The sequence below is a fragment of the Mobula birostris genome, chromosome X (assembly GCF_030028105.1).
Source record: "Mobula birostris isolate sMobBir1 chromosome X, sMobBir1.hap1, whole genome shotgun sequence".
NCBI classification, from domain to species: Eukaryota; Metazoa; Chordata; class Chondrichthyes; order Myliobatiformes; family Myliobatidae; genus Mobula; species Mobula birostris.
In genome coordinates this window covers 69298050-69358997 of record NC_092402.1, presented here as the reverse complement: position 1 = coordinate 69358997, position 60948 = coordinate 69298050, and the positions used below count along the sequence as shown (strand labels likewise).

The 60948-nt window shown below is 40.1% G+C and overlaps 2 protein-coding genes across 8 annotated transcripts; both read right to left on the bottom strand.

Annotated features, from left to right (window-relative positions):
* Positions 1-7203: 7203 nt before the first annotated feature.
* On the bottom strand, positions 7204-55920 carry LOC140191787 (zinc finger CCCH domain-containing protein 10-like). 7 transcript variants are annotated; one of them, XM_072249540.1, is made up of 4 exons: positions 55631-55737; positions 39833-39878; positions 38251-38327; positions 29403-35267 (listed from the first exon to the last, which is right to left on the bottom strand). In XM_072249540.1, exon 4 carries the CDS (start codon positions 35230-35232, stop codon positions 34390-34392), a length of 843 nt encoding a protein of 280 aa, XP_072105641.1. In that variant the 5' UTR covers positions 35233-35267; positions 38251-38327; positions 39833-39878; positions 55631-55737; the 3' UTR covers positions 29403-34389. The 7 variants fall into 7 exon arrangements, 6 of the variants coding, with proteins under 6 accessions (XP_072105641.1, XP_072105642.1, XP_072105644.1 ...); XM_072249541.1 differs by lacking the exon at positions 55631-55737 and adding an exon at positions 53798-53886; XM_072249543.1 differs by lacking the exon at positions 55631-55737 and adding an exon at positions 39990-40128.
* LOC140191788 (zinc finger CCCH domain-containing protein 10-like) lies at positions 50340-55692 on the bottom strand. Its single transcript, XM_072249547.1, has 2 exons — positions 55612-55692; positions 50340-54011 (listed from the first exon to the last, which is right to left on the bottom strand). Exon 2 carries the CDS (start codon positions 53961-53963, stop codon positions 53274-53276), a length of 690 nt encoding a protein of 229 aa, XP_072105648.1. The 5' UTR covers positions 53964-54011; positions 55612-55692; the 3' UTR covers positions 50340-53273.
* Positions 55921-60948: the final 5028 nt, after the last annotated feature.

Here is a 60948-nt window from a genome sequence, read left to right as displayed (position 1 = left end):
GACAGTAGCAACATCAATAAATATGTAAAAATTATTGAAAAAATAGCAAACTTACAGGAGCTTGTTTGACCTTGTTGCATTTAGCAGATGTGGAGGGTGGAAAGGGGGTCCTCAGGAATATAGTTGACTATGTGGTTGCCTGATTTTATTGCTTTTTTTTATAAATATCTGACAGTGTTGACAAAAACTTGGGACACATTTTGAACCACAAAATAAGAGTAAGTATTGTTGAAAATTCACTGCTTTTAGTTTTAAAGAGGCTTTTCACTCTATTCTTTCATCTGGCATATATATTGTACATTTTAAATGATTTTTTTCACCCTTTTTTATCAAATTGAAATGATAATCTCTTGTCTGAGGACAACTGATTTTGTGGGTACTGGGCTATCATATAATTATATAATTTATAAAATAAAAAACAAACATATGAAAAAATGTTGCATTTGTGTAAAAGACCCTCAGATGATCAACCCTGATTATTTTAAATAAGAAAATGTTATTCATTTTCAATGGAATTAGCACTTTTCTTAGTGGGACATGTTTTCGCCGAAGTCTCAAGAATCAGTGACCTGTATCTGTAAGGTCCAACTGTTGGTGAGTCGGTATCCTGGCAAAAACTACACCATGAAGACAAAAGAACACTCCAGGTATCTCAGTGAAAAGGTTATTGAAAAGCACAAGTCAGGAGATAGATACAAGAACATTTCAAAATCACTGAATATCGCTTGGAGTACAGTTAAGTCAATCATCAAGGAATGGAAAGAATATGGCACAGCTGTAAATCTGCCCAGGGCAGGCTAACCTCAAAAGCTGAGTGACTGTGCAAGAAGGGGACTAGTGAGGGAGGCCACCAAGAGACCTATGACAACTCTGGAGGAGTTACAAGCTTCAGTGACTGAGATGGGAGAGACTGTGTATACAACAACTGTTGCCCGGGTGCTTCATCAGTTGCAGCTTTATGGAAGAGTGACAAAGCCACTGTTGAAAAAAACTCACATGAAATCTTGACCAGAGTTTGCCAGAAGGCATGTGGGAGACTCTGAAGTCAGCTGGAAGAATATGTTATGGTCTGTTGGAATTAAAATTGAGCTTTTGGGTCTCAGACTAAACTCAATGTTTGGCATAAGCCAAACATCAGCAAAAACACACCATCCCTACCATGAAGCATGGTGGTGGCTGCATCGTGCTGTGGGGATGCTTCACTGCAGTAGGCCTTGGAAGGCTTGTGAAAGTAGAGGGTAAAATGAATGCAGCAAAATACAGAGAAATCCTGGAGGAAAACCTGATGCATTCTGCAAGAGAACTACGACTTGGGAAAAAAATTTGTTTTCCAGCAAGACAATGATCTCAAGCATAAAACCAAAGCTACACAGGAATGGCTTAAAAACAACAAAGTTAATGTCCTGGAGTGGCCAAGTCAGAGCTTAGACCTCTATTCCAACTGAGAATTTGTGCTGGACATGAAAAGGGATGTTCATTCACGATCCCTAGGCAATCTGAGAGAGCTTGAGCAGTTTTGTAAAGAAGAATGGGGATAAATTGCAGTGTCCAGATGTGCGAAGCTGATAGAGACCTATCCACACAGACTCAAAGCTGTAATTGCTGCCAAAGGAGCTTAGAAAAATAGAGAGCTAAGGGTAACCCTAGGTAATTTCTAAGGTAAGTACACGTTTGGAACAGCTTTGTGGACTGAAGGGCGTGTATTGTGCTGTAGGTTTTCTATGTTTCTACCAAATACTGATTTGAAGAAGGCGAAAAATTATTTTGTGTTTTATGTTTGTAATTCATTTAGATCCCCTTGAGATCTGTTTTCATGTTGACACAAAACAGTCTTTTTCTGTTGATCGGTGTCAAAAAAAAAGCCAAATTAAATCCACTGTGGGTCAATGCTGTAAAACAATAAAACATGAAAACTTCCGGGGGGGGGGGGCGTGGTGAATATGTTTTATAGGCACTGTAGTTGAGATGCATTCTATATCAATTGGAGTTTAAAGCTAAACAGGAAGGAGTGTAGTGTATTTAATATTTCAGTAATATTTGAGTAATATTGTAAATATATTGTATGATTAGGCATTCTTTGTTGTTTACATAATTCATTACAAGTTACATGTATGTACAAGTATGTGAATGGTGTGTATTATTATGCCACCATGTCATTTGCGAGTGCCTCACTAAAGTAAAACGAAGTTGACACATTATCCCAGCTCCCATGTTTTTCTTTCAATTAGAATCTGAAATTACAAAACATAACTTCCAATTCCATCTGGACTCTCCTGTAGACCTATTCATTGTTGATCTCCAATGTGACATTGACTGTCATACTAATTTACTCCCTTCTGAACTTGAGGCACTTTGTTCACTAAGGGCCAACCCCAGTGTCATCTGCAATCCTGTTGTCAAGGGTGGTGCTGTTGTGGTCTGGCAAACTGTTCTCACATTGAACAACTCCTTCAATTCCTCTCGCTTTCTCCAAATCAATGATGTAGCTACACACACTCACGTGGAACTAAGCTACATCCATCTTCTTGTGAGATATGTGGAACAGTCTTTGTTTCAGTTTTACTTAGAACCCCTCCCCCAATCCTTTCTCTGGTGCATCAACACTACATTGGTGTTGTTTCCTGTACTCATGAGGAACTCAAAATTTTGATTACTTTTGTTGTTCCCTGCTTTCACGATAGCACTGTCCATCTATGACTCTTCCTATCTGGATCTATTACTGTCTCAGGATAGGCTAGAAACAAACATCCATTACAAGCCTGGAGCTTCCCCCAGATATCCCAACAATGTTTCCTCCCACCCTGCCTCCTGTAAGAACTATATTCCATTCTTCCAGTTCCTCAGTCTCCATCACAGTTGTTCTGATCACAAGACTTTCCACACATGTGTCTCTGAAATGTCTTCCTTCTTCCTGAGTTGTGACTCCCCCCTACCATAGTAGACAGAGCTGTTGACTGCAGAATATGGAAATGTTAAGTCCACACCACCAGGTACCAGAACAGCTACTTCCATATAATCCTTTTGTTTCCTGAACCAACCTGCACAACCTTATTCACTACAGCTTACCAACACTATGACCATCTTGCATTACAATTAACCTCTCTTTGTTCTAATTGTGTTCTTTCTTGTAAAAATGTCCATAATTTATGTTTAATATACAGTATGTTTTTTTGTGAACGCTGCTTATCTGATGTTATGTGCCTGTGATCCTGTGGCAAGTTTTCCATCACACCTGTGTGTACACGTACTTGTCCATGTGACAATTCACTCAGACTTTGACTGCATCTCACTTATTTTTAATGCATCTCCTGCCCCCTCTCCTGGACAGAACAATGGTAGAGTTAACTTAGTCCTCGCCTTCTATGTCATGAGCCTTCCTATTCAATGGTTTATCCTTCACAATTTCTACTACCTTCAGAGATTCCAGACACATATTTAAAGGCATTTAAAAGGAACTGTTCTCTTTGTGACTTATTGATACACTCTTCACCTTTTCATTTCCCCTTACTTTCCTTCTTACTTTTTAACTTACGTGATGTTTTGTATTTTTTTTTACAGTAATACATCGAAGCTGCACCCTCTCTAACACGCTGGTAGAGAGAGTTTTATTTGAGTTTTTAGCGCTGGAAATAGTTACATCCTGACACGTCTCATTAGCGGGACAGAAGCGTGGTCGCATTGTTTATTCCAGGGACCAGCTGCTTGCGCTTATGCCGGCCGGTTTAGCGAGCAGAGCGGCAGACACCCCTGCTGAAATCTGGAGGAAAACACACAGAGGATGCAGAGGGGGATCACAAAGTTGAGAAAAGAGGACCGGGTCGAGACAACAGAGACTTATGGAGAAGAGGAGTTCGATGGGTATTAAAATGGTCTAGTTGATGGCGCCAGCCAGGAGTCAGAGAACATTTCGGGAGTGCAATGTTATGTGTTTCACTGGAACGGGGCTGCACGAGGACATACCCAATCAAAACTTCTCCATGGATGGCTTCCAGACCGTTCCAGCTGACCGGAAGTGCACTGAGAGCAGTAAGCGTAAAGGAGTTGGGTGCTTACTGTTCTGGTTAACAACGGATGGTGCAATCCGGGTTATATTACGATCGGAGAACGTGTTTGTAGACCGGATATTGAACTTTTTACTGTTGGACTTCGGCCATATTCCACCGAGATACAACACTGGGCAGCACGGGAGGTTGTTCCTGCCTGTGGCCGTCGAACTCACAGCTCCTCCCGTGGAGGGTCAGACACCCTGAGCCAATAGGCTGGTCCTGGACTTATTTTCCATCTGGCATAGTTTGCATTTTGTTGTTTGTGTCATGGTCCGGACCCTTTAAATTTAGCTTGTTTATGTTACGATCCGGACCGTTGATTCCCTGTTTTCCCGTGTCCCTCGACTTTGGTGATTAGAGGCAATTAACACTCGGCTGAACCGGTAGTTTATAGTCTCCGGCTTTCAGCCGTTCAGTGCGGGAGCATCTGCAAGGTTATCTAAGGTGTGCCGATGTCATCTGGCCGGAGCAAGCCTAATCTCTGTCGAAGCGAGTGCAGGTAATTCGCCTTTCCTCACCGGAGCAACCCTGTCCAGTTACCTCGCCGAAGCGAGCCTGCAAAGTTTCCTCACCGAGGTGGGTCCGTCAGTTAACCCGCCGGAGGGAATCAAGAACCGCTGTCTACTGTTCCTGGGTCGAGTCAAGAGCTCGCCACTACCCGGAGGTTCCAAGTCAAGTCCTGGCTCCGATGGCATTCAAGCTCCAAGTCAAGTCCTGGCCCCTTGTCTGAATCCCTTCTCCGCACCTCTCGCCTCTAGCCCTCGCCTGCAGCTCCCACCTGCACTTTGGTCTAGTTCCATCACTGGAGCTAGATAGGTACTGTCTGGTGTTCATTCGTGTTGGTCTGGTCTTGTCTTGTCCTCGCCTCCGTGGGGTAAGTCAAGCCATCTTGCTGTTGCCCCGCGGAGGGTCATGAGTCCCGGCCCTATGTCCTGTACCCTAGGAGGGGTCCCGGCCCTATGTCCTGTACCCAAGGAGGGGTCCTGGCTCTCTGTTCTGCGTGTGAGTCCCGGCCCTATGTCCTGTACCCAAGGAGGGGTCCCGGCTCTCTGTTCTGTGTGTGTGTCCATGGTTCCATGTACCTGCTCCCCGAGACCGAGGCTCTGTGTTCCCATGTTCCTCCTCTCCCTAGCCTATGTCATGTCCTTGCCTGATTCTGGGGTCCGAGCCCAAGGCAAGACCCAGGTACTGGGTGCTTGCCCAGTCTCTGGCTCGGAGTCCATACCCTAGCCTCTTCATGTCTCCTCTAGTTCTGGGAGCCGATTCCGAGTCCTAGCCCAGACCCTTGGTCCCAGCCTAGTCGTAGTCCTGAGTCCTTGTCCAGTTCGCTATTCCTACTCCTGCCTTACTCTCCTGGTTTCAAACAATAAATTAAATTTAATTAACCTCACAAGATGTGTCTTGCATTTGGGTCCACCCTGCTCCTAATGCCCGGCTATTGTGAGAGTTTGATTGTTTGTGGTTTTTGTATTGCTATATTTATGCTCTATTCTTAGTTGGTGCGGCTGTAACGAAACTCAATTTCCCTCGGGATCAATAAAGTATATCTACCTATCTATCTATCAACCCATATAGTCCTTCCAAATGAAATAGCAATTTACCTGCACTTTTTTCAACCTTCACAACCTGAAGAAATCAATCACAGATGGTATTGCTGGTTTCCCTTCACTTTCCAGTCAAGTCAAGACACTTTTTATTGTCATTTCGACGATAACTGCTGGTACAGTACACAGTAAAAACGAGACGTTTTTCAGGACCATGGTGCTACATGAAACAATACAAAAACTACGCTGAACTACGTAAAACAACACAAAAACTACACTAGACTACAGACCTACCCAGGACTGCATAAAGTGCACAAAACAGTGCAGGCACTACAATAAATAATAAACAAGACAATAGGCACAGTAGAGGGCAGTAGGTTGGTGTCAGTCCAGGCTCTGGGTATTGAGGAGTCTGATGGCTTGGGGGAACAAACTGTTACATAGTCTGGTTGTGAGAGCCCAAGTGCTTCGGTGCCTTTTGCCGGATGGCAGGAGGGAGAAGAGTTTGTATGAGGGGTGCGTGGGGTCCTTCATAATGCTGTTAGCTTTGCGGATGCAGCATGCAGTGTAAATGTCTGTAATGGCGGGAAGAGAGACCCCGATGATCTTCTCAGCTGACCTCACTACCCGTTGCAGGGTATTGCGATCCGAGATGGTACAATTTCTAAACCAGGCAGTGATGCAGCTGCTCAGGATGCTCTCAATACAACCTCCGTAGAATGTGGTGAGGATGGGGGGTGGGAGATGGACTTTTCTCAGCCTTCGCAGAAAGTAGAGACGCTGCTGGGCTTTCTTTGCTATGGAGCTGGTTGAGGGACCTGGTGAGATTCTCTGCCAGGTGAACACCAAGAAATTTGGTGCTCTTAACGATCTCTACAGAGGAGTCGTCGATGTTCAGCGGAGAGTGGTCGCTCTGTGTCCTCCTGAAGTCAACAACCATCTCTTTTGTTTTGTTCACATTCAGAGACAAGTTGTTGGCTCTGCCCCAGTCCGTTAGCCGCTGCACCTCCTCTCTATCTGCTGACTCATCATTCTTGCTAATGAGACCCACCACGGTCGTGTCATCCCCATACTACACAGACATGTCAGTGACTTCTTGTACTGTTATAACAAAGCTGAAAGCAAGCTCAACAGCTTCAGGCAATTCACTTTCTCTGTTTCACAACTGGCTATTTCTGCAGCAACTCATTGCATAGCTGAAAAAATTCCTTCCATTAACACAACCCTGTAGTGTTAAATTCTCTAAATGCCCTCAGTTTGTAGGTTTTATTTTTTCTCTTTGCTTTCATTAATATATCAAATGAATGCCCTATACAGTTTATCCCCAATGCAATTCCCTTGCCTCATCCTATCACAGATATTCTTTGTCCTAGCCATATTCACCCTTTCTCTGCAAGTTAGAATGTTGTTTTCTCTCTGCAGATACTGCCTGGCATGCAAGACGTTTCTGACATGTTTTATTTTTATTTCAGATTTTCAGCATCCCAGTCCACGTGCAGCATTGACCAGCATGATGTGCTAGAAATACAGACTCCAGTTTAAAAAAAAACTTTTAATAAAGGCTTTAAGGGTTGTAGAAACTACAAACTAATCAATTATTTTCTGCCAGCATCAGTATTTTATATTTTTTATTATATAGAAACTTGATCAATTACAACTGCCTTTATACATACAAGTAACTACACAATCAAAATTTAATGTTAAGGACAATCTGTATAAAATTTAAAACTTACTGTATGTCACAATGAATAAAACAGACCAAGATAACCCCACTGACTCCTATGCCAATAGGGTCACACTCTTAACGCTCCACAGTTACCAGTTGAAAGATTCTGAATAGCTATTCAATTATCATTGTGAAAACGTGCATGCAAATATTATTTATAGGCATTTGTTAGTCTCATGAGACCATGGATTTGCACCTTGGAAGGTTTCCAGGGCACAGGCCTGGGCAAGGTTGTATGGAAGACCAGCAGTTGCCCATGCTGCAAGTCTCCCCTCTCCACACCACCAATGTTGTCCAAGGGAAGGGCATTAGGACCCATACAGCTTGGCACCGGTGTCATCGCAGAGCAATATGTGGTTAAGTGCCTTGCTAAAGGACACACACGCAGTCTTAGCCAAGGCTCAAACTAGCGACCTTCAAATCACTAGACGAACACCTTAACCACCTGGCCACGTGCCAATGCGCAATTATTATTACAACACAACTTACATATCACTTTTGACAGCAAAAGAACTCAAGATGCTTTACGGAAAGTAAAATAGATAAAAATAAAAAAATAAAAGAGATGGCTAATTTATTTTATTTCATCAGGGTTTAAGGAAGGATTTTTAAACTGGAGCCCAGTTGGCAAGGATCATGGTCACCAATGGTGGGGTTAGAGGGAGTCAAGGGAATATATGGAAAAAAAGAATGGTATATTGACATAACATTAACATGAGGAATATGATGATATGCTTAGTAATAGAGTGACAGAGAAATTGTATGACCCAGAAGGAATGTTAACACCACAAGATCATAAGAGATAGGAGCAGAATTGAGCCATTTGGCTCATCAAGTCTGCTCTGCCATTTCATCATGGTTTATTCAGTTTCCCTCCCGACCCTATTTTCCTGTCTCCTCCCCATAAACTTTCACACCCTGACTCAATAAGAACCAAACGAGGCCTCACCAATGACTTGTCCCTTTGCACATCGGAGTTTTGTATTTTCTCCCTCTTTAGAAAAATAGTCCATGTTTTTATTCCTTGTACCAAAGTACATGGCCATACACTTTTCAACACTGTATTCCATCTGCCACTTCTTTGCCCATTCTCCTAATATCTCCCAAGTTCTTCTTCAGCCTCCCTGCTTCCTCAACACTACTTGTCCCTTCACCTATATTTGCTTCATCTGCAGATTTGTCCACAAAGCCATCAATTCAGGCATCCAGATCACTGACTTACAACATAAAAAGCAGTCCCAATACCAACTCCTGCAGAACACCACTAGTCACCAGCAGCTAATCAGAAAAGGCTTCCTTTATTCCCAATCTTTGCATCCTGTCAATCACCCAATACTCTATTAATGCTAGTATCTTTCCTGTAATACCATCGGCTCTTATCCTCCTAGGCAGCCTCATGTGCAACATCTTGGCAAGGACCTGAAAATCCAAGTACACAACATCCACCAATTTTCCTTCGTCTATCCTACTTGCTATTGCTTCAAAGAATTCCAACAGATTTGTCAGGCAAGATTTTCCCTTAAGAAAATCATGACCTATTTTATCATGTACATCCAAGTAACATCTTCCCAAACATTGAGGTCAGGACAACTTGCTTATACTTTCCTTTCTTTTGCTTCCCTCCCTTCTTGAGTGGAGTGGGTGACATTTGCATTTCTCCATTCCTCCAGAACCATGCCAGAATGTGATTCTTTAAAGATCATTACTAATGCCCCCATAATCTCTTCTGCTACCTTTTAGAACCCCGAATTGTGGTCTATCTGGCCCATGTGACCTATTTATCTTCAGACCTTTTAGCTTCCTAAGCACCTTCTGCCTAGTAACAGAAATTGCACTCACTTCTGACCCCCACACTTTCGAGCTTCTGGCATACTACTAGTGTCTTCCACAGTGAAGATGGATGCATAATACTTATTCAGTTCATTCGGCATTCCTTTGTCACCCAGCAGTCCAATATCTATTCTTGCCTCTCTTTTACTCTTTATGTATCTCAAGAAATTTTTGGTATTCTCTGATATTATTGGCTAGCTTACCTACATAATTTCATCTTTTCACTCCTTATAACTCTTTTAGTTGCCTTCTGTTGGTTTTTAAATATGTTCCAGATTTTTTTTCTGTTGGATTTGACTTCCCTCGTCAACCACGGTTGTGTCATCACCTTTAGAATGCTATTTCTTCGGGATTTATCTATCCTGTGCCTTATGAATTTCTGTAGAAAGTCCAGCCAGTACTGTTCTGCTGTCATCCTTTTCCAATCAGCTTCAGCCAGCTTGTTGTATCTCATGCGTCTGTAATTCCCTTTACTGTACTGTAATTTTAATTCTTCTGACTTCAGCTTCTTTTTCTCAAACTGTACGATGAAGTTGATCATATGATCACTGACTCCTAAGGGTTTTCCTTAAACCCCCTAATCGAATCAGGTTCATTACACAAAACCCAATCCAGAATAGCCTTTCCCTTATTGGGCTCAACCACAAGCTGCTCTAAAAAGTCACCTCATAGACATTCCACAAATGATCACGTCAGGTCACTCATCTGAGTGCTACTGGTTCCATGTAACCCAGTACTGCTTGTCGCATGGTCGGCAACTAAACCGGCTCCCCCACCAGGTCAGGAGGGTGACTAGACACCCTGCAGGACAAAAAACAAGACCTGTCAAAGGGTGGATGAACCCTCTCGTAGGGTCAACGGCCATCTAGCAAACACGTGCCGTGAAGCGTGGAAAGGGCATCCCTTGCATTGAAGCTTGGTCTGGCCATTCACTGCAACAGAACCCACCATGCCGCTGGATCCAGGAGGGGATGTCGAGAGGGTAGGTCTGGACCTGTGCAACCCCAAACTCATGTAAAATCCATTCACGCACACACTGTTCCTTTCTGAAGAGTGGGGTACCACCCCATTAACTGACTGAAAGGAACCATCACCCTATGGGATGGATAGCCACAGACAGAGAGAGAGACACACACACACACACACACAAATGATCTCTCTTGGGAATCAGTACCAATCTGATATTCCCAAACTGCCTGCATATTGAACCCCCTCCCCATAACTATCAGTACATTGCCCTTTTGACATGAGGTTTCAATCTCCCATTGTAAGTTGTAGCCCACATCCTAGCTACTGTTCAGAGGCCTGTATATAACTGCCATCAGGGTAATTCAACCTTTGTAGTTCCTTAACTCTACTCACAACGATTCTGCATCTTCCTATGTCACTGATAAGGATTTGATTTATATTTTTTTAACCAACAGAGCCATGCCAGCCCCTCTGTCTATGCTTTTGATACAATGTTAAGCTCTCAACTATGATCTTCTTTCAGCCACGACTCAGTGATGTCCACAGTATCATCTACCTTATTCAGGATACTGTATGCATTCAAATACAACACGTTCAGTTTTGTATTCGTCATTCTTTTTGATTTTGTCCCCATGTTACACTCACTGCAATTTTGCCCCATCAATTGCCTGTCCTTCCTAACAGTCTCACTGCACAATGAATCTAGTTGTACACCAACCACCCCATTCTGGGTTCACCCTGGTTTAAACACCACTGCCAATTTTGTTTCAACCCTCCTCAGTAGCTCTAGCAAACCTGCCCACAAGGGCATTGGTCCTCGTTAGGTTCAGGTGTAACCTGTCCCTTCCCCAGAAGATATCCCAGTGATCGAGAAATCTGAAGCCATACATTAGCTCCTCAGCCACAAATTCATCTCCCATTACTTACTCTTACTGACCAGTGGCACGGGCAGTGATCTAGAGATTACTATCCCGGAGGTCTTGCTTAGCAGTATTCTACCTAACTTCTTAAATTCTCTCTTCAGGGTCTCACCCCTTTTCCCACCTGTGCCATTTGGACCAATAGGTACAAAGATTTCTGGCTGCGCACCTGGAATAAGTGCAAAGGTGCTCATTGTACTCGCCAAAAGTGCAGCTCTAAGCGCTACATCTCAATACTGAGTGGCTACACCTCCACACTGCGTTATGGTACAATGCATTACTGCACAACATAAGAGAGCAGGCGTTTACATCATGCTTCTATGTAAAAATCTATTACAACTCCCTTTAGTATTTGTTTCTAGGAATGCATTCTGAGCACTATGAAAGAAACAGTATATACTTTGGAGGTGGGGAGAAGGAAATTGAAGATGCAGTTAACGGCAGGAATTATGGCACACAGTTCCCCTTATTTACAGGATGTGATTAGTTCTATAATATCCAGGATTTATAGCCCAGCCCTACTCAGAGTCAATGAAGCACTTTCTTGAACCACTGCGGCCCCTTTCTCCTACAGCGCTTAGTCCAGGGACATAACTCCGTAATTGTTTACTTGTTTGGGGAAGTGTAATTGAAGAAGCCATAGCAAGTAACTGCAATAAATTTCATAGATGGTATGCATTGCAGCAATAGAATACCAGTGATGGAGGGAGTGAATGTTTCAACTGATAGACAAGGTGGCAAGCAATTTTTTTCCCCATGGATAATGTGCATCTTCTGAATAGTTTGTAGGTGGAAAGGGAGGTTCCAGAGGTGAGATACACACTGCAGCTGATCAATATTTAAGTGGATGGCCCTGCTAAGTTTTTAGTCACATCGTAACTTTCAAGATGTTGATGATAGTAGTCTCATTAGTGGTAGTGCTATTTAAGCACCAAGAGTAGGTGAGTAATCACTTGTACTCATTATGGAATAAATGTTTTTACTACTAATCAGTGTACCCTGGCGTTTCTGCATGCAGATATTACCTATTGTGCCAACAGAAATTAATATTGTACATTTATCAGTGAATATCCAATATTAACCTCATTATGAAGCAGATGAAACTGCTTTGAAGAAATCCTAGTGGTGTTCTAGTACTGATTTCATTGGCTTCCACCAAACAAATATATCATCCTTTGCACCAGCTAGTGATTCTTTCCCCTCCAGTGCCCATTTGGCTTCCAGGGCTCCTTGATGCCATACTTGGTCCAATGATGTTTTGATGTTGAGGACACTCACTTCACTTCTGGAATTCAACTCTATGACCCTTATTTGGACCAAAGCTATTGAGGTGAGGTGACAAGAAATCCTAGCTAAGTTTCAGCAAGCAGTTTATCACTGAGTCAGTGCCATCTGATTACATTGTTAATAGCACCTTCTATCATTCTGGTGATGATTGAAGATCGATCGAGTGTGTTAGTTTGGATTTGTTCCTCTTTTTGGCAAGTAGAGCCAGCGTCGTCGCTGTACAAGGACAGATCAACAAAATACAAATGATGTTCCTGTTTTGTGGCCAGGTTCCCAAGCCTTTGCTTTCTTAAGTGTTCCAAGCCACTGTTCGAGAGCATGTCGAGTGATCAAACAGGATTAACTAATTGATGGCGCACCACTCAACACTTCTAGGTGGAATGGTCATAAACACCTCAGCCTTTCCATACTCTACCCAATGCCACCCTTTGGTTTTGTGGTGTTTTAATTAACTAGCACCATTTAGCACTGGACATTACAGAATAGCCGTCACGTCATCCAATGCAGTGGGATTACCTCGCCATTTAAAGGATACGTCCTTTGCTATTTAGCACGTGTAACCCCCTGTTATGACCTTAGCAACTTTTTAATGATACGTTGCTACTCCTAGAGAGCTTTACACTGAATTAGGGATCGTCCCAGTTTTGATTATACTGATGGAGCATCATGCTTTTCTGGAATTAAGTTGCGGTGAAATATAACTCAGGTGCTGCAGATCACCCAGTTTTATGAATCCCACGTTTTGAGCTGCTAGCTGTGTTCTGAATTCAACCTATTTAACACAATAAAGAGCATCCACTACGTGAAGATGCAAGGACAAAATTGGTCCTCTCGAAGATCAGCATGTTCACCTATGCGTGGGGCCAAAAGAGATGGGGGGGGGGAGGGGAATTTTAAATGGTTTTTCATTTTTGCATCTTTATTTACCTGGAAGATAGACAGAATTCATAGAACTAAGACAAAACACCACTAGTCATGGACCGTGTACAAATTACCGATGTATTTTGTTTTGAGGCAAACTAGAGTGCAAGTCCCCAGGGCCTGACAATTTGTCCCCTCGAATCTTGTGGGAGTCTAGTACAGAAATCGCAGGGGCCCTAGCAGAGGTATTAAAATTATCCTTAGCCACGGGTAAGATGCTGAGGTTATTTTGTTGTGAAAGGAAGGCTCTAAGAATAAGACAGAAAATTATAGGCCTGTGAGCCTGACATCAGTAGTGGGAAAGTTATTGGAATGTATTCCAAGGTACCAGATATTTAAGTATTTAGATATACAGGAGCCGATTAGGAATACTCAATGAGGTTAATAGGTCTGGCCCGTGGATTTCCTCACTATCAGAATGATGCCAACAACCAGTAGGACTCTACTAACAGTGATGATTTTGGCAACCAATAGCAAAATTGGAGTATGTACTTTCAAGTGGTGTTCACTACATAGCAGTACACTTACCAGCTCAGAGAGGGAGGTAGAGTGAGATCTGGTTTCTTTGCCAGTATGGCTTAATGCCAGAGTTTATGGGTTCAGTTTTCATCAACCTGGGCTACTGCTTCCACCAACATACCACTGCACATCACCCATTATGGGTCTGTTGTGTTTGATAGTACAGGGCAATATCAGAGATGTAGAATGGTGGGCTTAATCCATGGAACTCATACAGTTTTGGAATACTCATTGTTCACAAGGGCTTGGGTTGGTCTTTGCTGTGTTCAAGTGGCCAGATCAGGATGGCCTGTTTTTACTTTTGTTATGCTGTTGTTGCATCTTTCTACATTAATTATGGGTTAATTATGAGGCAACCAAATTGCTGTTGATTCGGTCACAGGCAGGCCAACTCACATCAAGGGAGCAAATTTCCTTTACATAAGTACTTTTTAAAATTCAATAAAATCCAGAAACACAATCATTTCTTGGTAGTACTAGAGAAAGGGAGAAATAAGGCAACAGAGGGAAATGAAAGGATGTGAATATTAACATTTAGATGTTGGATGGCCAAATGTCACTGGAAATGAGCAAGGGCAAGTTAATTGGAGAAAAGGATGGGTATGAATTAAATATAACATATGGATAGTAGTATGGGTTAACTTGGCTTTACAGAGAAGATGGGAGAGAAATTGGATCCTGGAATAGTTTAATTTGGAAATAGCAAGTGAATGGATGAGTTTCAGTAAAAGAAGGTAAAGATGGGCAAAATAACAGAAGCTAGATGGTCTTTGTAATGAAGATATAGAGCTAGAAGCTTTGCTCAGGATGAAATATAATGTTAGGGTTCCAAGTAGCCTGATTCAGTCCAAAGTGGGAGCAGAATAAGCAGTGCAGAATTTGTGATGAGGGTCAAAGACATTGGCCTCCCAATATTTCAATGCAGGAAACTGTATCTTACTTGGGACTGGACTGGATTTGAAACAAATCTTACAAGAGGCAAATGAAAGCGTCAAATGAGGTGGCCAAGTTGAGCTGGGTGCTGTTAGCATATGTCACATCCTAACACTCAAGGGCAGCACGTAGTTTAAATATGGGAGATCAAGTAAACAGTCTTAAGGAAAAATAAAAACTGGGGAAATTTAGTGGGCAAAACAGCTTCTGTGGCTTACTGGACCAAATGCAGGGTCTTGACCTGCAATGTCAACTCTGCCTTTGCCTCTACAGATGCTGCCTGACTCACTGAGTTCCTCCAGATTATAGCACCTGCAGTTTTTTGTGCCTATATTCTTGGGGACCTCAAGTTATATCCATCAGCTCGTGGAAAAGGGAAGAAATGGCAGAGCAGCAGATTCATTCCATCTTGTTCATTATAGTTAAGAGAAAGTAGGTGAGCACAGTCCCACTGCACATGATGATGTGGTCATCAATCTTAAAAGCCAAGGATGATAGTGAGCGATAATACATTACCATCACATTGCATTTCATTATTGAATTTGATTAGAATGATTTTAGAGCTTTGACAGTCGCAAAACCCCTACAAGTTTAGTTATGCAGTTGCAGTGAACCTTGCAGCCAGCATTTTCAAGAATATGTACAGGCACGTTGCTGAAAAATGTAAGGAAGAGGAAGTCAAGATTGGGTTGAGGTAATGTTAGATTGGAAAGACAGATTCTGAAGGAAGTTGCAAGAGAGGTTGAATGGTCGGTAGTTTAGCGAGTAAGACGATGGAAAGAGCCCACAGCCAAGAAATTAACATACTGATACTTCGCAAACACTAAGTCAACCTCAGTGAAGAACACTGCATACAAGTTCTACAGCTTTCCTTAAAGGTTTGAGAAGGATAATATTTGTATAACACACACATTGAACTAGTGACAATGGAGTATAGGGTTTGATCTGCTGAATGTGGCCTAGCTAATTCTGTCCGCATACCCAACTTGCTTTTCCTGAACAGAAATGAACAACGATGAGCGATCAAGGAGAACAACCGAGTGGAAAAGGCTTTACAGGAAACAAAAGCAAATGTGCAGGTAAGTTTATAACTGAGATTTTTTTTGATGCTTAATGTCACCAAAACCAAGGAGATGATTAGCGATTTCAGACGGTCTCAGCCTGAGCACACACCCCTCAGCATCAGCAGCTCCACAGTGGAGAGAGTGGAAAACATCAAGTTCCTTGGGGTGCAGATCTCGGACAATTTCACCTGGTCCAGGAACACCACTGGGGTTGTGAAACGGGCCCAGCAGAGATTGCACTTTCTGAGGAAGCTTAAACAAGCATCACTCCCCACTAACATCTTAACTACATTCTACAGAAGCGTGGTTGAGAGTGTGCTGACCTTTTGCATTGCAACCTGGTACTCCAGCTGCAGTGCTGTCGACAAAAAAGCCTTGCAGAGGGTGGTTAGGGGAGCAGAGAAGGTTATTGGGGTCTCCCTACCTTCTGTCCAAGACCTCTTTCAGAGTCGATGCCTCCAGAAGACACGGTACGTCATTAAAGACCCCTCACACCCTCTCCATGAACTATTTGTTCTTCTGCCAACAGGCAAACGTTACAGGAGCATCAAAACTAAAACCACAAGGCTACTAAACAGCTTCCTCCCACAGGCAGTTAGACTGCTAAATAGCTGCTCTACCTGACTCTGGTTTGGACACTTTTAACTTGCACTGGACACTTATAACTTGATTTTAACTGACATGTGGCTGTTGTGTTTTACTATTTATTGTTATGTTTATTATTTAGTGTTGAGTTTGTTATGTTATGATTGCACTGCTGCTGGGAAACGCTGTCTCATTCTGCCCTGCAGAGCTGATGTACGGTTAGAGTGACAATAAAGTTTTTTGAATCTTTGAATCTTTTTAAGGCCAACTCTTCAACAGTCTCATTGGAGTAAAGGCTAGACAGTGGAAAGTGTCATTATAAGTAGCATAGGGTGTAGTCTTGGCAGATAGAGGAGAGTATTTAGAGGTTACCTTATTCAACTGATGGGTATAGATATCACATGCAATGGCAAGTTTGAATAGGTGGTTGTGAATATGGATAAGGAAATTTTATAGAATGGTACATCATAGAAACAAGACGCCTCAGCCTACCTTGTCCATGCTGTGATGCCTCTCCACACTAATCCCACGTACCTGCATTAGGCCCCCACTTTGTGTCCTATGAACTTGTGCTCCAAGGCTCCCCCTCCCATATTTCAATTTATACGATGAAATTAGTGAAGGTATGACAATATGCACGGAACCAAGAGGGGAGACGATCTTGAGCATCAGCTTGTTCACGATCAGTGTTCATGACTATCAGCTTGACAAACTTTATGATGTGCTTCATGTCTCTAATATGCATCCTGGTATCTCATTCACCCTCCTTAAGTGCAGTGAAGGTGAAAAGAGAAAGGGATAAAGAAAAATTATGAATAAGAGGGAAGGGAGAGAGAAAAATGGCCTGAGTAAAGCACACAGACTTCTCAGACAAATGAGACAGATCTAGATGTTAAAACACAAGATTTTCACTATAAATGAGTGCTAAGTAGATAAAGTGGAGACAGGAACTCAATGACACTTAACTTGTATGTCTTTAAACTTAATCTTGCCAGTATTGATGGCTAAGACGTATGACTCCATTTGTATACATAGTAATTTTTTTTGTAGTAGCTATTTCTTTATGATCATTTAACTCGTCTGTTCATCGATGCAACTTCGAGACACTGACATGCTGAGAATACACTCTAGAAGCATGTGCAACTTTTTCATTCTCTCAACAAAACTGTGGACTCTATTGAGAGGTAGATGAGTCTGAAGCAATCAGAGCTGAATTTATCCACTCCTAACTCTTCTGGTGTTCAAGCATTGGAATTCCAGGAGTGTGCTGATGAAAGAGAGGTTGACAATAGTATTAAATAAGTGCAGACACAAATTTAACAGTTAAAAATGCTAAAAGTCATGCTTAGGGAAATAAATTAAACTCAAGTTACATAGTCCAAATATATTTTGTCAACTGGTTGGATACTTGGCATACTGATTAAGGACAGTAAACTGGCTTTGTTGTGAATAATGCATGTCAAAAGTTTGCAATATTATGTAGGGAATCAGATTACTTCAACTTTATTGATAAACAACTAATATGAATAAATTTCATAAGCACCTGTTCAGTCATCCATCAGACCAGAGTTGTAGTAGAACTTATAATTCATGTATATACTATAGTTGAAGATGAGTTTCAATATATTGTAAAATACAATTGCACATCAGCACACAACAATTTATCCAACCAATATCCTCTTCAAAAAGCCATGGGGTCTTTTATATTCACCCAAACTTGCACAGCAGGTTTCAGTTTAATTACTCATCTAAAATATAGCACCACCAATAGACCAGACCAATACTGCACCAGCACATCAGCCTCATTTATGTAGTGAAATCTGTAGTTGGATTTCCAGTCGTAACCACCTGATTTGAACTGCATTACAGCTATCTGTGTAGACCAGTTGGATTCAATATCTTATTTCCAGACCCTCCCCCCAAGTCCCAGTGTTTTTGAAATCACATCAATCACGTACGTGTATGATATCTTGTCGAAGCTCTTCTCCTGGTCCAAGCTGACTCTGTAGGTATCCACCCACCCATGAACTGCACAAGGGAGATGGGATACCTCAGCAGAGATTTTCCTGCCAGGTACAGCAGATTTTGGTCCTGCAGCAGACTTGACCCAGTTGCCAATGACGTTGGATAGGACCTTATAATGGAAATGGGTCTCCAATTCTTGATGCCCTTCCTCATGGAGTCTGACATGCTGGCAACCAGAAGCATAGAGTTGTACACTTCTAGCAGATGCAGGTCCATCCAGTCCCACAGAGACTATGCTTCCAGTTCTATGTGAATCAGGAGAATGGATGGAGTCTGTCAACTCCTCTAGGGCCAGCGGCTGGTCTACACTCTCCTGCTCGTTGTTGCCCAAGACCTCCATGACAGAGGACAGAAAGTTCTGGGAGGCTGTGCTGTCTGTCATACAGACAGACATAAAATGACATAAAAGAATCTGCAAACATTCAACATACCCATCTGCCAAGATGTTAATGACCTGACTTCTCGCTGAAGGCTGCAGATCCAGAGCTCCACCTTCAACATTTCCCATCCTGCTTCAAAGTGGAATTTGAATCTGAAGATAATTTTGGGGAATTCTGAGGCAAAGAGCATAGCACATTCTAGCCATAGGAGTATGGGGTGAGGGACGAACTGGGGCTCAGTACATCAATGCAAAGGCCCAGTGGTGAAAGCCTGCAGTCCAAGTTCCTTCTGCCAGTGGACATTGAGGGGCTAAGCCTGGAGCAGAAGGCAGCCAAAACAGAGTTTGAATTGAACCAGGAGGTCACAAATCACAATGGTACTCTGTACAAGGGGTGATTGATAAGTTCGTGGCCTAAGGTAGAAGGAGTCAATTTTAGAAAACCTAGCACATTTATTTTTCAACATAGTCCCCTCCTACATTTACACACTTAGTCCAGCGGTCGTGGAGCATACGGATCTTGGAACTCCAGAAAGTGTCCACAGCAGGGGTGATTGATTGATAAGTTTGTGGCCCAAGGTACGCAGAGACGAGTTATACAGCTCTCGTTTACATGTACATGCAGTTCAACTCTGAGTGACTATGCAGAAAGTGTGAAGTTGATAACCCATTTCCTTCTATCTTAGGCTATGAACTTATCAATCACCCCTGATGAGTTATTAACTTCAAACTTCCTGCATACTCACTCAAAGAGCTGAACTGCATGTGCCTGTAACGAGAGCTGTATAACTCATCTCCTTCCACCTTAGGTCACAAACTTATCAGTCACCCCTCGTATATGGAATGTGTTAACATTCTATTAAAAGAACCAGTGGGTCCTACCAAAGTCATTTCTCACCAATCCTCACACCCTGAAACTGCCCACCCTTAGTCGGAGTCAAAGTAAACTACAACACATAAATAGGCACATCAGCCCATCTAGTCTGTGCTGAACCATTTAAACTCCCTATTTCTATCGACCTGCACTGGGACCATAGCCCTCCACACCCCTCCCATCCACGTACCTATCCAAATGACTTGCGCTGGCAGCTTGTCCCGCACTCACGACCCTGCGTGAAGTTTCCCATGTTCCCCCTAAACATCTCACCTTTCAATCTTAACCCATGACCAGTTGTTGTCTCACCCAACCTCAGTGGAAAAAGCCTGCCTTTACCCTACCTACATCCTTCGCAATTTTGTATACTTCTATCATAGCTACACTCAATCTCCTGCATTCTAAAGAACAAAGTTCTAACCTATTCAATCTTTCCGGTCCTCAGGTCTAGTCCTGGTAACATGCTGGTAAATTTTCCGTGTACTCACTCAATCTTACTTACACATTTCTTGTAGATAGGTGACCAAAACTGCACACAATACTACAAATTAGGCCTCAATACTACAAATGTCTTATACAACTTCAGCACAACATCCCAACTCCTTTACTCAATACCTTGATCTATGAAGGCCAATGTGCCAAAAGCTTTCTTTACAACTGCTAGCTACCTGTGACACCACTTTCAATGAATTATGAACCCATATTCCCAGATCCTTTTGTTCTATCACACTCCACAGTGCCCTACTGTTCACTGTGTAAGACCTACCCTGGTTGGTCGTCTCAAGCGCAACACCTCACACTTGTCTGCATTAAACATCAGCCATTTTTAGTCTATTTTATCAGCTGGTCCAGAACCTGCTACAAGCTATGATAGTCCTCCATGCTGTCCACTGCATGCCAAATCTTGGTGTCAACATATTTGTCCGCAAATATTGCTGATCCAGTTAACCACATTATCATCCAGATCTTTGATGTAGATGACAAACAACAATGGACCCAGCACCGATCCCTGTGGCACACCATTAGTCACAGGCCTCCCAGTCAGAGAGGCAACCATCTACTACTCCTCTCTGGCTTCTCCTGTAAAGCCAAAGTCAAATCCAATTTACTACCTCATCTTGAAAGCCAACCGACTGAACATTCTTGACCAGCCTCCCATGTGGGACCTTGTCAAAAGCCTTACTAAAGACCATGTAGGCAACATCCACTGCCTTGCTTTCATCAACTTTCCTGGTAACCTCCTTAAAAAAACTCTATAAGATTGGTTAGACATGACTACCATGCATTAAGCCATGCCGACTGTCTCTAATCAGTCCGTCTATCCAAATAGAACACCTTCCAGTAACTTTCCCACTACTGATGTCGGGCTCACCAGCCTATAATTTCCAGGTTTATTCTTGAGACCTTTATTAAACAACAGAACATTAGCTATCCTTCAATCCTCTGGTACCTCACCTATCGCGAGGATGACTTAAATATTTCTGTTAGGACCATGCAATCTCTGCACTTGCCTGCCACAGGGTCTGAGGGAACACCTTGTTGGGCTCTGGGATTTATCCACCCTGATTTGCCTCAAGACAGCAAACACTTCCTCCTCTGTAATCTGTATAGGGTCCATGACTTTGCTGCTACCTTTCCTTACTGCTATGAACTCTGCATCCGTCTCCCGAGTAAATACAGATGCAAAACCTCCATTTGAGATCTCTCCATGTCTTTTGGCTCCACGCATAGATTACAACTCTGATCCTCCAGGACCAATTTTGTCCCTTGCAATTCTTTTGCTATTAACATATCTGTAGGAGCCCTTAGGATTCTCCTTCACCATGTCTGCTAGAGCATTCTCATGGTTTCTTTTAGCCCTCCTGATTTCTTTTAGTGTTATCTTATACTCAAGTCCCTCAATTGTTCCTACCTGCCTATACTCACTATGCACCTCTTTTTTCCTTAACCAGGGCCTCAATATCTCTCGAAAACCAAGGTTCCCTGAAGCTGTTATCCTTGCTTTTTATTCCAACAGGCACATACAAGCTTTCAAAAACATGAGAGATTCTGCAGGTGCTGCAAATCAAAAGCAACACACACAGAATGCTAGAGAAACTCAGAAGACTAGGCAGTATCTATGGAAAACAGTAAACGAGTCCTGATGAAGGGCCCTGGCCCAATACATCAACTGTTTACTTTTTTCCAAAGATGCTGCCTGGCCTGCTGAATTCCACATACAAGCTTTGTACTCTGAAAATTTCACTTTTGATGGCCTCCCACTTACCAAGTACACCTTTGCCAGAAAAGAGCCCGTCCCAATCCACACTTAGTCCTGACGAAGGGTCTCGGCCTGAAACGTCGACTGTACCTCTTCCTAGAGATGCTGCCTGGCCTGCTGCGTTCACCAGCAACTTTGATGTGCATTGCCAATCCACACTTGCCAGATCCTTTCTCCGATTTAAAATCTCAACCAGAGGACCAAACCTAATCGTTTTCCATAATTACCTTGAAACCAATGGCACTGTGATCACTAGATGCAAAGTGTTCCCCTACACAAACTTCTGTTACCTGCCCTGTTTCATTCCCTAATGGCAGATCAAGTATTGCATGCTCTCTCATTAGGAATTCTATGTATTGATTCAGGCACATTTGACCAACTCTATCCCATCCAGCCCTTTTACAGTACGGGATTCCCATAAATATGTGTAAAGTGAAAATCACCCTACCATACTTTTCTTGCAAGTCTGCAATTACTCTACAAATTTGTTCCTCTGAATCCCACAAAATCCTCTAAATCTAAGTGGTCTTTAATATAATCCCATTAATGTGGTTATACCTTTCTTATTCCTCAGTTCTACCCATAAAGCCTCACTAGACAAGTTCTCCAGTCTTTCCTGATTGAGCACTGTTGTGACATTTTCCTTATTAACTCCACCCCTTCTCCTTTAATCCCTCCTGCTCTGTCATCTCTAAAACAATGGAACCCTGGAATACTGAGCTGCCAATCTTGCTCCCCCTGCAACCAAGTTTCAATAATGGCTACAAAATCATAATTTCATGTGCTGATCCATGCCCTGAGCTCATCTGCCTTTCCTATAATACTTCTTGTATTGAAATATATGCAGCTTAGAACATTAGTCCCACCATACTCAGCCTTTTGATTCCTGACTGTCTAGGGTCTTAACAATATGTCTCTACAACCACTCCACTATCTGTTCTAGCACTCTGGTTCCCAACCCTTTGCAACCCCAGTTTAACCTCCCCCCCCCTCCACCCCCGAGTAGCACTAGCAAGCCTTGCCACTAGGATATTAATCTTCCACCAGTTCTGATGCAAATTGTTCCTTCTGTACAGGCCCCATCTTCCCTAGAAGACAGCCCAATGATCCAAAAATCTTACACCTGCCCCTCCTTAGCCACATGTTAAACTGTATGATCTTCCTATTTCTGGCCTCTCTAGCACGTGGCATGGGCATCAGTGCTGAGATCACAACCTTGGATGTTCTACCCTTTAACTAAGCACTTAAACTCCCTGAACTCACTTTGCAGAACCTCGTCCCACCCATGTCATTGGTACCTATATGCAGCACGATCTCTGGTTGCTCTCTCTCCCCCACTTAAGAATGCTAAGGACTCTATCCAAGATCCTTGTCTTCACAGAAGCAAAATCCTGTGAGTATTGAATACTGCTGAAATATTCATCAGACTAAGCTTGATCTTTGGAGAGTGACAGTGTTAGCATTTCTGGCTAATAACCACACAGCAGTGCTGATGAAAGGCCATCAAACCGAGATGCAACACAGAGCATCATAGGAAGTCATCCCTGCCTGTGGCCATCAAACTTTACAACTCCTCCCTTGGAGGGTCAGACACCCTGAGCCAATAGGCTGGTCCTGGACTTATTTCATAATTTACTGGCATAATTTACATATTACTATTTAACTATTTATGGTTCTATTACTATTTATTATTTATGGTACAACTGTAACGAAAACCAATTTCCCCCAGGATCAATAAAGTATGACTATGACTATCAACACAAAATCTCTCTTCAAGGATACTGCCTGGCCTGCTGTGTGTTTCCTGTACTTTTTATTATTCTGGTTTTCATAGAATAATTCAATTGCTAGAAAGTGGTTTCAAGGGCGATGAATGACAGATTTAGGGGCATTGAAAGCAAATAATAAATTCACAAAATTGATTTCTCTGAATTCGACTGATGGCTCAAAATAACCTAGCATCTTCATAGATGAGAATAGGTGAGTTAGTAGTGATGGTGGTGGCAAGAGGCAAGACAGAGACCGGTGGGGGGGGGGGGGGGGGGGGGAGAGGAGGAGAGAGACAGAGACAGGCAGAGAAAGAGATAGCAAGAGAAGTTGAAGTGGTGACTGAAAAATGTGCAATTAAATTTTTAAGAACTATTTAAAAAGAAGCAGAGAGATAACAAGTGTCATTCTCCCTATTTTCTTGGCCAAAATGATCACTTAAACAGCCTTTGTGGTCATTTCTTTTTGCTGTGTGCAAGTTAGCTTATAAAAACATTATTACAATAAAGAACCCTGAGGTTGTGAAATGACTTTACAAAATAGTAGATTTCCTTTTTAAAAATTTACTTCAAATGTCTCGGGCACAGAAAAAAAATCTTCCATTTGCTAACCAGTCACACTCGGTTGTGAGAATAGGTTTATGATGCATTTAATGTTAACGGTAGAGAACCATTATGCCTTCGGAACTGGGCATCAAGCAGGAATAAGCACTACATGGAGAGAAGAAAATTTACAGCAGGAATAGGATAAATTCTTTCTTTTATCTTCCCCTCTCCTGATATTCCAATGAATTTATAGTTAAGTCCAATATTAATATCAATGATCAATTATTAAAAAAACAGCTGATGCCAGCTCCGACTCAGAAGATCCTGCAGGTAAAAAAAAAAATTCCATGGAACTATTTTGAATAAGTTTACTATAGATAGGTTGTGTTTAAAAACTTATATCCAAGACATTGTTATTTTGTGGCTAGTGATTGAGTATTTTGGAGGAATTACATTTTAGACTTCTGGTAACCAAAAAGAAAAATGGGCTAGCATTCAGAGAAAAATGTTGAGTTCTCCCAATGGCTTTGTGAATGAATACCTCCTGTGATACTGAACCAAGTCCAGAAAATCTATCAACAGTCCGTGCTCAACTGGCTGATTTCAGATAGAGTTGGAAAACTACAGTTAGGCCTAGCATCTCTGTAAAGACGCACTTTTGTACAGCATCTCTTCACAGGGTCCTTGCAAAGAACTTTACAACTAATGGCGCACTTTTAAGATATAGTTACTGTTTCAAAGGTAAGCATAACAAGCAACTTGCAAAAATGCATTAAGGAAGGGGAAACAAGAGCCAGGACACCAGTTTCTCATAATATCCATAACTCTACAGCAATGTGTTTGCATGTGAACATTGACATATTCAATCTGTACTGTGATATTTGCAAATTCAATCAACCTGCCAATACCTACCATCTCAGATATGAAGTGCCAATGGGATCACATACCAACATGAGTCAAAGACCTGAAACAGAAAACATATTTATTAAAAAAAAGTGTAGACACAAAGGAAGTGGCAAAAAGCAAGTAAATGTAAGATATGAAATAGAGATTACCATCTTATACTTACCTGCTTTTTGCCACTTCTTTTGAGCTGAATAAACTGAACAGTTAGACAAGTTAACTGTTTGGACAGTCTTTGAGTTGATAGATCATATAGGTAGTTTTTAGAAAGCAATCCCACTGGAAAACAGCCCACTTATCTAGGACATAAATTCTTAGTTAAAAACTGCTGTCATTTATGTTAAAAAACTCATCACTAGTCCTGAAAGTGTTAAATAGTTTCCAGAATAGAGCTTAATGATGCCTGAGAATTACACTGGAAAATTAACACTTACTTCTTATAGTATATTGAATTTAATTATTAAAAATACTTAGCAAGTTATCGAATGATACCAGCCTTGCTCACTTTCTCTTGTGGTAAACACTCTATGAAAATTAATATTCTGTAATTTCTGGGATGCCTCTGTTACCAAAGTATGGAGGCCAGTTAGATGTAACAACCCCTATCCTGAAGTATATGCGGGGCATTGTTGGAATCTAACTAAACCAGTTTACTGCAATAGCATATTGATACTCCTCCATTGCCTGTCCATTAAGGATTACCCTACCCATTAAATCATTTCTTTTGGACTGGGTTTCCCATTCAACTGCATCATGGAGGTGCCCTTGAGATCCAATTAATGACCAGTCTAGTCAGTTACCATTAATGCCCTGGAGTACATGGGCCAGCCTGGCAACAGAATCCACAGATGATTGAATTGTTTCCAATTTTTCCAATCATCTGCAACTAACTCATCTCCCAGTGAAACCCTATTACTCTCCCCCTCCAAACAAGCACTAGATTAACAAACAATACAAAATGTTGGGTGTCAGTAACTTTACTCTGTGAACAGCAGCGCAGTTCACTTTAAGTGGTATTAGAGCATTCTTAGACTCTAAACCTGGCATGAGCACATATTATTTCCTTTAAATGGTGGTTCCACAATTGGGACTATAAAGCGCCAATGGCAGCCTTATGTTTCTACAATCCAATCACAACAGACACCAAACCTCTGATATGAGTGCTTGTAGTCATATGTGGCTCCAGAAAATGCTTCCAGCAGTTCAAGGTTCAGAATTAGCTTGATGAAAGAATCTATGCAGACAGCTTGCAATATGCCAGCTCTTTTACTGTTGTAAGTTCATGCCGCCAATGTATGCATTAAACTTGTTTCACATCTTCAAAAAGGAGTCACTTGATCCCTTTTTCCTGGCAATTTATCTGCCATGTTACAAAAATATTTCAATTTTTTGTGGTTAACTCTCAGAATTCCACTCAAATATTATTTCTGCGCATACTCTTACCTTGACTGCTAATAATTATCTTGCTGGGAGCTTTGCAATTTTTGCCGTAAGCAGTCAGCTGTAAAACATCAAAATTTTGCTCCTTCACTCAGATCCAGTCAGAGCAGACTTCAACGATCTGTCTTATTCTGCTAAAAAAAAATTCAGCCTGCTCCAAAACAGACAAGTCACAGAGCCACAGGAAAACAGATAAATTCACCAGATAAAACTAGACAATTCTCTTATCTATGTTATTTTACTGCAGCTTATATAAAGCTAAATGCTAAAGTAGGAAGATTATAAAGATGGAAAGGAGAAGATGGGGAGCAAAAAGACAAGACAGCATAGAAAATAACTGTTTAATAATGTTTTATTCATATGGTAATTAAGATGCTCATGAGATTGCTGTAATGTGTCTTACCAATATTCTCAATAATATCTGAGCTGAGCATTCCATGTAAAGAGGCAATTTAAAACCTACATACCAGCATAAAGGACTAATTTTATATAGCGCCAAAGCCTCAGTTGAATTCCTCTTAGCAGCAGTGATTATTATGTGGCAAATGCAGCAGCCATTTTGCACACAGCAAAATCCAATAAACAGCAATGAGATGAATCTCCAGTTCATTAGTTTTGGTAAATTGGTTGAGAAAGGAATGTTGGCCAAGCTATGTGTCTATTCTGCAAATAATGGCATCTTTTGTGTTCACTTGTCAAGGACTGAAGCCCCTCTACACCAGTGGAGATGGATTTAAGCTGGCAACCTTTTGAGACGGGCTAAAGTGCTACCAAATGACCCATACCCATAACACCTTAACCTGAAAAGGTGCTCCCAGTCAATCATTACCAGGAAATTCCTTTTTCAGCTCAAACCTTAATCTGTAAATAGCTGCAGCATTGGCATCCTGTCAATATCAAGCAGAGCTGCATGCCTTTTCAGAATGTTAAAAATATTAAGATAAATAATATCGTCAACTCTAAGACTGGTATGATCTTCAGTTCAATTTTCTGTGGTTAAATTAGTAATCTCAGTTGAGGATGCTTGAGTCAGAACTTCTGATCTGAAGATGCAACAAAATCTGGGGCAAGGATTCACCTTTCTCCATGGATAAAATCATTTCAAGCAAAAACAAAAAATTAGAGCAAAGCATATTAGCACATTAAAAACGGCCAATACAAGTTTGCACGATGGGGCACTGAAGTGAGACTGGAAATGGGGAGGCAGAGGAAGGAGATATTAAGTGACCACAGCTTTGGCGCACCAATAACACTTCTTGACCTTAGAATATACCAGGAATCAGTGTTTGCTGTCATCTTGGCTAGGGAACACAAAAGGAGATTGAGTAGTTTAGGGTACAGAAAGACCAATATACAATTTAAATTCAGATAATTACTTTCAGTGCCAGTTTGATTCTTAAAAGTCTGGGTCATAATTTAATTTTTGGAACAGAAACACTGCAACCACCCATAATTATGAGATGTACAAATTATGGCAAGTGGATCAAATGTAATTTCAAACTACTAGGCTAGACTTGAAATTCAGCTCTATCTGCAGAATTAATTTTACTTGTTTGGCTTGTTTTAACCTTATTCACCTGGCAGGTATGGAAAGGCCCACTTTTATCATCAATACCTCAATGGTGGATAACCCTAAAACCATAAAATGAAAATGTTATCAACATCAGGGAACAAATGTATATTTAAACCTTTAAAAGCTTGAGGTACCATGACATTGCACCAGATTTTAAGCTGAACGGTTACTGAGATTGTCCTTGTGTTGTGTTTGGACTCCATCAACCTATCCCACCTCAATACAAGGCCATCTATTTGAAAATTACGTGGTTTAATTTTAAAACTCTGTTTTTGTTTTGCCAACTGAATGAAAAAGTGTATTCTACCTTCCAAAATAAGCAACTGTCTAAATGGGCATTTCACAAATACAAATTTTATTTTAATTAACCAGCAACTCTTTATGTTAAATGGTACACCCCCATAGGATAGCTAAAAAAAAAAATGCAACCACTAAGAATTCTCCCATAGTTCAGGTATCTAACTACAGAAATATTATACAGGTCGACTTTCACTAATTCGGCACCACTGGGACCTGAGGAGTGCTGGATTATCGAAGGAACCAGATTACAGGTAGTCGGATTAGTGAAGGTTGACCTGTAGCAGATGATTAGAAACTGATCACAGGTATGTCTGCATAATCAAGCCTGCACAGTGGCCTGAAGCTAAAGAGGGGATTAAACCTGATATAGCATTTAGAAATTAAATCAGTTAAGCCTTTAGAATAAGTGTATGGAATATCCGTATCTCAAAAAAAACACAGGATGGTGGGATTATAGTTTTTTTTTATTTGCTGTAAACAACTAAGTTAGTAGGAAGTTAATTACATTTATCTCAAACTTTTTAAATTTAACAAGTTAACCAACCCATGGAAAATACTAGCATGCAGCTTAGAATCTAAAGAACTTGGGAAAAAAAACTGTTCTGCTTGGGGATTTCTTGTGTCCACTCAATGGCCTGGCAAGATGACAAAATACTAATGGTTTCCTGCACTCAAACGATCATAAACAAAAACATCTAACCAATGAGGGGGAAAAAAGTGTTTGAACTATGTACCTGGAGCTGGTTTACAGTTTCACCACAATGGCTTTTGTAGTTTTTATGGCTGGAATACAATCTCCCAAGCAACAGTCTCCCGTAAATACAATTATATACCTTTGTATCTTGCATTAAGCAAATTAGTTGGATCTGTTCTCTGTTGTTGACTTTGTTTATAACAAACCACTTTTTGAGGAATACAACCATTTCCTGGTGACATCACAAGGTGGAACAATACCATACCACCAAGTCATTGAACAAGGGAATAAGCAGGAAGAATGTGTCCAGATTTATTCCAAGAAAAATATTACAGAAGTAGAATGATTGACAAGATACAATGTAGCACAATAATTAAAACTTACAACATTGCCAAAATGGAGAAGTTGACTCCTTGAAAAGACTTTTTCCTTACAGCTCCTCTCAGGAAGTCCTTAGAGCAACACAGCCATTGTCAGGGCACAGGCAGGATTATTCTTCATGCCTTAATTGCCACCTTCACTTACAGAGATGAAGCAAATGGAAAACTGAAGACCACAATAAGGTTCCTGAATTAAAACAATGTCTTTTCTGTTGAAGTGGAACCATTCACTCAGAAGAATGTCTTCAGGGGAAAAAAAGATTCAAGCAGACTTAAATATACATTAAACAATGTTAATGGTTTGAAATTAAAGGCTAGACAGTAATCACTCTATTACACTTTTAGTCTGGTAGCATCAAGATGAATTCATACAAGTATACATATATAATGAACTACATTTTGTCTGTCAAAAATGTGTATTTGCATCAACAAGTTAAAGATGGTTGACTGATGCAAGCATCCATGTGCACCAGCCACAGAAAAAACAATGATGCAGTGGTACGTTACTTAAAATCTGATTTACCTTATCAAGAATCAAAATTAAAACCACCCCATTGCCATCATTGGGCTTTGGCTTTCACTCAGGATATTTTAGTTATATTCACACTTTTCATATCATTGTGCACCGAGAAACAATGCACTATATATATTGACATTTAATTTGGACTTGTAGTCTAGCACTGCTTACCATTCTTTCTTGACCGTTGAACTTCCTGCCCTATTACTTCTGGATTAAATATTCCCTTTCAACTATCACTACCTTTTTCTCCTGTTAAAATCCTCAAGTTGGTTTTGTCTTCTTATTTTCAGTCCCAATTTGCTTGTTTTCTTCACTTTAGTCCTGCTGTTTCCAACTTACTTTCTGTGCAAGCTCATTGTCTGCATCCCCTGCACCTTAATGCAACTTACCAGGATTATTGAATCACAAAACCCCTGGCGTGGCAAAACTACTATTTACAAAAAACAAGGACCAAAATTATAAATGGAGACCTTAAAATCAATAAAGACTGGGATTGATCGGGGGGGGCAGGGAGGAAGAGGCTTATAACAGGAGCAAGAAATGCAATTTTCTAAATAATGATGACAGTAGTGTATAGGGGGAGATAGAAGTGATTTGGGGGAAAAATTTTCACATACAAGTCTCTAAAATAGTGTGTGCACAGATGGAGGGGGTGTGCATGCACAGGGGGGCATTGAATGCACCTGTGGGGGGGGGGGGGGGGAGGCATCATCAAAGAGTTCAAAACTCAACCAGATTTTTTTTTTCATTGTGTTGAGGAACTTGCTTTGTTTTAAATGGGGATTTTCTACAGTTCAGATGTTTTGAGATTGCTGTATTATATGCTTTGGATTGCTGCTTTTTAGTGAATGCAGAATTTGCGCCATATTTGGAATCTTACACATGCACACTGTCAGATACAAATTATCAGAGTGATAGATCAGCTTTCTTACATAATTATGTAACAAAATAAGCTGTTTCAGGTATTTTGCTATAAAAATGTCATTGAAATTAAAAGCTATCATCCAAATATTAGGGAATCACTGAAGCCTGGAAACTCAACTAATGAAAGACTACCAGGCTGGACTAAAGCGGATCATGGTTACTCTTGAGCAAGAAAATCTCTATCAGTATGATAGTAAATCCAATCACAACTTAATGATTTATGTCCAATTACAGGTTTTTGCCCCGTCATTTTGTTGAGTGAGTAAACCACAGCCCATTGGGCACTACAATTATCCTTTTCAGGTCTGTGCTTGCTATCTCCTGATAGAAAATGCAGCAGCAGATGATTGGTGTGGAAAATGATTGAATACTGTGATAATCCTATTTAAATTTTCAAAAAGCAACAAGAACTTGGAAAGGTTCAGAAGGTGCATCCTGCAACACACCCGAAAAACTGCCCGGTTCAGGAAACAAGAAAAGAAATTTGGAGAAATAGTTTCCTGACTTTTATGAAGAAAAAATCTCTCAAATGTAATACAAGTTTCAACATCTAGATGTTGAATTTTAGATCTACAACACATCTTTCCCAATTTTAGTATCAAAGGGGAGCTTTCGTAAAATGCAAAGAATGGCCAGGTAGCCCCAACCTCTGACATCTCCCATCAGAAACATCTGCATTACTAGGGTCAGCAAGGTCATCACATTTTTCTATTTGTATTTTAATAGTATTTAATGATTTTAAAAAAGTGTGCTATTAAGTACATTTGCACAGTGATAGCCATATTTTTCAGAGTAATCACACTTCTGGAAGCAGGACTTGGGGCTGAGGCTGGGTCAATATTTCCAAGAGTTCAGTAAATTGTTCTACCCTTTTTATATAGCTGAACACTAATCTATACTTTGATTTGTGCATATGGTGCAAAAATAAAATCTATGGATTTATAATTGGGAAAAAAAAGCACTTTATCATACACAAAGTGACTTTCAGAAACTTTATTTTTAAAAGCTGTAAAATTAAACTGTAAGTGCATGAAGGAGGCTTCTAGAGTTAGGGCAACTAATATAAGGCAGGCATTAAATAAGAAACAAGTTATCTGGTATGCTTGAGTCAAAGTTGATTTAAACCACCTCGAAGTTTTTTCTCCTCACACACATGCTTAAACCTTTACAGCCATAAAATATAAAGGCATGAAATTTCAGATCAGCAATTCAAATGCCTCTAATATCCAGACTTATTATTTACAGGATCTGTTAGAAAATATTCCAGTGCATCAATATCTAATTAATGTATTTGGAATAGCAAACTCAAATGTAGAAAGATGGAACCTAAATAGATACAAATGTGATTATTATAATTCAGAAATACGCATTCAACATCAACAATCACTGTTATGCACATCCACTACAGTTTTAATGTTCTGAAAGTCTTTTTACCCCATGAACCCCAACTCCTTTTGCATTAATCTATCACAATTAGCACAGTAAAATAATAGCGCAAAAATCCTAAACATTTCACATCTTACAACTATGATTGAGAGCTGCAAAAAAAATTATTTTCAAGACTATATAACAAACACAAGGTTGTAATTACTGAGCATCACCACCATTTTCTCAATAGAAATCAACTTGCCCTTAAACTCAGAAAATATCCTAAGAAACTACATAATGGATATTTTACTAATGGCTGATTAATCTTAGATAAGTTCAAGTGTATCTTGAATATATTATCCATGCTAAGTTGACCAACATTAGCCAAAACCAAACTGTCTAGTTGTCCTTAGCCTTCAAAGAATAAACATCTCAAAAATATATTTTAGTTTTTATATGTAAAGGCTGGGGTTAGCCTCCTTGGCTGGAAAGGACGAATAATATTGTTCCCAACCATTCATAAGCAAGCAACTATTCCCATTCACTAAGTTCAGATAGGGTGTATAATACTAGATACTGTTGGGGGGGTGGGGTGGGGGGGGAGAGAGGAGGAAGGATTTTCAGCATTTAAGTGATAGTAAGTTATATGTTCAAAAACTACCAAATGCATACAATCCAAAGAATGTTTCAGTTCTAAAAGTGTACCTCTTAAGCAGTGACATTATGCGCCTTCTTGCATACAAGCTTTGTTTCTGTCTCTAGTATGATTGCATTCTTACATAAAGCTTAGAGAGCAGTTTAAGAAATAAAACTGGAACATATTAATACCACCACATGCTGATCCAATATCTTTTGTAGCCAAGTGAACATCAGATATCATTTTATTTACTATTATTTTGATTAGAAGCATAATGTATGAATTCAATCAAATGAATAGATAATATTAGGTTTCACTTATTCAGAATCACTGTATACTTGCATTTATTCCAATGCAACTGCGAAATTGCAAATTCTCAGGACTTCTCTATTTCACTGCATCTGGAGACTGCTGATTTAACTGCCAATAATCAGCAAGATCAGTGTGCTCTAGCTTTAAAAGTTTTCAACTTTTGGTTGTTTTGGTGACATTCATAGGAGAGCAGGACAAGGTGGGGCGGGAAGACAAGGGAAAGACTACAAGCACATTGAGGATTGCTATTATTTCAAAGGTTTGGGAGAATGAGATCCAGAATATGCAGACTGCCAAAAAGTTAAAAATGAGATGCTGTAACACACATTTTTATTCAAGTGCCCATTTTGGACAAAACAGGGATGGCCTATATAATTTGTTTAGTTTTGTTCATGCCAGCTGCACTGTTTGCAAGGCAACACAACTTTGAGAGCAAATCTACTGCAGTGTTGTATTATATTTCCAGGTACTTCAACATGAAAGTTCCTTTGCCATGGTTTTATATTATTGTCTCAGACATGTTAGAAGCTGTTCCATTTCACTCAATGGTGGTTTGGAACACTAAAGTTGCTATACTCAGGTTTGTTCAGTTCATTCAAAACATACTAAAGGATACTATCATTCTATTGCCAGATACACTGTAACCCAGATCACCATTTAAAAAAAGGTTTGTGGTAACTCACTTAAACAGAGTCTATTGTCATTAACCTTTGCCTTGCACATTACTTTTTACAAGATAAAACATTAAGAAACTTATTCCTCAGCAAACTGTATTCACATTTTGCAAACAATTTTATTTTTATAATGGTGACCTTCTTTGGGCAACTACTTGGCGCTAGCTCTTCAATGCCTCTTCCAACTAACACATATAACCAATGTAATTTCACTTAGCCATTGCTGCAAGCATCAAGAAAAAAGTTATTCCAGCCAAAATTCATTTGATGCTTCTTGCGCAGCCTTGTCAAGAAACTTGGTTATGTATCTTGACCTTATATTTTAAAAGCGATAAACATTGTTTCAAGGTTTGAATATTCCAATAATATTTTCCCACCCTCCCCAACCTCATTCAAAGTCACAGGAGTAAAGACTTAACATATAGGATCAGTGCTGAGATGCTAATTATTTTGTAATTTTTGGAAGCAATTTACTCCCAAAGTCCCCTTGTCTTAACCCCTGGAGAAGTGCAGTGACCAAATCTCCCAGTTGTTGCTGTTGTGGGCATGGAGTTCAGCATTGCTGCCTTGATCTGGTTGCGGAGAAACGCATTCTGCTCCAAAAGAACCTCATTGTTGCCCATCAAATTTGACACCTGCTTTTTGAGCTCCTCATTTCGGTTTCGCAACATAATGTTCTCCTCCTCCAAGTATCCAGGATCAACTGATCGCCGATTTGAGAGATCATATTCATAGACTTCAAACTCAAACCCTTCCAACTTTCTCCTCTTCAAGCGGTGATCATACTCATAACAATTGATACCGCTGTCATTATCCGATCGATCATATCTACGAATTGGCTGAGACAGTGGAGGGTCTCGTGTCAGCTTGATATCATGTTCTAAATTGTCACGTTTGAAATGACGAAACCTACACTTTGATCCTCTTTGACAATCACCTTTGAGGTAGTCACGGCATACTGGGATCTCACCTTTATCAGCAGGCAGGTCAGAAACTGAGAGACCATAAGTTTCAGCCACCTTGGAACGCAAATGCAGGGGAAGCTCCCCTGTTTTTTTGTAGTATTCTTCATCCTCTGCTGTCCCGTGTATGAATGTGCATTTTGCACGGGTACAAACATTATTCATAAAATAATGACAGAAGACAAACTCATTCTTTTTCACACCTAAGTCATGTACCTCATTTATATCCGGGTGGAGGTACTTGCAGGTCTTGCCGCGATAGCAGACATTGCGCAGGTAGTCCCGGCAAACATCTTCTGTGCTCTGGCCAGCCTCGTCTTTGCCATTGTTAACAACATTATTGTCTGCCATTTTTACCGATTATTTCTGCGCTGCTCAACAAACAACTGCAAAAGAAAAATGAATCATGTCAGAGAGAAAAGGACGGACCACAGAAGTGTGGGTCATCTTCGCATCCCACCCACAACCATATCAAAAAGCCCAACAGTAACTTAATTGAAAACACACAAATTGCAAGCAAACTTTTTATGCAAGGTAGCTGCCTTGTTTTGTATGATCTCTCAAGTGTAATTTATTTTTGCAGCAGATTTCTGTATTTGATACAAGAAAATTCCAGGAACTCCAGGATATCTATGACCATCATAAGCTTTATAATACTGGCATCAGTTGCCTGAAAAAATATCAGTTATTGAATCCCATTAATATCCAAGGACTATTTTATTGGGATTTATCCCAAGTAGTTTGGAAGACCTGGGAACAAGAATGTAAATAAGTTTCAACTTGAACCCTTGTTTTAAAGTTTTTTTTGCAATAGGCAAAATGGGGGCTATGAATGAAAGGCCAAGTTATTTGTTTTCTATTTCAAATATTACATATTTGGATTTTCTTTTAGTGAATTAATAGAAATGTAGTTTTTAAACTGACATTTAATTACTCTTTCTAATTTGGAACTCAACTCAGCATCAGAATGAAGCTGAGAGTGCAGAAGGGTGCAGGTGGGCAGCTTGGGCAGCCTGAAATTTACTCAGGATATGCGAAGTATTAACTAGTTTAAAACCACTTCCATAAATAACACAACTAAAAAAGTACTTTTATGTAAGGATTTCTTTTAAAAAATAAGGGATACAGCAAAGATGGAAATAGCTGCCAGAAAAATGAAGGTAGAAAATAATGGAAATGTTTGCATAGTCATCTAATTTTATTATTTTTCTCCATACATTGCCTCAGAGAAGAAAACTTCCATGCTTTCTTCTCTGAAGAAAAAGGTAATTAAACTCATTATCTAATTCTATCTTGCACTGAGAACTGACATTTTATTTACATAGTTTGTTTTATACAGTTGCTGAGACAGTGTATCAATTAAAAATTACACCACAGCGACACTTGGTTAAAAAATTACTGCAAAATAATTGATGTAACCGCAAAATTTCCACTTTTTTTCTGGCAGGTATCAAGTTCCATGTTTGTTTCTTTACTACATAACTATACAATACGTAAATAGATCATCTTTAAGAATCATTAATTTGCTGAAACTTTGAGGGACCTATGACAATAACAAAGTGCCTGTACAAGAACTGGGAAAACAGCAGGAGGCTTCAACCCCCGCTCCCCCCCCCACCACACCATACATTTTAATAGTGTCAAAATGCGTTCAGACTGAAAGTTAGTTTTTAATTTTTCAGTAAAAGAAAACAGTTATTCTTATAACACAGTAGTGCTTAGTGTACACTTAACAGAAAGGGCAATATTTTCCTGTAACCTAGCTGATTAAATAATTCTCCAAATCAAAAAGCAATTTCATTGACAGAAAAACTTGCTTTCATATCATGCCTTTCACATCAGGACTTCCTATAGTGCCTTACAGCTATGACTTCTCACAAATAGCTATGGAAATTCTACGGCCAAAGAGTGTTTTGGTAAGTTCCGATGAGGGTTAAACATTGACTCTGGTATTGTGATAACTCAACGTCTGAGCGATAGGTCTTGTATCCCAAGAACAGGTAAACAAGGCCAGAGATTAATGTCCAATTCCAGCAATATTTTTTTGACCAGAGTACTCCTTCAGCTCCATGCAGGAAGGTCAATGTGAATTGCAATTCCAAGTCTGTGCATGTGGGTCAACACCACAATCTACACCATGATCCATATACTTTTTATTTGTAGTGCCAAAAGATCCATGATTTAAGCAAGGTACTGAAGCAGTTTAAAAAACAAAATCAGGTTTTGTAAATTATTCAGACCAGTATTCTGTGAAGCATGTTCCAAGACAGCGACATATTTTATTACAAATTAATTATAGGCCATAAGTGAAGGCAAAGAAATAAATGCTTAACAGACATGGGAACATTCAGACTTAATTTAATGCCAAAAAAAGGGGATAAATTCACAAACTCCTTATCCAGGGAAGAACACATTCAAAAGACCAACCTTGAGGGGTGCAGTCTCAGTGCCAGCTGTGCTCCCTGCCAACAGCACTGAACTCATTCAAATGGCACTAACCCCTTTCTTACTGCATGCTATATCTTGCAATGTCACGAACCTACTGACAATATAAGTCTGATCCATTGCTTGCTTTCCCCCCAATAAGTTGGATTAGCAAGCAGGTCTAAAGAGGGCACCATCGCTCATAGTTGCAAGAGTATCGCTAAGTCTCATTTTTTTCCGTGCATCACACTACCATCAAGAATACTGCTTTTGTTTATAGCTGCTTGCTGTAAATTATTTCCCTTTTTGTTTTGCGCAAAGATAACAATATTCAGAACTGGTGCTATTTTGCTCGTTGCCGCTAGCACACATCTTTATTAGCTGTTTACCAGCGAAACAGGTTAACGCATCAAATTTAAATAGAAGTATGCAGTTCAAAAGCAGCAGGGTCAAAAAATAATGTAGCGTAATGTATATGAACTTCTACTTCTACCTTGCTCCTAAGAGTCTTAACATACCCCATTATAGGTTAGATGAATATTTAAAACAAGCACTTTCACCCCTGAAGATAGCATGGTTAAAACTGAGGCAAGCTGAAACAGAATTTAAAGAAACCCCTGCATAGGTGGCAGTTAGGACAGTAGCTTTAATCATTTGGTTCCGTTTGCTACTTTTGCGCAAAAATCCAGCGTACTTGCAAGCAGAAACTAAAATGCCTGAATTTTTTTTTAAATCTTTAAAACGGAACGCCAAAAATAATTATTTAAATTTGGTTTATTGCTTATAAGACACAAGAATATAATTCAATATTTTTATTACATTCACTTATACTGAACATTGCATTTAAACGAATTAATTAAAATCTTAACTCCTCAAAATCACTAGTTTGAGTCTATTCAACATCAAGCATGGATCTCAGCTTAAGTAATAAAGAATAGAACCCACCATAGTCCGACGAGACAAAGTCCCTTATGTTTTATGGGAGGCAAAAAGCTGCAACTGGCCATAAAGGATCAGGTGTACTGAGAGAAAAACAAAATCAGAATTATTTGCAAGCTTGTGTGTTTTCAACTCACCAAAGCTGAAAAGTAATCTGTCAAGGGTTAATCTATAATTGGAACATTTTAGCCCCAACTGTTTACCATTTTGAACAGATGGATTGTTCTGTGTAATATCTTGTATCTTACTTTAATAATCATACACAAATCGAAAGGTTGAATCATTATTATGTTTTTAACAAAGTCAGTGCAAGAAGAAAAATAATCATGTCTTTGAATACTAAAACTCAACTTACTGGGAACATATTTTTGAAATATAAATACAATAATCCATCTGTAGCTTGTCTTCTATCAGGTGCCAACGACCCAATAATAAAAGCTGCAAGTTTGAAGTTGTGTACTTAGATTGTAAACAGATACAAAAGAAATTGAGTATAGAGTAATTGAAGCACAGATCGTTTATCCCAAAAAGTCTGTGCCCATACTTCTTTCAATCCGCCTACCTTAAATCCACTTATTCCTTCTTCAAACTTCTGACATTTCACTTAATTGAAGCCCATTACTTACAAGAAGCAATAATCTAATTTTTGTTTAAAATATTGAATTCTTCATTTCAGAGCTAATGGCAAAAAATGAACATTCTAACTACACTCAATTTTTGAAATCTCCTTTTGTCTTAAATTTATGCTTCCTTGCTGGCATAGCCTTCTTGACTTATTAAAATCTTCCCTGAACTCCTTCAGCACGAGCTTGGTCTTTATCGATTACATTTTCTCAACCTGCATCACCTCCTAACAAACCTGTATTTTCTCCATTAATTTCATGAAATGGGATGTGCAAAATTATACTGAATACTCTTGCTGCATAAGCCCTCATGCAAGTTTACCACCACCTGATCAATAAATATCCCGCAGGTTAAAAATCAACCACTACACTAGTCTTTTGATAAAAGGTTTATTCACTTGCACTGCCACCTTCAATAATCTGTATACAAGCTCATCAAGGTTCATCTGCTCCTCCACATCCTTTTAAAATTTACATGTCCCTTCCCATTCTTAATTTAACAATGTAGTAATTCACTTTCTACATAAAGTAACAACTACAAAGTATCTGCCCACTTTCTAGCCTATATTGTTTTGCAGTTCTTCATGGGTTACTGAAGGGAAACAAATACAATTCCAGAATTCCAAACAAGCCCATCATCTAAGGACACAATGTCTCTGAAATTTGGTTTTGAAGTTTTTTCTTAAATCACATGTAATACAAAACAAATAATTACATTTAAAAGAACATACATTTACTTGTTCAATAGGCTTTGCTTAGGTCACATTATTTTGACTACAACAAAAGCAACAGGGCCATGACTGTCCAGGACTCACCAGCTGTTTGTTGTCAGTATTCCCCATTCTGCGCCAGCTGGGCACACCAAAATTAAGAAGCATGGTATCCAGAATACCCAAAAATAAATGTTGACTGAGACATAATATATGAATCTATTAAAATGTCACAAAATTGAAAAATCCACTTACTTTATTACAGAGTTCTGAGAACTGCTCTGTGAATGCTCCATTGGACCTAATTTTCATAGTAATAAAAAGACATGTTATACCACCTAGGTATTCAACAGCCTTAATAATCTATTTGAAACACAGCATGGCACAATCCAAAATAAGTAAGCAATATTACCTACATTGTTTGGTCTCTCATTCTTCAAATAAAAGTATCCTTCTTATTCCTTAGGGGTGAGTCCAGGTTACATGGACGCAATCCCTTCAGATGTTTCATTTTGCTGATGTTGCCCATGAGTTTTTTCCCTTCCAGCAAACTAGTGATATCATTCATTTAATGTATACATTTTTCACAGTAACCAGAATATAATGTAATAAACAATAGCACGATATTAAGCTTGTGTGAAAACAAAAGCACAGGAGTGGTTCATAGTGGCCCAAGCATAAAAAAACCAGCATAATGAACAACTCAGCACATTTTACAAAATATTGGAAGCAAGTATTCCTGACAGTTTTGGAAAAGAGAAAATTCAAGGATGAACATTTAAGCTCTGGTAAACTGTAGCACAACTCTGAGCAAAAATGAAAAAACTAAAAGCACGCTGTACACATTATGAAAAACCAAAACCTTAAATTTATTCCTCAACTAGGTGCCAGAAGTTTAAGGAATAAGCCATAATTAATTTCATTGTCACTGGGTACAAATATTTATACATCCTGCCCACCAGTACCATTTGGGAACACCTTTACCAGAGAGTGAGCAGCAGCTTAAGTCTGTGCCTCATCATCACCTTCAAGGGCAATGAGCACTAGCCTTGTCAGCAGAGGCCAGATACCAAAATGAATAAGTAAAATCAGGATTTATTGCTACTGTAGATTATCATGCTGGAAATGACAAACTACACTACAGCTGTCATATTAACAATGTTTATGATTTATTTAGATGTACAGCACAGAACAACCCCTTCTAGCCCAATAAGTCCACTGCCCAACAACCTACCTACTTCACTCCAACCTAAACACAGGACAATTTGCAATGACCAATTAACAGTACGTCTTTGGCCTGTAGGAGAAAACCAGAGCACCCGGAGGAAACCCACGTGCTCACAGAAAGTATATATAAACTTCCTTACAGAAGACATCGGAATTGAACTCCAAGTGAAGCGCAACAGTGGCATAGCAGTTAGCACGATGCTATGACAGCTCAGGCAGTACTTCATCTTTAAATAAACAAACAAACTGATGCCCAAAGCTGTAACGCTAACAGCTACACTACCGCAGCACCCCAGGTAATTGATGGCTTAACTGTAAGTCATAGCAGAGAAAAAAATAAAAATCTGTGTCACAGGTCTGAATCCTTTTGATTGTTGAGTGTAGGGGAAGAGCACACCCACCTATGATATATTGTGATGTGCTCACTCTACATTACTCCATTATTGAATATTCTTTCCTAGTATGGAAATGTTCTGCCAATGCTAATAAAAAAAGACTTAAGGATGCAAAATGACAACTACAGAATTATCAATGACTGCCTTAATCCAAAGAACGCTAACAGTTTATACTTCCTTACGGATAATCTGGAAACCTGTGGCCAGTGGGGGGGGGGGGGGGGGGGTGCAGAGAGAGGAAACAACAAATCAAGAATGCCAAAATATCAACAGTTACAACACTGCAGAAAATGGTCTCAAGCCCCAAAGGAGTCTGATTACAACATAGGTAAACCAACAACATCAGTACAACCATCTACAAGTAGTGGTAGGCATGACTTGCAGATAATGGGCCTAGCTAGTGGGACTACTAAGCAGCTTACTGCAGAAGTGGAGAAAGAATAGACCACCTGGAAGGCCACAATTGGTCTCTGTACAAAGGTCTGCTGGCCAAGAGCTGACAAGGTGGAGTGTGGTGCCACCACAATACTCAAAACCCATGAGTGTAACAAGACAAAGACTAAGCAACACTTTTTGTGCGCTCATACATGATTCAGGATCTTGAAAGAGGCCAATTCATGAGCTTTCCAGTGCTACCTTCAATGGAAATACAATTTAGATTAAGTATTAACAAGGTCCCACATGGGAGGTTGGTCAATAAGGTTCAGTCACTTGGCATCCAGGATGAGGTAATAAATTGGATTAGACATTGGCTTCACAAGAGAAGCCAGGGAGTGATAGTAGAAGGTTGCCTCTCTGACTGGAGGCCTGTGATTAGTGGTGTGCTGCAGGGAACGAAGCTGGGTCTGTTGTTTATCATCTATATCAATGATCTGGGTGATAATGTGGTAAACTGGATCAGCAAATTTATAGATGACACCAAAATTGGGAGCTTTGTGAACAGTGAGGAAGGCAATCAAAGCTTGCAGCCGGATCTGGACCAGCTGGAAAAATGGGCTGAAAAATGACAGACGGAATTTCACAGACAAGTGTGAGGTGTTGCACTTCGGGAGGGCAAACCAGGGTAGGTCTTACATGGTTAGCAGTAGACCACTCAAGAATGTGGTAGAACAGAGGGATTTGGGTATACAGATCCATAATTCTTTGACAGTGGCATCACAGATAGATTGGGTAATAAAGAAAGCTTTTGGCACATTAGCCTTCATAAATCAAAGTATGAGTACAGGAGTTGGGATGTTATATTGAAGTTGTACAAGATGTCAATGAGACCAAATTTGGAGTATTGCCACCTACCTACAGGAATGGTATCAATAAGAATTGAAAGAGTGCAGAGAAAATTTACAAGGACATTGCCAGGAGTTAAGGACCTGAATTATAGGGAAAAGCTAAATAGGTTAGGACTTTATTCCCTGGAGCGTAGAAGATTTGGTAGAGATTTGATAAAGGTATACAAAATTACAAGGGGTATAGATAGGGTAAATGCAAGCAGGCTTTTTCCCCACTGAGGTTGGGTGAAAACCTTAGAACTGGAAGTCATTAGTTAAGGGTGAAAGATGAAATTTTTAAGGAGAACCTGAGGGGGAACTTTAACACTCAGTGTTGTGAGTGTGGAACAAGGTGCCAGCAGAAGTAGTGAACGTGGGTTCAATTTCAACACTTAAGAGAAATTTGAATAGGTATATGGATAGGAGGGATATGGTTTGGGTGTAGGTCAATGGAAGTTTGAGTGTAGCCCATTAATAGCTCAGCACTGACTAGATGGACCAAAGGGCCTGTTTCTATGCTGTAGTGGTCTATGATTCTATAACTTGTCTTTTATTCCCTAGAGCACCACAGTAGCATAGCAGTGAGTGTGACACTATTACAGCTCACGGTGTTCCGGAATTCGAAGTTCAATTCCTCACAAACGTGGGTTTCCTCCAAATGCTCCAATTTCCTTCCACATTCCAAAGATGTATGCTTAGTAGTTTAAATGATCATTGCAAATTGTCTTCTCATTAGGCCGGGTGGTGCAGCACCTTGGGCCAGAGGGGGCTGTTCCATGCCTTATTGCTAAATAAATAAAAATCCCAGATACCAAACAGGTGGGCACTGTGGTCCTCCACTCTGCACAAGATTTTAAAAAATACTTAATTTTAACCTTTTTGTAAGAAAATTTGACAGATCATAACAGAATAGCAACATGATAGATCACTTATGATAACCATTTTCAGGAAAAAGATAGCATTTATACAATCAGGCATGCCTTAGCAGAACACCAAGTAGCCTGACCTTTTAGAATAACCTACTTAAATAAGAATTCTTGTCTGTTGAAAACAACCACAGGGACAGACTGAGCAAGTTTTGTTTTAATTTGTCATAGCAGATTGATTACATATCATTTTGGGTTGACTTCCCTGCTTTTCTGTATTCATGAGAACAGCAAGAGGAATTAGTGACTATAGGAAAAGACCTAGCCAAAGGAAAGGAAGAGCTCCAGAAGACAAGGTAATAAGCAGAAGATCCTATCACCAGATGGAAATCATGAGGAATAGGGAAGAATGCAGGCCATGATAGAGCTTCAGGGATTTCATGATAAATTGCAGTCCTGCTATAAACCTTTCTTCATCACAATACCTGCAAGTCCATTCATCCCAGCCTCTACTTTCATCTAGCTTCCACTAACACTTTACCTGTACCATGTCAGTTTCCAACTTCATTATTTCTGGCTGGTTTCCAATTCTCCACACTTGGTGAACCAAATTCTGTGGCCTTGTTTCCTAATCAACACTAAGGCCTTGTTGACATCTTATTTAAATAGCATCCACAAAGTATTTTTCAAAGTTTACTAAGGCCAATGTATCATTTACAAGTTGCTGCAGAAGGCACCTTGGAAAGGAAGTTGCATTGAAGTTCGTTTTGAGGTGAAGGTCACAAGGGAGAATTATCCAGCTCTTCCTGTAGAAGGCCAAAGTGCCCAGCAATGAAGATGGAGAGAATTAGCAAATGTACTGGCCAAGTTACCTGCTGTGTGTTGCATCATGACCCTTGCTGCTACAATATCCACGAATCTGAACCAATGGCAAGTTTTCATCATATTCCTGACATTTTGTGGATAATGATGCTTTGAACAGGCAGACAAGTAAAATCAGGCACTTTTAAAGCACCACTGTTGATACCATTAATATTTGGAGGTTAACTCTGGGAGTCTTAATCAGTACATTGAATGTCGAGGAGGTAACACCAGGCTTCTCACTCAAAATTCATTCCCCACTGGTTACAGCCGCAAGCCACACACTATTCAAGTATTTCTGTAAATTGGTATGGGCTACTTCATTACCAGGAGTTGAAAGCAACCCTCAAAAGGAATAATTATTAATAAAAGGAACTGAAGGTGTCACACCTGTCAATGACATTCTATAGACAATAACGGCCCAATAATGTCCCCATAACTCTAGCATTTTTAAAAAATTGATGCACTATAGAAAGCATTCCGTTATGAATGTATAACAGCTTAGTATGGCCACAGCTCTGCGCGTGACCACAATAAACTAAAGCTGCGGACACTGCTCAACACATCACAGGAACCAGCCTCCCCCTCTATAGACCCTGATTATGCTGAGGCAGTGCAACATATGAACCACCCTGGACCACCCCTTCTCCCCTCTCCCATCAGGCAGAAGATAATAAAAGCCTGAAAGTAAGTTCCACCGGGCTCAAGAACTGCTCCTGTCCCACTGCTATCAGATTCTTGGCCTTACAATCTACCTCATTAAGATCTCACACTTTACTGTTTACCTTACTGTACTCTTTCAGCAGCTTTTACACTTTTTACTGTATTATTGTTTTACCTTATACTAGCTCAATGTACTGTGTCTAACAGTTTGATCTGTATAAACAATATACAAGATAAGCTTTGCAGTGTATCTTGGTGTGTGATAATAATAAACCAATACCAATTGCAAGCTTCTTCCTTTACATCAAGTATAACACTAGACACTGGACACTCATACTATCCCAAAATTCCATGTTCTCTGCTCCCATAATCAAATACTGTTAAACTAGGTGTTACTCTTACCTCTCCCTCTGACATAGTTTCCTGAGCCTCACCAAGATCAAAACTAAGGGGGCCAAAGCCAATCAATTCTGATAAAAATTAAACCGTATTTGCTTGTGAAGGAAAGATGGCCCTGCATTTCAATGGGTTTCTCTGCAGCCATTTTTAAAAAATGCCATTTTATCCACCAGAGCGAGCACATACTCAACTTAAAGAGGACTGCAAGGGAATTGAAGGGCAAACCATATAGGGGTGAAATTTTAAATGCAGGATTAAGTGGCTATAATTTCAGGTACAAAGAACATCTAAATTATTTATAGATTACTCATTACTTCCTTTAGAATGTACACAAGTCAAAAGAATAATCCAAATGAGTAGGGTTTAATCAATTATTAATGCATTACCAATTAGTTTTTCGAACTATTCTCAGCTGTTATTAGTTCTTCCGCTGAACATCAAACTCAATACAGACTCAATACACCGGACCAACTTAGAACAAGAAGGGACTCTTCCAAGTTAAAATTCCTGCATCAGCAAGGAACCACATGAACACGAAAAAATTTGTAGATGCTGGAAATCAGAAGTAACACACACAAATGCTGGAGGGACTCAGCAGGCCAGGCCTATAGAAAAGAGTAAACGGTCGACATTTCATGTCAAGACAGGACTGGAAAGGAAGGAGAGAAGTCAGAATAAGAGATGGGACATTGATTGGTGTAAGAGATAAAGGGCTGAAGGAGGGGGAATCTGATTAAGAGAGGACAGAAGACCATGGAAGAAAGGGAAGGGGGAAGATTACCAGAGGGAGGTAATGGGCAGGTAAGAAGAGGTGTGAGAGGGAAACCAGAATGGAGAATGGCGTACGGGGAGGTGTGTGAGGAGGGGGAGACAACTATTGGAAGTCTGATAAAATCTATGTTCGTGCCATCAGGTTAGAGGCTACCCAAGTGTAGGAGCAGGCGTGGCACTTGTTCCACTTGCAAGGATAAGTGATGGGAAGGACGAGTGGACAAGGGAGTCATATAGTGAGCGATCTCTGCAGAAAGCATAAACTAGGTGGGGGTGGGGTGGGAAGATGTGCTTAGTAGTGGGATCCCATTGGAGATGATGGAAGCTGCGAAGAATTATGTGCTAGATGTGGAGCTTGTGGGGGTCATAGGCGAGGACAAGAGGAACTCTATTCCCTCGTGTGGTGGCAGGAGGATGGGGTGAGGACAGGTGTGCACGAAATGTAAGAGATGCGGGTGAGGGCTGCGTTAATGGTAAAGGAAGGAAAGCCTCTTTCTTTTAAGGAGGACATCTCAGTTGTCTGGAATGAAAAACCTCAACCTGAGAGCAGATGCAGAGGAACTTAGAAAAGGGAATAGCATCTTTACATGAAAGTTGCTGGTGAACACAGCAGGTCAGGCAGCATCCCTAGGAAGAGGTACAGTCAATGTTTCGGGCTGAGACTCTTCGTCAGGACTAACTGAAAGAAGAGCTAGTCTTTCACATCTCTTACTATCTCTTCTTTCAGTTAGTCCTGACGAAGGGCCTCGGCCCAAAACGTCGACTGTACCTCTTCCTAGAGATGCTGCCTGACCTACTGCATTCACCAGCAACTTTTATGTGTGTTGCTTGAAATTCCAGCATCTGCAGATTTGCTCGTGTTAGCATTTTTACATGACAAGATGGGAAGAGGTATAGTCCAGATAGCTGAGAGTCAGTGGGTTTATAGAAGATATCAGTGGATAGAATGTCTCCATTTCTGACACCTCCGTCCTCTTTCTTGATATCTGGAGACAGTCTATCTACTGATATATTTTATAGCCTATTACTGCCCCCCCCCCCCCCATTTCACACATCACCTGCCAACTTGTACTACTTCCTTCCCTGCCCCCACCTTATTCTGGCTTCTGCTCTTCCTTTCCAGTCTTAATGAAGGGTCTCGGCCCAAAACGTTGACTGTTCACTCTTTTCCATAGATGCTGTCTGACCTAGTAACCACATGATGTTGGTTTTATTTAATAGCTTTTCCAACATATGATCCATCACTGTTTGCTGGCGCCACCTCCCCCCACCTTATTCTGACTTCTGCGCTTCCTTTCCAGTCTTAAATGAAGGGTCTTAGCTTGCAATGTTGACTGTTTGGCTCTTTTCCGTAGATGCTGCCAGGCCTAGTAACCACATGATGTTGGTTTTATTTAATAGCTTTTCCAGCATATGATCCATCACTGGTTGCTAGTGCCACTTGACACTAGCATTTTAGAGGTGGTGTAAAAACAACCTTTAGATTCTTCAATGCACTTTTTTGACAGAAGCAAAGAGCATTTAAAAAATTTTTCCCACTAGGTGTGATAGAGGTTCACAGGGCATTAATTCTTGCTGATGCCTAATTTGGAACCTAGCAGTCCTTTGAAAAGAAATGGAACAAATTTTCAACACGAAGCACTGGAATAACTCAGTAGGTCGGGCAGCATCAACGGATGGAAACAGTCAGTGCTTCAGTTGAGAATCTTTATCTGTGTCACAAGAAAAAGTTAATGCTCAATCACTTTCTCTAGCACTGTATCAATTGCTTTATTCTCACAATGATGTATAGCACCAGAGAGATTTGCAGTTAATTTAATTTTGACATGCAAATGAAACTATATTCAAATATATTTATATCCCCTAGTACACCGAAGGGAGCAGTGAAAAACTTGTTCAGTCACATAAAATACTCATTGCAATGCTTCTTGTATCCAATTACTAATGTCATTAGACAATACTTTACATTTTGGAATTTTTCTAACAAAATTAAATCAAAACTGCAACTAGCAGCATCTAGTACAGACCTTTGATACTGGTTTTACAATAGTATAGTTAGGCAAAATTTTCATTGAACTTAATTTTAATTAATTTAGAAATACAAAGTTGAGCCAATAAATAAGGAAATCAGAATTCAAATCATGGTACCAAGGTTAAATTTATTTTAGAAAATCTGGAACATAAAAATATGATCTTACATTGCCAAGACAGTTACAAAATGAATGTTGTTTCGAGAAATTAATCTCAAGCCTGATCTGGCCTATATGCAAGCTCCAATCCAATGCCAATCAGGTTGAAACTTAACTGGCTTCTGAGGTAGCCCAAGAGTTGCAGCTTAAATTGTACCTTTCAGCCCTGTCCTAGGGTGGAGGTAGAGAACAAAGGATCTTTATTCAGACCGTAGAAGGCAGTGTACCTCAAGTATCAAATTCAGGACTACTTATTCGCACTGCACATAAATAATTTGGGATTTAGAAATCTATCTGGATCACTAGATGCCTTTCAGTGATGGAAATGTTAGCCATACTCAATATAGTCAGCACAACGTAAAGACCATAACGATGTAGTGGACACTTAACTGCCCTACAATGAAGCCCAATGACACAGTTCAAGAAGGGACAATAATTACAACTAAATAGTGATACCCACAGCCTAACAAATCAATAACAAAATAATCTGCAACATAGGACATCAAAAAGAAAAACTAGCAGTGGAGGCGCAATTATACCTTAACAAGGAGGTCTGGGATATTAGGGGAAATGCAAAAGTATCAGCGAATAGACAAGCAATTAAATGAGCAGAAGAGCAGTGGAATGAGATTGCTGTAAGCAGCAACAGGCTAGCAAATCATTTTTAAAATGCTATCAATGCATTTCCATGATTCAAAAGTAATGGTCAGGCAAAATTTTGAATATTACCAGAAAGGCAAGATTACAGCTGTCAGAAAAACTTAAGATTTTTTTTTAATGGCAGAAATATGTATTGTTTGGACAGAATAGATGTGCAGCAAAAATGCAGAGGCCATAAATTTAAAAATAGAGCATGGTAACAGGCCCTTCCAGCATAATGTGCCTGCGCAGCGCAATTCCACCCATGTGACCAATTAGCCTACTAACCCATACACCTTCGAAATAAATAGAAGTATATTTAGTTCAATAGAAAAATTTGACTCACAAGCACAGAAGTTGTTGGGACTAGTAGTATGTATGTTTTCAAAAGGAAAACAAATGCTGAAAGACTGAGATGGAATAAGAGCAGACCCACATAGGAAGATAAGCAATATTATTTTAATCTGTGAGTATGGCGTGCAAAGTTAAAATTCACCACAGACCGTGCACCTTTTAATTTCAAATTATTAATCTCAAATGGTTTTGGCAACATCAAGTATAGGTAAAAAAAAAAGTCTAACCTACATTGCATCATTAATCTTGCCATACCATTTCCATTATCTCAAATACAATATTCATACCATAAGATGTCAGAAAATAAGACACAAACTGCCTATTCACAAACCTATTAGACAAGATTTATAACTACATTCCATAGTGTGGATAATTGTAACTTTTGCTAAAAATGCAATCAAATTCACTGCAAGTCCAGCAAGTTTAGCTGTGATGCTTAGCCTGTTTGATAACCTTTGCTATGGCAGAAGTGGCTCCCCAATATGCCACAGCACCCCAAATTTTGATGAGAAAGCACTATTCCCACACCTTAAGATTCCTGATGGAAGTGTGCATATGCATGTCAAGTACAAGATCATTTTGATGAGTCATTTGCATCAAATTATAGAATAAGGGATATTTAATATAATGAAATCTCAATTGCTGTCTTCTAAATCAACTGGCATAATCAGTATTTCAATAGACATCATTCTTGCTATGTTTTTTTTTAAAAAATCAGGCCAAACACTCACCTGCTTCTATTCCATGCTTTTTCCAAGATAAACCCTTTCTGAACAACTCTCCATAATTTAATTTTCACTAAATCATATCTGCACTTCTACATTTAAAATCATATACAAAGGAATCAGTGCTGGTATGGAGTGCTAACAGGAAAGGTGGATAGTGTGTGGTAGCCATTTTTTAAATTCACTGCCAACCAAAATAAATTTCCACCAGATGGTTTAAGGCTTAAAAAGTACAAATAGTTTGATCAAAAGGGGCTGTCACCTCTCGATGTTTAGAATTATTTTTCCAAAAGGCATTTAACTTGCACCGAGTTGAATTTATAATTTGTGTTTTAACTTATATTATCTAATTACAAAAAGTCAATCTACTAAAGTTTGCACTATAAACACAAGAAATACAAAACAATACACAAATGAAAATTTGCTTTATTGTTATACACTCAACAAACTTTCATAGAAATAAAGGTGAACACATTTTTTTTTGTTTTAAAAGGTCTACAATTAAAGTACACTTAGTTTAGGACTGTATAGGTTCTGTTGTCCTGGAGGTCTGCATCAGTTGAACGATTAACGACGGAAAAAAAAAACACTCTACATGTAATCGCATAGAAAAGCATTAACCATAGTAAGTAACTATGTAGCAATCAAATATATACACATTATACATGTACTGTACCATTAAACCTTTCCAGCGCATTAGATGAAACTATAGTTAAGTTTCCCATTTTATTGGCATGTCTAAATGGCAACCAAAGTGCTCATTATTCCACTTTAATAACCACTTCACTGCAAAGTCCAATTTAGGAAACAGCGTGTTTTGGTAGTACAGTAAAATCAAAAACATTAAATTCTGAAATAAAAAATTAAAATTCGTTAGCAAGACCAGTAGTGAAAACCAGAATTCAAGTTGAAGACCTCTCTATAGTTACACTGAACCTATCAAAATTCCCTTATACATTTTAAAAAGGTGTGGCCGATTAATGATTGGGTCTGTGTTGTGAAGAAACAAATCTCAGCACAGAACTACTCCACAAGAAGCCTGGCTGCTTTGTTTCTTCCAAATATTTAAACCTGTAGAGACGTACCCATTCTAGTCAGCAAGTTTTAACCAGAAAAAGAAAATGTATTATTTATGACACACTAGTTTACTTGACTGTTAGGGTCAACAATAATTGATGACTACCCACAAAGTAGCAACTGCTCTTACCCTGTTCCCAATCATCTGCAGCTTGGGTAATGCTGAAAGATTTTGGTGTGCAGAGTGGAGGAAAAAATGTTCACTGTTAAAAGGCTGACCCTAAGCTTTAACTTGAAATAACACTAAAGTCATGTAGTACATTCAAATGCCAAAACAAAGGATAGATGAATGCCAGAATCCTAAACCACTGAGGCCAGATAGGATGATGAATAATATCAACATTTCAGTGCAAGGATCTTAAAAAAATAGCAACAGTGATACGTGAGCACTGTGATTTTAGGAACTCAAAGAGGTGCACAATCTGATGTCAATAAGCAGATTCCTGTCAAAATCCTTGTTGTACCCAATCATGACTGACTTGTAATAGTCATTTCTGCAGGTCTGATGAATAAGTTGAATTTACCTTGTCCACCTATTACAAACAGGATTCCACTGTACACTGAACTATAATAATGCAACCATTTACCAATTATATAATTAACATTCATGGTTTGTACTCCAAGATAAGAAAAGAATTCCAAAAAATTGTGGTCACTGCAATATTAGCTTGATATCCATCAACACCAATACCTAGCAATTCACAATTCTGTACTATATCTTCTTAGCTTGAGAAGGCATGTAAAGGGGTGGAAATGTGGGCAAGGAAAATAAGTAGTTCTGGGGTCTGCATGTCCATTATTCCCAGCTGAACCTGTTGAGTGAAGACCAGGTGCTTCTTTAAACAGGAGAGAAGAGAATCAAGATGTATGCAGGCTTTACCTTCTGCAATCAACAGTTAGTGCAGGATCGGATTTTCCGGTTGTGGAACCAAAATGTGCCCTCCCCCACCCCAAAGAACAGTAGAAAAAAGAGAAAAGTTAAAAATTATACACAATAGGCAGAGAATTACTAAAAGCAGGCAGGATTCTCTGTTCACCTAAGTCCAATGAAAACGTGGCAACTAATAACTACACTCAGCTATTTTAAATGAGTTTTAAAATAGAAAGCAATGCAAGAAAAGTAGGAAAATCTATGACGTGCCATGCAGTGGTCCTGGGTTCCCACCAACACAAAAGAAAAACCCACAATACAGACCAAAAGACCACCAACCCAATACCCACTATACATAGCATCAAAAATGCCTTGTTTTCTGTGGCTTAAGCCAAATTAAAAATCAGTTGGCTGACAAATGATTAACTTAGCTTTCAAAATGTCAGTCACATAGAACAGATACACAAAGAGGCCAGCTACACATTGAATGATATAGGTGTATTAAAGGCTGTATTCTAGACTTAGATGGAAAATATAAATCAGACAATAACGATCTAGAATTACACAGCCTTCAGTACCCAAGTCTGTAATAGCTTGCAACACATACCAAGGCATCTCACAATACACACACTGGAAAGCTTTGCAATACAGGTGGCTCAATTAGTGGCTACTTTTGCCACTATTTCATTCATTTCTGCCACTATGCTTTGCCAAAGCCAAATCTAGTATGTGTCTAAATCTTGCAACACAAGTAGGTTTCCAGAAAAGCAAAATGCGCAAAACTGAGGTGACAAAATACTCTCAAATTTGTGCACAATATGGCCATAACCAAGTCAATGAACAGAGAATTTTGCACAATGTCACTTAGAAAATAGCTTAGTGGATTAGAACAACTTTGTCCTGCATTTTGGTTAAATGTTTTCACAATACTCGCATTACTTTTTCTTTATTTTAGGAGGGTGGGCCGGGGGGTGGGGGGGGGGGGGGGAAGAGAAAGAAAGCTAAGTTATTCAAAATGACTGAAATGTTTATTGCAGTGACTCTAGATATCATAAACAATTATCAGAATTTTTTGATACATCCTGTCACTTCACTGCCAGTGTTAGCAGTGGTACAGCAACTTAACCATCTTCCCCTGTCCACCCCCATTACTCCCCCTTCCACCACTATTTATAAATTAGAAGTAGTGGTATTGTAAAACTGCCTATTATCAGTTGAGATCATGGTCTTATAGGTCAAACTGTAAATTTGCATATTTGCATCTGTAAAGCAGTCCCAGTACAACCTTCTCAGATCTGACAAACTACATAAGTTTCTTTTATTAGTATACTGAAGTGACAAAACAATTACTTAAAGGAGTAGAGTCACACCTCTCTCAGGTGATCATCACCACGTCACTGGGTGGTGAATCTCCCAGCTGTTGCAGTGGGTGTGGGAGTCATAGCTGTCATGGAGGTCATGGGGGTCATGGGAGTCATGGGAGTCATCATTCCCATCTTCACTTGGTTGCGGAGATTTGCATTCTGCTCTAGAAGGAGCTCATTGGTGGCCATCAGATTTGACACCTGTTTTTGGAGATCCTCAACACGCTTTTGGAGCATGAGATTCTCTTCCTTCAGAAATCTGTAGTCAGCTGCACCTGGATTTTGCATACCGTAGTCGTATACTTCGAACCCCATGCCCTCCATCCTCCTCCTCTTCATGTGGGCGTCGTAGCCATCGTAGTGGTCAGCGTCATAACCTCTAGAGTAGAGGTCATCATAGCGGTCATATCTACGGGCCAAGGAAGAAAACACTTGGCTGTGCGCCATACCTTGGTTTTCATAACCATACTCGTCGCGCTTTACGTGCAGGAATTTACATTTGGGCCCTCTTTGACAGTCACCCTTTTGATAGTCGTGGCAGATCGGAATCTCACCTTTATTAACAGGTAGATCAGAAGATAAAAGGCCAAGGGTAGACATCTCATTAGCGTCTGGGTGGCGGAACTTGCAGCGCTTACCGCGGTTGCAGACGTTGCGCAGGAAGTCGCGGCAAATATCATCTGTACTGGGGCCAGCCTCCTCGGTGCCGTTATCTGGCATTTTTATAGATTATTTCTGCGCTGTTTAGCCAAGGCGCTACGCAAGCAACTGCAAAAGAAAAAAAAAGGCAGGTCTTTACAGAGAATGAGCGATTATTTACAAGTAACTGCTGCGCATTCTATAAAACATTGAAATTAGAGGTTGCAGTAGCAAAAAATCAAATGACAGCAAAGAAATCTGTGCAATACCTTTGTTTGCACAGGGGGAAAAAATGTAAGTCACATATGAATGTCAGATCCATAAGTCAGGTGTGCGTAAAAAGTGCTCTGCATTTTCAGGATCATGACGTTTTTAAACTTTGAGTTACGTGGGCTATGCCAGAACAGAACAATCCCTGATGCATTATAACTTCAAAAATGCATTCAAGAGGTAATAACAAAAATATACGCAAAAAAGTGTGATGATTTCCAAACAGTGCCAGCCTCGTTCATAATGACAGTAGTCCACTTTTAGGTGAGGAAATGCACTTGTTAAAGGAAAGTTTGAAGCACTCACTCATTTTTTTTCCCAAAAAAAAACTTGCACAGCAAAGCTATATCACTTAAATAACTAGCCTAGCTAAAGCAGTACTCATTTACTCCCTGCACCTAAAAGGAAAGATTTCAGAAGCATAAAAACTATTCAGGAGCTCACTACCGAGCTGCCCTATAAATTAAGACTAGTGCATGCAACTCTGAAAGTCATCAGTAAACTTCAATGAGAGTCACCTGACCTCAACAAATGACAGACTTCAAGCAAAATACACTAGGTTGTTCTGAGGCAAGCATATCAAAACAGCCAAAATCAGACCCTCTGCCAGGATTGCAAGTTTGGCCTTCCATTGATACTATTTTCTTCCAAACGTGGGGGCATTAGCTTTTTCCTTTAAAAGAGTTATAATTTACTAACAATACAATAGTAAACATTTGCACTTCAAAGTATGTGATACTTCTGGACTTTGATATACAAGTTACAGAAATTTAACATTTCCTGAATTGTACACTTGAACTCACTACCATCGTTTTCCACAGAGTCTCCACTTTCTTCGCGGGGAAACAATACTTGAACACAGAATCAAATCCTCACTCAAAAATCTCAAACAGTTGGAGCAATAAGAGCTAGACAACTGATTAAAACAAACAGAACGAAAACATTTTAAAAATTACTCACTCAATTAAAATATATAGCAGCAAATAGCTAAACGCACATGCCTTCCTTCACATTTCAACTGCAGCAACTGAGCACAAGGAACCGCAATTCTAGTCTTTTGTGAAATATTAAACGAATCCAACAGCTTTCAAATCAGTACAAAAAACGAACGTTATTCTTTGCCCCTCCCCCACACAATCGGCTGGTTGTATCCTGCGTGTCACGCAACCAAGCAACGTACTTTATTCGATAGTAGTTTTCATCTTTCATCGTTTCCCCTAAGATTACGATTTGACGACCACGGAGTCAATCTCTCTAGATTCCAGCTCATTTAACCACCTCACTAACACGCTCCCTGAATCTCAGGCTGTAATGGCGCCTTTAGGCCTCGACTTCCTGCTAGAAATTAAAATGACGCCCGACCCGCAAACAAACCCGGACCCTATCCGTACAAGGTATACACATTCAAACCTTAGAATGATGCCACCAAACCCGAAATTTAACGTGTATTAAAACTCACAAACCAGGGATGGGTTTACCTATACAACACAGTTCAGTTCAGCTCAGCTCCTTGCCTCACAGCTCCGACACAAAGAGGCTCTACGCAAGTCCTCCCAGTCAAGGGGAACTTCATGACAAAGAGCATCAACGCTGGTCCTCCGAGCCAAGAGAAACTCCAGACGCCTTTGACTGCAAACAGTGTGTCTGCCTACTGCGATTCCATGGTGACCATCAAATGTTAATTCTGAGTCGGAATCGGACACTTTAACGTGTACCGGTTTAGAAAATGCACCATTCTCTATCAATGGATTTTCATTAAGATTTTTTAACCAGCCAGTCGCTTTTGGATTAAATCTGGAGTGCCGATGTTTTTGCTGGAATTTTAAAATATAACATAACCAATCCTTCCACACTATGCAAATACATATTTTTGACAGCCCAAGTCAAACTAGGATGATTTGACAGATAAATGCGTGACTGAGAAATTGGACAGAGCGGATATGAAGAGGATGTTTCCTGTGGTGGGGGGGGGGCAGTCTCAATAAAGGGACGACGATTTAGAATGGAATGAGGTAAGTTTCTGTACCCCAGAGAGTGGTAAATCTGTGGAATTCGTTGCCACAGGCGGTTGTGGAGGCCAGGTCTTTGGGTGTATTTAAGGCGAAGGTTAATAGGTTCTTGATTTGTCAGGGTGTGAAAAAGGCAGGAGATTGGGTCTGAGAGGGAATATTGATTAGCCATAATAAAATGACAGAGCAGACTGTAATTCCGAATTGCCTAATTCTGCTCCTATGTCTTATGATCTAAGCAGCAATACATGGGAGGGGTCAGAGACTGGCCAGTGAGTACAATAGGGAGGTTAATGATAAAAGGTTGTTGGACAGGAAAGCATGTGTGGAATGCTACCCAAACAGAATATGACATGTTCTTCCAATTTGAATTGGGTGTCTCTGTAGCATAGAGAAGGCAGAGGATAGACGAACTAGCGTGCAAGTGGGAAGGAGTTAAAGTGATCTGCAATATTGTGGAGGGAGTGGAGAAAGAATTTGTGGTCAAAAAAATAAGCTCACAAATTTGTTGTGGTTTAGGATTTATTTTTGGATTTTCTCTGGGAAAAAAATGAATTGCCTGGAGTGCTAACTTCTCAACGCTGGATGGTGATGGTGATGCTGGATGGTAATTATAATTATAGAGACTTAATAAGGTGGGAATACTATTAAAGACCGACACAGCACCCCAGGGAAAGTCAAGCAAATTTAGCGGCGTGTATATTTATTGAAATACAGTGCGGAACTGGCACTATGAACTGCGCCACCCAGCAATCCTGATTTAACCCTAGCCTAACCACAAGACAATTTACAATGACCAATTAACCAATCAATCCGTACATCTTTGGACTGTGGGAGGAAACTGGAGCACCTGGAGGAAATCCACACATTCACAGGGGGTACATGCAAACTCTTTACAGGCAGCGGAGGGAATTAAACAAACCCAGGTATTGTAAAGCTACGCTACTGTGCCGCCTCAATCTGCAGAATGATGGGCAAGATACAATCAGAACGAGGTCATAGCAAAATCACCCCTCTGACATAAACTTCCAAGCTTGAAGCCTAGTGCACCTCATAATTAAACAATATCAAACTCCCATCTGCATTTTCACATATATACCCAGTTCAGATATGTAAAAAGGAAAAGACTGGTAAAGACAAATGTAGGTCCCCTACCAACAGAAACAGGTGAATTGATTATGGGGAGCAAGGACATGGCAGACCAATTGAATAATTACTTTGGTTCTGTCTTCACTAAGGAGGACATAAATAATCTTCCAGAAATAGTAGGGGACAGAGGGTCCAGTGAGATGGAGGAACTGAGCGAAATACTTGTTAGTAGGTAGGGAAGTGGTGTTAGGTAAATTGAAGGGATTGAAGGCAGATAAATCCCCAGGGCCAGATGGTCTGCATCCCAGAGTGCTTAAGGAAGTAGCCCAAGAAATAGTGGATGCATTAGTGATAATTTTTCAAAACTCATTAGATTCTGGACTAGTTCCTGAGGATTGGAGGGTGGCTAATGTAACCCCACTTTTTAAAAAAGGAGGGAGAGAGAAACTGGGGAATTATAGACCGGTTAGCCTAACGTCGGTGGTGGGGAAACTGCTGGAGTCAGTTATCAAAGATGTGATAACAGCACATTTGGAAAGTGGTGAAATGATCAGACAAAGTCAGCATGCATTTGTGAAAGGAAAATCATGTCTGACGAATCTCATAGAATTTTTTGAGGATGTAACTAGTAGAGTGGATAGGGGAGAACCCAGTGGATGTGGTATATTTGGATTTTCAAAAGGCTTTTGACAAGGTCCCACGCAGGAGATTAGTGTGCAAATTTAAAGCACACGGTATTGGGGGTAAGGTATTGATGTGGATAGAGAATTGGTTAGCAGACAGGAAGCAAAGAGTGGGAATAAACGGGACCTTTTCAGAATGGCAGGCAGTGACTAGTGGGGTACCGCAAGGCTCAGTGCTGGGACCCCAGTTGTTTACAATATATATTAATGACTTGGATGAGGGAATTAAATGCAGCATCTCCAAGTCTGCGGATGACACGAAGCTGGGCGGCAGTGTTAGCTGTGAGGAGGATGCTAAGAGGATGCAGGGTGACTTGGATAGGTTGGGTGAGTGGGCAAATTCATGGCAGATGCAATTTAATGTGGATAAATGTGAAGTTATCCATTTTGGTGGCAAAAATAGGAAAACAGATTATTATCTGAATGGTGGCCGATTAGGAAAAGGGGAGGTGCAACAAGACCTGGGTGTCATTATACACCAGTCATTGAAAGTGGGCATGCAGGTACAGCAGGCGGTGAAAAGGGCAAATGGTATGCTGGCATTTATAGCGAGAGGATTCGAGTACAGGAGCAGGGAGGTACTACTGCAGTTGTACAAGGCCTTGGTGAGACCACACCTGGAGTATTGTGTGCAGTTTTGGTCCCCTAATCTGAGGAAAGACATCCTTGCCATAGAGGGAGTACAAAGAAGGTTCACCAGATTGATTCCTGGGATGGCAGGACTTTCATATGAAGAAAGACTGGATGAACTGGGCTTGTACTCGTTGGAATTTAGAAGATTGAGGGGGGATCTGATTGAAATGTATAAAATCCTAAAGGGATTGGACAGGCTAGATGCAGGAAGATTGTTCCCGATGTTGGGGAAGTCCAGAACGAGGGGCACAGTTTGAGGATAAAGGGGAAGCCTTTTAGGACCGAGATTAGGAAAAACTTCTTCACACAGAGAGTGGTGAATCTGTGGAATTCTCTGCCACAGAAAACAGTTGAGGCCAGTTCATTGGCTATATTTAAGAGGGAGTTAGATATGGCCCTTGTGGCTACGGGGATCAGGGGGTATGGAGGGAAGGCTGGTGCAGGGTTCTGAGTTGGATGATCAGCCATGATCATAATAAATGGCGGTGCAGGGTTGAAGGGCCGAATGGCCTACTCCTGCACCTATTTTCTATGTTTCACCTTTAATCTCACTTCAACTGAGACCATCTCATTTAGATCAAAAGTGGGACCTTTTGGTTGGTACAGCTCAATTACAAGGGCTTCGAGCAATGTTACTCTCTTTGCTGTTTCTGGATCAACGGCTTTGATTTACTCCAAACCATTGCTCAAAACTGCTGGTGATATAAAAGTGCACTCAATACTTTAACAGACATAGGAGATTCTGCAGATTCTAAAAATCTTGAGCACCACACAGAAATGCTGGATGAACTCAGAAAGTCAGGCAACATCTGTGGAGGGGAATAAGCCGTCAACGTTTTTGGCTGAGACCCTTCATCAGTGTCCTTTATTGCTCGCTATAGATGCTGCCTGACTTGCTGAGTTCTTCCAGCATTGTGTCCGTATCCCCGTTTGTGTCTGTGTCTGTCAATGTTTAAATAATTGTAAAGAGTCATAGACCAATACAGCACGGAAATTGGTCCTTCCATGCAACACATCTGTGCCAAACATGGATATATTGGTTTTGGTTGGAGTGCAGAGTGGCTTCACCAGAATACATTTACCAGTACACATGGATACTCAAGCTTAAAGTACATGGATAAATTACAAAGTAGAGACTTGTATCCTCTGGAATCAAGTGTGATTGCAATTTGAATGATTAAGAGGAACACATAAGAATGGATGAGAAACGTATTCCCACCGGGTTGGGAAGTCTGAAGGAAGAATCTAAAAAAAATGAAAGGTAGCATTTTCCCAGGGAAGTTAGATTTTAATAGAATTTCATATAGACACGTTAATACAATGACTTTCAAAGCAGCTTAATTTAAAAGAACGTAGTTCAGAAGTACACTACAAATTAATTCACTGCCTTTGATTTGGCGTAAAATGCGGTCAGTTCATTGGCCAAAAATATATCTGCATGATAGATTTCAGAATTGTTTTTAAACCACGTTGCCCTTACGTTATATGACTTCTTTCCAAACAAGATGCTTGTTGAAAAGATTTACACATTCTATTCTGGGTGATGACAGAAAAGTAACTAATTTCGTGGTAGGAATGAAGTTAATCACTATTCGGAACCTCGAGTAATTTAAAATCACGGCAATGGTTCCGTGTTAGAGGCATGCATCATCGAACAAGGAAGATAAAAGTTGGAGCACACCGATTTTCGGAGCGACAATGTTCAACAGAAGGATCACAAATTACAGGAAAAAAATCAGCACCAGAGAAAAATCCAAGGCTCCGGATCTTTAACTACGCGCATCCAAGCAGCCTCAAATTGTGCGCAGTTTAATCAGCCTTTGAAGCAAACGACTGTAAAATAAACTCGGGCCTCTTCAAATCGAAGGTCTGGAGAAGGGCGGAATTTATAGGGAAGACGGCCACACCATTGGCGGGGAATTTACATGTCAATCAGGCACAATAGTCTCAGGCGCCATTTTGTAAGCATAGCAGTGAAAGCCGCGGCCAGAAAAACTTATTTAAAATGGCGCCCCCGTACTACCACCACCCTTGTTCTTCAAATCATAGATGCACACCAAACCGTGCGACTTAAGATATAATAGGACATGAATGGTTCAAACAAAGGAAGTAAAATAATGAATTAAATACACTAAACGTTACTTCACCACTTTATTCGTTATAGTTTATTTAATACACTAGAGTTTAAAATTTCCCTGTTGTGGATTTCGTGAATACATTGCTTTCAAAGGTCATGCACCACTACAGTCCAAGCAACTGAAGTTGTCAAAACTTAGTCGTAAATATTAAACCACCCATATGCCATGAGCATACTGAAATGTGCTGACATCAAATGATCCAACAGTGCAGGATTTATTCAATGCTTCGAAGCAGTCAGTTGTT

What these genes read in the sequence shown, in the direction of transcription:
- LOC140191787 (XM_072249546.1), bottom strand. Translation starts at nt 35,232, where the DNA reads ATGGCAGACAATAATGTTGTTAACAATGGCAAAGACGAGGCTGGCCAG.
- LOC140191788 (XM_072249547.1), bottom strand. Translation starts at nt 53,963, where the DNA reads ATGCCAGATAACGGCACCGAGGAGGCTGGCCCCAGTACAGATGATATT.